Genomic DNA, 71,043 nt, shown 5'->3' on the forward strand with positions numbered 1-71,043 from the left:
TCTTTAGGCTGCCACATGTATGACAGGGCTGATGGCATCTATCGTTCCTCTGGAAAGGAGTCTGGAGGGGTGAGGAGAGGATGGGGATTGTGCACGTTCCCTGGGGTGGGCAGTGAATGGAGACTCAGAAGAGTGATCACCGTACAGAGCCAGGTCTCATGGAGAAGGAAGCAAGGTGTGAAAGGTGGACAAGAGATGAGCTGGTCTGTGCCACAGTCCCTGGACACCCTGGGGAAGCTGCCCCAGGGCAATGGGGAGCAAACCAGCCCCGCACCCTGACCACTTCCACCTCTGCCCATACACCCCAGGCCCAGGGAGGGACCTTTGCTGCACGGCCAGTTCCATCCTCCTGCTGGGCTCAGTGCCTGCAGGGGGCATGGCCAGACCTGTGCAATCTCTCCTGGCCTAGATGCTGCCAGACCCTGCAGCAGAGCTGTCTGCACATACCAACGTGGGATTCAGCTGGGGTTGGGCAGGGGCAGGCACTGGTGGGAGGGAACAAACAGGGGACTACTTGGGGAAGAAGGAGAAAGGGCTGCGATGGGGACTGTTTGGGGGTGACATTTCTCCAGCCGTGAATGCACCCTGGTCCATGTGGTGTTGGAGGCCATGTGGGGCAGTGGGAAACCCACACACTGGACACAGCAGTCCTGATGCGGTTCCCAGAGGTAAAGCATCACTGCCCTTTCCCTGCTGCCTCTGAATTTGCTAATGCAGCCCAGAATGCTGTTGGCATTCCCAATCCTAAGGGCACGCTGCTCCCTCCTCTCCCACTTGCTGTCCACCCACCCTCTTTGCAGAGCTGCCTTCCAGCGGTCATCCCCAGCCAGGCCTGTTGCATAGTGTTGTCCAAGTGCAGTGGCAAGGGGAACATGGCATTTGTCTTGGATAAACATATTCCACCCAGGCAGCCCCTTTCACCAAGCCGTCAAGGACTACTGCATCCACCTCACCCCCCCATCCAAAGGGCCCATCATGTTGTTGTAAAAGGCATTCAGGTTGGTCAGGCACAGTTTGCCATAGTTGAGGTAATGCTGGCAGTTCCCAATCCCTTTCTTGACCATCAAGGTCTTGAGAATGGCTTCCAGGAATATTTGGTCCATCACCTTCCTGGGGACGTAGGTCAGGCTGACTAGACTGTAGTTCCTTGAATTTCCTCTTGGCTCTTCATGAAGATGGGTGGGAGGTTTGCCTTCTGCCAAGCATCAGGAACCTCCCTGAGTTCCATGGCTTTCCCAGGATGAGAGAAGCAGACAAACAATGACTTTGACCAGCACCTTCAGCACCCTTGGCTGCAACTCTTCATGTCTGTATGAGTGAGAGTCGCGTAGGACCAGTCAGCTCACTGACACTCTCTCCACATCCCCTTGGTCACCAGGCACCCTGCCCCACTCAGCAGTGCCACCACAACTTTTTGCCGTCCTCTGGCTGCCAACACTCTTACTGAAGCCCTTCTTGCTACCCTCTGCCTCACCCAAGCAGTGCCCATCCTGGGGGAAGCTCTGCCCCGTGCCTGGGGAGGGTGGACAGAGAAGGACCAGGGAAGGCTGGAGAAGACAGGACAGCTCTGCAAAAGGCCAAGGGGGAACGCATTGCTGAAGTTGGGGCTTGAACCTGGGGGTCATCAGATTAAACTTTCCTAGCTCAGCTCCTTCTGCCCTGCCCCAGGAGCCCTTGTCTTGGTGCCAGACCTGCCTGAGCTCAGACAGGCATGCAATAGGTGTGCTCCTCAGGGAGATACTGTGAGTTTTCCTGGTTAAACCCCACTGACGGGACCTGCCCTCTCCCTGCCCAGGCCTGCCAGCCTGGCTGTGCCAAGAGCCCATCCCTGCCACCCCACCTCAGCCTGTTCCTGAAAAGCTTGGTCCCATCTCTCCAAGGGCGCTGGAGCTGCCTCAGGTTCAGGCCATCTTGCACACCTCTCGTGGGATTTTAAATGCCACCATGTCCTGTTCGCTGCAGCCACGTGACACTGACCTTCTGTGGAAGAGCTCACGTACCCATGGTCCCACGGTGCTGGTGGGTCTATCTCAAATATTCCCTCCAGAAGTCCACCACAGGCAAAATGGTCCAGCAGGCCCTCCTCCCACATCAACCCTCTTATCTAGCTGTGTCCATCCCCAGAGGAAAAGAGAAGTGGCAGGATCTGACAGTCCTCTTTCCAGTGCTGAGGCAGGCACTGGGACAGCGCGGTGCTTCCCCGTGCATGAGCGCCTCACAGGTGCTGAGCGCATCATCTCCCTCAGAGGTGAGTGCAAGCCGAGCAAACCCTCATGTGGGATTTGACTGGATGGGCAGAGGCAGGCACAACAACGAAAAGGAAATGCAGATGAGGAAAACAAAAACCTAAAAAGAAAATGAAAAGCTAAATGGGGTTTGGGGAACCCTAAACTGAGGCTAGAAAAGGCACGTGCCATGACCTGGGAAACTAAACCCTCCAGCAGAGCACAGGACACACTGCAGGGCAAAGAGCCCAAAGGCTGGGATTTCTCCCAAACCTCCTATGTGGCATAAAAGCACAAGATCTTGAATTCAGGTTGGGAGGGGGATGGCCATCATGGAGATTGCTGTCACTGCAGTTGTCAGAGATGGGAGCATACCAGTGACTCTCTTTTTCTTCTCCAAGAGCCCTGGCCTTCCTTTTCTGCCTCTTCCCAGACCCCTGTCTCTCCCTGTCGGCTCTGGGACGCCCAGCTCTCCCCCTCTTTACCTGCCTGTTCCATCCACCCTCTTCAGGAGCTTTTCTCCTACCGACTTGTCAGTAGGGCTGGGCATGCTGCTCGATGGGTCTGTGTGTGGCCACATGGGTGAACATGTGCTTCTCCCATACAAATTGTGTCTGTCCTCTCCACCTCCTTCCCTCTCAATAAAACCAATTTGAAAGTGAACACCATTTGGCTACATAAAAATGTGGACAATGTTTTTCCCCATACCCACAGCCAAGCTGTGCAGTTGTGACCAAAACCAATTTGGTTTCTTCTCCCTGTGGCCACCTCCCACGCCTTCCAGCTCATGTCCTGCTTCTCCTCACATCCTTGTGTCATGGGCCATGTTGTGGCAGACACTCACCATTTCAGGAAAGATCACCACATGCACGGGCAATGAAAACGTGTCTGCTTTGGTCTGCAACGAGCTCTGCCCTTTCCTAGGAGGCCTTTGTACCAGCAGCAACTGCTGTGCTGTGCCCATCCTCAGTGCTACATGGACAGCTGGGGAGAGGGCAATGGAGCTCCCTGTTTTAATGGACAGTGTTCCGCACAGGGACACTGCCAAGCCCCAAAGAGCCACGCACCCAACTGCTTCCATTTTTCACGGCAGTGTTTGCAGCACCATTATCACGGCAGTGTTGCAAATTTTCTTGCTGAAGCCACAGGACCAGCAATGTTGAGCTGGGAGAGACTTTCCAGGATCCATCCCTGCCTTGCCCCTGAGGAGGATTTTCTAGCGCAGGAGTGAGTGAAAAGCCCTCTGAGCAACTGCATTCTATTTATTCTACAGGAGACACAGGGGGATGTGAAAGGCCCATGAAGTGTTGGTGTTGTGTGTGGCTGCTGATACAGTCAGTGCTTTCTCACTGTAGTGCAGGGTTGGGGTTCACACCATCATTCGGTTGTGTTTTCAGGCCAGGAAAGCATGTTCTTCAGCACTGTACCACTGACGTGAGGGTGGCTGATCCCTGTGCACACACAGGGTCACTTGTCTACAATGAATTTCACCTGCCGTGTGATTGCGTAGTCATTCAGTCTTAGTAGGTCTTAGGCAGATGCCAGTGCACACCCCTGCAGACCTCCCCTCCACTGTGAGAACTGACCTGTCTGTCCTTCCTTTCTTTTCTTTCTCCCTCCCTCCCTCCCTCCCTCCCTCCCTCCGTCCTCCTCTCTTTCCCTTCTCCCCTCCTTCTCTCCAAGTGTTGTTGTGGAACGGTGAGGAGTCCAGCCCATCCATCAAGCCACTGCAGAGTTGGTGGGGACCAGCTGGTGGAAGCAGGGCAGGCTGTCAAGGAGGAACTTGGAATCACATTCCAGGGAAGCAGACAATGTTTTCGGAAAGCCAAAGCTTCCTCAGACTTGACCCTTGCAGGGGACATCAAGGGTAAGATGGTGAGCTGCTACCACTTCCTTAACATGGAAAGAATTAACAAGGACAGTGTAGGGCTAGCTGCTCAGCTGGGTGGAGAACCTACTAACAGCAGACCCAGATAGGTCTGAAGAACTCAAGGCCTCCTTCTCCCGACTCTTCAACAACATGTCCCAAGCCTTTGTGTGTAGGGTCACGTCTCCAGAGGAGAAATACAACCAGCAGTGGATGAGGGTGCGGTCAGGGATTACTTCATGAACTCAGCGCATGCAGGTCTGTGGGGATGAACAGACTTCATGGGAGTGTGTTGATAGCTGCTGCTTTCACTGCGAGGCCATTGTCTGTCACTTTTGGAAAGCCATGGTGATGGGAGAGGTCCCTGGTGAGTGGACCCATGGCCACATTGCACCCATCTTTGAAAAAGCACAGAAGTTCAACCTGTGGAACCCCAGGCTTTGATGAGAGTGTGCTATTGAATGAGTCCTCTGCAGGTGACATTTCTAGTCACATAAGGGAGAAGAAGGTGCCCAAGAATGGTCAGTGTGCTTGTATACTCAGGGGAAATTATGCCTCACCAGGTTGATTGCCTTCATGATAAACTAACTGTATAGAGGAATAAAGTGGACGTCATTTGCCTCAGCACAGGAAGACTTTTGACACAGTGTCCCTCAATATTCTTGTATTCAAATTAGTACGCTAGAGTCTGGATGGGTAGACAACCAGGTGGGTAAAGCACCAGTTGAGTGATTGGGCTGAGAGAGCATTAATGAAGAGGTCATACCTCCCTGGATGGGCAGCAGAGGGGTCTTTCCTGGACCTTGTGCAGTTTTTAAGTCTTGGCTCTGCAGTGTCCAGATGTGGGGTCTCTAAAATAACTGCCTCCCAGGGCTCTTGTTCTACTCGCTGACTGATCTGGTGTTGTGGGTTAACCCCGGTGGGCAGCAAAGCACCACAGAGCTGCTCACTCCTTCCCCCCACCTCCTGTGCCCCCAGTGGGATGGGGCAGGTAGAAACGAAGTATACAAGCAAGAAAACTTGGGTTTGGAATTTTAAAAGATGTTTAATAAGTGAAGGATAAGTGGAAGAAGTGAGAAATAAAGGAAAACAGAACAAGTGATGCAACAGCAATCACTCCCTACCTCCCATGGGTAGTGGGATGCGCAGCCAGTACCCAAGACAAAGGTGGCTAAATTCCCGAAAGCTCCCACTTTTCCCTTTTATTACTGAGTATGATGTCATATGGTAGGGATTATCTCGTTGGTTAGTCGAGGTCATCTGCCTGGTTGTGTCCCCTCCCAACCCATTGCGTCCCCACCAGTCTGTTCCCTGAGAAGGCGCTGATGCTGTTCAGCAAGAGCTAGAACATCAGCGTGGTACACACTTTGTCTGCACAAAGAGCAGAGAGCCCCCTCACCCCAGAAACTTGCTGGAAATGAACTTTAGTAAGGAAACAGGACAGGCTGGAGAGATCAGTCGCAGGCAGCTAATTATACGACCAGCCAACGCTTTACATGTGACCAGCTCTTTTTAAACCCTTTTCCCTCTGTTTCCCATGTTTGTTGCTCCCCAACCCACCTTGATCCCTTCCTTTCCTTTGCCTTTGGTCCTTTCCTAGACACGCCATGAGGAAGTGCAAGATGACTTTCAGATCTTTAATTATCCTAAGTTGATTCCATCCAAGGACACTCTGGATACTCAATGGGGTCTAGCAAACGATTTCTCAGCCTGAGGGTACTCATCTTCTTCTCACGGAATGCGTCACCCTCTCATCCCTCTTGACTGCTTTGACTATTTTCCTTTCAAGGTACTGGCAGCTTGGGCAGACACAGCCTGAACAAGCGATTTGCAGTCAACTCTCCAGGGGAACTTAGGATGTTCTGGAGTAGGAAGATATCGAGGTGGAGCTACCCAAGATGGCAGGAAGGCCCCAGCAGAGCTATCGCCTTCCTGAGGAGGATCATAGCCAGGCAGGACACCAGTTTTCTCTAAGCTAATATGGGACACCTGTGTTCACACAACCAAACACCTTGTGGGGGCTTTTGGTACTGTTTCAGCTTATTTCACAAACTCTGCAGTATCACTTTCTCCATAGGAGTCTCTTCAGGGCAATACTCACTTCCTTATTCCTCAGGCTATAGATGACAGGGTTAAGCACGGGGGTCACAGCTGTGTAAAACAGGGCAAGGTATTTGTCAGTGTCTGCAGGGTCTCTTGACCGTCCTTTGAAGTACACAACCATCGCGGAGCCATAGAAGAGAGTCACCACCCCGAGGTGTGAGGAGCAGGTGGAAAAGGCTTTGCGTCTGCCCAGAACTGAGGGCATTTTCAGGATTGCCCTGACAATTTGCGTGTAAGAAACAACTATCAAGGAAAAGGGAAGGACTGCAAAGAGCAGGATGATGGTGTGCAGCATCACTCGGTTCCAGAAAGTGTCTGCACAGGCGAGTTCCAAGAGAGGGAGCACGTCACAGAAGAAGTGATGAAGGGCATGGGAGGCACAGAAGGGCAAAGTGAACACCTGGTACGTCTGCCCTGCCTGTACTGGTATGACAGCCAGCCATGACCCCACTACCAGTGTGACACAGAGCCTCCCATTCATGATGAGGCCATAGTGCAGGGGGTCACAGATGGCTACATAGCGGTCGTAGGCCATGGCAGCCAGGAGAAGGCTTTCGGTGCTTCCCAGCAAAACCAGGAAATACAGTTGGGCAGCACAGCCAAGGAAGGAGATCCTGCCGTCTCCCGTCAGGAAAGCCAGCAGCATTTTTGGCAGCCTGATGGAGATATAGCAGATTTCCCGGAAGGATAAGTTCCTCAGGAAGAAATACATGGGGCTGTGGAGGTTTGGGTCTACCAAAGTGATGAGCACCATGAGGCCATTCCCTACGAGGACCATGAGGTAGATGATCAGGAAGACTGTGAAGCACAAGTCTTGCAGGTTGGCCTGGTCAGAAAATCCCAGAAGAAATCCGGGTCCGTCTGTGTGATTCTCCAAGCCTTTTCTTTGGGGCATTTTCTGTCTACAGAGCAATCCAAACACCACGCTCACTGGACAGTGGCAGTGGCCCATCCACCATCCCACACCCCTCAAGCACAGCGAAAGACTGCAGACGCCAGCGCAGGTGTGACTGCAGTGTTAGCAAAGCCCCAACAAGATCTGCATGGCTGTACGGGAGTCTACCACCAGGTGCTTGTTGAGAAAAGGCTTCTAAGGAGAAAACAGAACAGAGATGTTCAGTCCAAATGATGGAGTTTGGCAGTATGGACCGGAAAAATGTGTCTTTCCTTCTTGAGGGGAGATGTTCTAAAAAGCGTTGTCTGTTGGTAGATGAGGGAAGGGAAGGGAAGGGAAGGGAAGGGAAGGGAAGGGAAGGGAAGGGAAGGGAAGGGAAGGGAAGGCAAGGCAAGGCAAGGCAAGGCAAGGCAAGGCAAGGCAAGGCAAGGCAAGGCAAGGCAAGGCAAGGCAAGGCAAGGCAAGGGTAGGGCAACACCAGATTTCACTCTTAGATTGTAGTGAGAGAGATTTACCTCAGCTCTTCTGAGACATATGAACTCATCTCCTGAAGCTCTGTCCACACACGCTGAGCAGGGAGACATGCTTTGGATGCAAATTTTTCATTTCTACATGGCTGACAGGTGAACTCTATCAGAAAGAAAAAAACTTCTCTCTGTCCATGAATCAGAAACATTGATGGGGCATTTCAACACGGCAGAAAAGGTGCTATTTGTGCATCTATCCCAATCCCTCAGGGTGCTAAAAGGAGCCACTGTGCAACACTGTCTCAAAGAGCTTTCAATGCATCCCAAAACGAAGGTGATCAAAGGCAGAAGAGTGGAGATTAGAGGGTGATCTCCCAAGGTATCTGGTTTTCCTGAAAAGGTCAGGCTTTTATGACTTCTGAAGGAGCTCTGTGCAGTTCCCTGTTCCTGACCTTGCTGCTCTGTCGCATGGATTTATGGCAGTTTACCGAGGGCTCGGTCGCTCTGATGCCAAGGCAGAGATGTTTCCCAGGCCCCTGGAAGCCCTTGCAGAGCCGAGCGATGCTCTCATTGACTGGGAAACTGACCCTTCCCCTATGCATTTCCCACAGCACACGGACTTCTGGTGGATCACTGGAAGAACGTGAGCCATTAACAAGCAGCTCTGCAGTAGCAGGTTGCTTCTTGTGAATAACAGACTCAAACAAAAGGTTTTTTAAAAGTTTTGGTTTGATGCGGAGAAGGCATGTTCTCTTCCAGCGCTGAGGGTGCTGGCTGCGTCTCTGCAGCTCTCGCTGACTGCCTTCCAGAAGTCGTCTTAAACTCTGATGTATCGATAATGAGAAGAGCTGGTTAGAAAACATGTCATAAAAGCGTTCCCATTAGCCAAGTGAAAAACACACCATGTTTGGTCCAAGAGGTCGCTTGAATTCACAGACACCCAGTCTTAAGAGCATGATTTTTTTTTCTTTTGTTTTTAATATTCTCTTCCTACTGTTCCTGCCTATTTTGGTGAGTTTTATCCATGGAGTTCTCTTAGAGCTGCCCTTTGAAATCTCCAAGAGAAAATCAGGGTTTATGTGAGGGAAAAGTGGCCATGATCTCTTTCCTAATCTCACAACTTATGCACGCCAATGCACAGGAGCATTAAATACTTTTATTTCCTGAAATACTGTCAGATATTGCATTTAGTGTACACAAGTTTTTAACAGAAAGCAACCGCTTATAGGCAGCTTTTCCATAATCAGCATTGTCTGCTCCTTTCACTCCCCTCCCCCACCCAACCCTACAGCATCTTCTTTCTCAGCGCTTCACAGGATCACGCACAGTGCATGGATTGGACTGGCTTTGGCGTGGGAAACTGCTGGAGGACTCTTTACCCGGGGACTGTCTCAGCAGCAGCGTTTCTCCAAGCTGAACCAAACCTGCTCCTCTGAGCCCAGCCGAGCCCCACAGATGCCTGCAGCTGCCGTGGCAGTGGCTGTGCTGCCACGGGCTCTCAGCACTTCAAAGCATGCCAAAAAGGAGTTACCATTGTCAGAAGCCACAATGCAGGGACACGCTCCTCACTCCATGATGCTGCAGGAGACGGTGCTGACCTCTCTTCCTTTCTGTCATTTCTCTGGAAAACACCTGGATGGGGTTCCCCGGACTCTTCTCTGCCACTCCTGTTCCCACCTGGTTATAAGTCAGTGAAGAACCCCAGGAGAGAAGACAGCAATGCTGGTGCGACCAGTGCTCCTCCCCAGACACCCACAGCATCATTACCAACTTGAGAAAGACTGTCAGAATAATGATTAGAAGGGTCTGAGCAACTTCCAGAACGTGACTTTTGAAAACAGAGAAATTGAGAAATGAGATTTAGCTGCTCAAAGGAAAATTGCTAAGCTTGTAAGAAGGGGGAGGGGGGAGGGGAAGGCAAGAAAGGAGCAGTAAAGAAGCAAATTCAATCTGTGTTTAGCTTTAGTTTGCAGAAACGGAAAAGGCTGCTCTGCAACGCCTCCTCCCAGGGCCTCCAACTTGGGTGTGCCCTGTATTAGCTCCAAGGTGGAGATGGTCTTGAGAGGTCAAACTCCAATTGCTTAAGCTGTCTGAATCCAGGTTCACCTTCAAAGAGGGTGTAGAGAGAAAGCTCGTGTTGGAGGTTCATGGGAAGGTAATAAGGCCTGTGTCACAGAATCACAGAATCACAGAATGGTCAGGGTTAGAAAGGGACCCCTGGAGATCGTCTAGTCCACCCACGCCACCCCAGAGCAGGGTCACCTACAGCAGTTGCACAAGACGGTGTCCAGGTGGGTTTTGAATGTCTCCAGGGTAGGAGACTCCACAACCTCTCTGGGCAGCCTCTTCCAGTGCCACTTCTTCTCTGCCACCCTCAAAGAAAAGAAGTTCCTCCTCATTTTAAGATGGAACTTCCTATGTTCAAGTTTGTGCCCATTCCCTCTTGTCCTATCACTGGGTACTGCTGAAAAAGACTGGTCCCATCCCCCTGGCACTCTCCCTTTAAGTATTTGTAAGCATTAATAAGATCCCCCCTCAATCTTCTTTTCTCCAGACTAAAAAGACCCAAGTCCCTCAGCCTTTCCTCATAGGAGAGATTTTCTAATCCCCTAATTATCTTTGTAGCCCTTTCATGTAGTCCTTTCATGGCACTGCACATATCTATGTTTGGACAGATTACTGTGGCCCCAGGGCCCCCCAAATGGATGAGTGTGTCTGACCAAGGCAGCCTTGCGTGGCTATATAGGGGAGAGCTCCCAGGGGAGAGCATCTCCTGCCCTTGAGTGAGGTTCATGCAGTCCTTGATTTCTTACTCTGAAACTCTACACATGGGTTCAGCCCTGCTGTTCAGCCAGTTCTTCACGCAGCACACCATGTACCTGGACAAGTTGTCCAGAAGGATGCTATGAGGGAAGCTATCAAAAGCCTTATTACAATCCACAACAACTACATCCCCCACTTTCCATTCATCCACTAGGTAGGTGACCTTACTGTGGGCCGTGGTGAATCGCTTGTTTCTCTTGATGTTAACTACTTCTCCCAGGTGGGCTTTAGGGCTCTAGGCAGCCACCAGTTCAGGCTTGGCTCTTCACTGTCCAAGAAGGGCACTCTGTGCAGCAGAGCTGAGATAGTTTCCTAGCAAAGTCTGAGATAATAAGAGGAGGAGAAAGCCTAAGCTCTGACTCCATGAAGAGCAAGTAGAAGTGTTGGAGGTCGTCTGGCCAAAGATTCCTTATGACAGGGGAATCCTTTCCCACCACTATCACTGGATGGAACTCTATGGACATTTCCTGAAGTGTTTGAGTGCAAAAAGCCCAAAGAAAGTCGTTTTGTCTCCACACCGTGCCTTCCTGGTGGGCCTTCCTGGTGACTGTGCCTGGGTCCAAGCTCATCACAGTGCTTGACCCAGCCATGAGACTTCTCTTGCCTATCACCTGCACAGACAGATGGGACCTCACAATCTACATCCAAGCCATTTTCCTTTTTCTGGCCTGCGAGTTTCTCAGACAGAACTGGCTTCATAGTCACCTTCACAGATACCTGCCTGTTACGCACCTGTGAGATTGTGATGCACAACTGACATAAGTGGAACTTCCTCACCATCACGCACCCTGTCACCTACAAGCTGATCTGACATCTCATCTCACATTCACCTTCCAGCACCATGTGACTACTCCGGGACATCACAGTCTCTGCATTCACTCTTCCTCCCGGGTAAAAACAGCTCCGAGTGAGGGTGAGAGGAAAGGTGGAAGGTTAGGGGTTTGGAGGGAGGGTGCTGGGGCTTAGGGGGTTGGGGTTTCTGTTAGCAGTTTGCGTTCACGCGAACCCGAAATTCTGCTGAGAATTTCTACTTAATGCTCAGGGTAGGGCGAGGGGTAAGAGCTTCCCTTTTAGGGTTGGGGATCAGGGTGAGGCTCAGGGTGAGGGTTTGGGATTCGTCTTAGGTCTTCTTGTAATTGATGTGAGTACTGGTCAGCTTTGTGGGTTAGGGGGTGGGGTTAGGGCTGGAGGTGAGGGCCAGGGTTAATGCTAGCATGGCATGAGTAGGGACCTCACAGACAGCAACCAAGTGCTGTCCCTCTCACACACCTCTCCTTTGACCTTCCCCACATTCCCTTCTCTCTTTGTTGAAACCCTCAGGCTTATGGAGCACCTCACAATGCTGCTTCTCAGCAGCCAGCTTCCTCCAGCAGAAATGACATCCCAACCTACTCTCCAGCGATGACACTTTTGCCTTCATCTTCCTCTTTGCCTGCCCCTAACCTCTCATCTTATCTCCCTGGCCTGTCCCTCCAAAACCTCACAATCCCTCTCCTCCTTCTACCTCCTGGGAAACATGAGTGAGGCTTAAGAGAGGAGTCTAAGATGAAGGGAGGTTGAGGGACAGGATGAGGGAGATGGGTTATGGTTTAGGCTTGAGGCACTTGATGAGGGTTTCAGCTTTGGCATTAGTGTTCAGGGAAGGGCTAAAGATGAGAGCTCTGTGTTAGGTGTTCGGGTCAGGGTCGAGGCAAAGGTTTGGGGTGAGCTGGGCAGTGCCAGGTCTGAAAGGCAAGGGGGTGTAGGCACTCTGCGTGCTTCTGCCCTCGTGGTGACCAGAGGAAGCCTCAGCTCCTGGAGACCAAAAGCATCACCATTTCAATGGGCTGGGGTTCAGCACTGGGCTTCTCGGCTTGACAGGGCACATTCAAGGGGCTACATGACACAGGACGTCTCCGCCTCCTTTCTCTGTCATCCTGAAATCGTTGCCTCTGAGTTTCTGCTCCAATCAGCCCCCAGGGAAGCCCGCTTCAATTCCCTGAAACAGCTTCATCACCCACAGCCTCAGCAGACCCTGCTAAACCTCCAAGCCTCTTTATTCCTGCCATGGCCCTCCACTCCTTGTGACTTTCCCCTGGGAGCTTGTTAGTGTGCAGCAACTGTTCAGCGTAGTTGCAGAGGGATTTTTAGGAGAGTCTGTCTTTGAGGAAGAGTTTTGCAAAGTCTGATGATGTTAATAACACGTGATGTAACACAGATTAATTTCCGTCTCAGTCGTGACTCAGTACTGCTTTCCACATTGACAAGTGATTTTTCATTTGACTGTCAAATGATGCTCACAACACCCCAACTTCATTTGCTAGAGGTGGGCATGGGATCAGGAGGCAGAGGCAGCCTGGTAGATGTGATCACAGGAAGATGGGCAGGGAGATCGCGAGAGACATGAGCTGGTGACAAGGCTCTGGGCTGGAAATTTGGCCAAGAATGGATGTTGAGCTCTGCTCGAGAACCTGAGAAATTTTGTCAACATTTAAAAAGTTAGGAGCACTTTGTCACTCGCTGAAGTGATTGAATACTTCTACTAAAACTAATGAATTTTCCCCAAGACGTGTCAAATGTTAATTTTATTATACGTTCAGTAATTTCTGGCCATATGCTCTTTCCTTAGTCCTCAGGATTTTTGTCCTCTCCTTACTCATTGTTCCTTCAGTCATCTCTCACTGCTCTGACCTTCAGGGAGTTGCTGCTTTCCCCTTCGTGGAGCTAAAAGCTCTCCTGTCTTCTGGTAATCTGCTGAATTAACTTTTAAACCAACTTGCAAACTGTGTATATATTAATCTTTTCCTCTTCTCTTGCCTAAAGTGTGTCATGTATGGTGATTGCTTGAGGAAACTGGACCTTATTGGAGGTTTGGACTTGGCATACAGTTGAGGAGTGTGTTGCTTCTTTTTCTTAATTTTCTTAATATTATTAAATTATTAATATAATTAATTTTAAATTAATTATAATTTATTATTTATTAATTAACAATTGTATTTTACTTGTGGTTGTTCAAAATTAATAAGGATCCTGTGTCTATTTACAGCCAAGCCTCAGGGTAATTCACGCGGGAATTGGTGCAAAGGAGCTGTTAACATTCATCTACAGAGTTCAGTGCAGAAATGTGATGTAGGAAAAGAATGCAAGTCCCAGGCGGCCCCCGAGAGAAGTGGTGGGGTTGGGGAGGTGGGGAGGAAAGTTGTACATACAGTGGGGGACCTCGAGGGGACAGCTGTTGCTGCCTCTGCAGACTTCCTCAGGAGACCCTCTGCTTCAATATCAGTTGGAGAAAGCTGCCAGCACTTCTGTACACTGAAAACATAAAATAAAATATGCTTCAAAATTAAAACCACTTTTTTTTTAAGTTCACATTGAAATTTTCCACTGTAAGTAGACTCCCGAGACCTCTCCAATTAGCTGTACAAGCCTGGAAGCCCTGCATAAATTTACGGAAGAGATGTTGCTCATTTGGGCTTTCTGCACTTTAACGAGCCCCATGGTGTATTTGGTGCTGAGCCCATGAACCTCAGATACTGAGAGGAGAGTGAACAACCTGTCCAGGAGTTAAAGTCAGCAGCAAACGCCAAAGTGTGTTGGAGCATTAATTGGCTGCACGGAGGGCCATTCCAGAGCAAGCCTCCCCATGGGTGTGTTAGAGCAGAAAACTGGAGGCTGTGATTACAGGTAGGGAAAGGCGCTGTGCAGGTGGATCTGATGCTGAGTAACGATGCCTTGATGTATTTTATCATGCCAAGCGGTGTCGCAGAGGGAAATATTTGACATAGTTATGATTTACAGTGATTAAAAATTTATAAGTGTTTAAAGTAGACCAAGAGGTTGAATTTTAGCAGCACTTAATCATTCACTGGTTTACAGGTTTGCAAAGTGATTTAACAGAATAAATGAACAGTGACTTAAATACAGATTCAAAGATGTAAGATTCACACTAATGTACTATAGAGTATTCCAAATCAATACATATACATATGGGCAAAAAGACACATCTGAGGTTAATACATATGCACATAAGGAAAGCATGTAAGCACGCATGCACATAAGGAAAGCGTGTAAGCATGCATGCGCGCACACATGCATACACACAGGTCTCTGCTGGAATCAGGAATTTTGTAATAGCGGGTGGCTCTAACGAGCTGACAGGTACTACTTTTAACTCTTATGTGTGCACGGACAAAGGGCAGAACATCCACATCCATAAAGCTAATGTGTATATCACAAACATATAGGTAAAGGGTTGGGTGGGTGGGTGGGAGAGAGGCTAGCCTATAGTCACAATTTCCCTTTCCCAAGTTTAGGGTAAATACTCACGATGCATCGGTGTTCCTCAAGGGGCAGTAGTTGAGGCTCAAGAGGGATTCTCTCGCCCTGGCCTTCTAGTCCTTGGGGTGTCAGCCTGAGCAGCGTCCCCGCTCAGGGGAGATCCTGGCCACAGCCAGCTGCGATCCAGAGAGCTCAAAGGGTCTTAACTAGAATTGCTACTTATAGTGTCCAAGATAATTGACTTTCATCAGGTTCTTTTCCACGCTGGACAATGGAATATTCCAGTATTTTCAGCCAGCAAGTACGCAAGCCCAGAACTTAGCAAGCAATGTTGGGGTCCTGGTATTGCCTTGCTTTGTGGCCACGACCCATATGTTGTGAGTAGTGATGGATTATAGTTATTATCTTCAAATGGTTGGAGCCATGGGGACCAGGCACACTATTGTCTTCTGGTCCGTTGGGCTCCAGCTTTACTATCTTTCATGGTAGACCATTATGTATCGTTCTGGTCCCCTGTATTATTATGTGGCCCAGACATTGGAAGAACTGCTGTCTCCTGGGCCCTTTCCAGACCAGGCCAGAGCCTCCCTGGCTCTGCCCCACCTCCCCTGCCCTCTCCCCAGCCCAGCAGAGCAGCCCAGTCTGGGCTGGCTGCACAGCAGCACTGGCCACAGGGTACTGCGGGGTTCTGGGCACTCCCCCCACAGCCCCAGCCCCTCAGAAGGCCACAGCAGCTGCTGGCGGGCAGAGCGGGCTCTCAGCCTCCCCACCAGCCCAGGGCTGGAGCTGGCCCCAAGTGCCAGCAGAGCCCGCTCACTCTCGGGCTCTCCTGCATTCAGCTGCGGGGCAGCCCCCGCCCACACTGCCTCTGCCCCGCTCGGCCTCCCCGCCTGCCCTGCTCCCCAGCACAGCACCAGAGTCCTGGGGCTCCTCAGGCAGCTCCCCCACCTCTCCAGTCTCCCTTCCCTGGGCCCGCTGCATCTTCACTGCCTCCAACGGCACGGCACAGTCCTGGTTTGTGGGCACCTGGTTTGGTGCTTTCTCCTCGGGGGACTGAATCTCGGAGGCTGTTTCACCTTCTCAGTCTCCATTCCCTTCCCACCCCAGAGGACATGGAGTGTCCCCATCCTCCCCTGATTACTCCAGATTCCTTTCCACATGGACTGACATCTGCCATCAGCCCCACCATACCTGTGACAGCCTGAGGAGGGTGACAAGGAAGTCCTGCGTGATCTCTCCTGCACCTCAAAGTGAATAAGAGAGCCTTCAACTGCTAGGTGTCTGAAAGATCCCAGTGATACCATAACTTTATTCCCCCAAACGCAGGGAGAAAACAAGGTGGAAAGACGCTGTCCATTTCCTTGGGTTTGGTTTTAACAGCAACTGAATCAAGGAGACCCCAGCCTTCAGGCGCCACACTCGGGACATCGCTTTTTTTGCAGAGATGCTATTAGGGAGGCAAAAGGTGACACATACTTCTTCAAGGATCACACATGACAGGACAGAGCGTCAAGGGAAGTGCTGTGATCACAAGCAATTACCTCTAAGTATGATTATCAGAGAAAAGAAATACAGAGGTCTTCCTAAAATACTTTCCGCGTACCACACAAAGAAGGGGAAGAGAATTCCTGTTGATGGTGCAAGACCCCTTGGATCAGTCTCCACGGGGCATTCTTGAGCTCCTGGTTCCTCATGCTGTAGATGAGAGGGTTCACTGCTGAAGGCACCACAGAGTACATAACAGCCATCACCAGATCCAGCAATGGGGAGGAGATGGAGGGGGGCTTCAGGTAAGCAAAGAATGAAGTGCTGACAAAGAGGGAGACCACAGCCAGGTGAGGGAGGCACGTGGAAAAAGCTTTGTGCCTCCCCTGCTCCGAGGGTATTTTCAGAACAACCCTGAAGATCTGCACATAGGAAACCACAATGAAAACAAAACACACAGAGAATAAACAGGCACTAAGTACAATAAGCCCAGCTTTCCTGAGATAGTGTGTCTCTGAACAGGAGAGCTTGAGGATCTGGGGTATTTCACAGAAGAACTGGTCCAAGGCATTGCCCTGGCAGAGTGGTATGGAAAATGTGTTGGCTGTGTGCAGCACACCATGAACAAACCCACTGCCCCAGGCAGCTGCTGCCATGTGGACACAAGCTCTGCTGCCCAAGAGGGTGCCATAGTGCAGGGGTTTGCAGATGGCCACGTATCGGTCATAGGCCATGACGGTCAGAAGATAAAACTCTGCTCCAATCAAGAAGACAAGCAGAAAGACCTGTGCAGCACATCCCCCATAGGAGATGTCTCTGGTGTCCCAGAGGGAATTGGCCATGGCTTTAGGGACAGTGACAGAGATGGAGCCCAGGTCGAGGAGGGAGAGGTTGAGGAGGAAGAAGTACATGGGGGTGTGGAGGCGGTGGTCGCAGGCGATGGCTGCGATGATGAGGCCATTGCCCAGGAGGGCAGCCAGGTAGATGCCCAGGAAGAGCCAGAAGTGCAAGAGCTGCAGCTCCCGTGTGTCTGCGAATGCCAGGAGGAGGAACTGGGTGATGGAGCTGCTGTTGGACATTTGTTCCCCCTGAACAGAGGGGCCTGTTGAAGGAGGAAAAAACAGTGAGGAGTTAGAACAGACACCTCTGAGCGGAGCCTGTTCCATATGTTACAGTAATGTCTCCCAAGTGAACTCTGTCCTTCCAGAAAGACGTCTGTGCAGTTCCTGGTGTGATCCTGGTTTGTGCAGACTGAGGGTGCAGTGGGGAGTAGGGGACTCTGCTGTGGGCTCTAGAGGAGTCAGTCATGCTGTGCAGCAATGGGCAGACAGGAAACAGGAGTGATCGCAGGTTGAACCTATCACTGATGTAAAAAAGCTTTTGACCATTGTCACTCCCAGTTCCCCTGGCGGCAGAACACAGATGTGGGTTGGGGGTTTTGTTTATTTTGCTCCTGTTACCTCTGTCTAACCTAAAGAGTAATTTTTGAAGAAAAAAGTCCCTGGTATTTTTATTACACTACAAGTGCTATTTGGAGAATCCTGGGAGGCAATAGGACAGAGCCTGAGTGCAGAAGGAGGAGAGCTGGAGAGAGGAAACAGACCATCTGTCCATCTCAGCTCAGCTCAGCTGAAGAAAGCTGAAGAAAAGCTCAGCTGCTTTTTCTTGCACCTCTTTGCTCTGGAGGATGACCACAGAGAGATCAGAGGAATCCAGGTTTCAAAGTGCAGATCTTCAACCTCCACTCCCCAGTGAAGAGCTGGGAGCTTTTGGATGCCCAGAAGATGGGGTGTCCTTAACAATATGTCATCTTTATCCCCAGACCGTGGAATGCATTGCCTAGAGACCCACAGGTTGGAAGGGGGCTTGGGCACCATGGACACATCAGCATGGCAGGACCTGCAGGGTCAATCACTGAGCTGCTGCTGAAGCCCCATCCCAGAGAACCTAAAAAGAAGAGCAACAGCAAGAGCAGGGATGGGTGGAGAAGCAAGGAGAAATGGCCCAATGGTTCTGCCAAGGCAGGCAAGGCCAGGGAGGGACAGAAGGGCGCTCAGGAGAGTCTCTTCTGCCCAAGCTCTGGCCGCAGATGAGGCAGCTGCTGCCCTGGATGCCACATCCTTGAGGGCAGAAGCTCACTGGGAAGGCACACAGTCCCCCGGGGCACAGGGACCCTGCTCTGAAGGACAGCCCTGGGCACCCCTGGCTGCACACCCGCCTGTACACCCCTGCAGCCATCCCCAGGACAAGGCAGTCCTGCTCCTCTGACGGTGCTGCAGGGAAGCCCTGCTCTGGAGAACACCCTTATCTTCTTCTACACTGCAGTGGCAGTGCCCTGCAGCCCGAGACTTACCGTGCAGAGGACTGTGAAGCTTTCTCCCACTGTGAGCTCTCAGCTGTCTTCCACTCCCAACTGCCTTCAAGCTCTCTCTGCACTGCTCACCTCATCGTCGCACCTGAAGCTGTTCCCTCAGCCCTGCTGCGCTTTGCAGAGGAGCTGCTCCTGGGCAGAGCTGTCTCTCTACAGCAGCACCAACTCACCAAGTGCTCCCTCTGTCCCAAGAGCCCGGCCCAGCTCAGCAGCAGAGCACCAGCCCAGGGCATTTTAATGACCCCTGTGGTGGGTTTGGCATGGAGTCCATGAACGTCAGACACTGAGAGGAAGTACAAGAAACTTCTTAAGAAGCAGAACTTCGATGTCATCTGCAAACCCAACACTTTCTTGGAGTGTTAATGGGTCCCACTGAGGACCATTACCAACAAAGCCTCCCCAGGGGCTCATTAGAGCAGAAAACAGGAGTCAATAATGACAGATAGGGAAAGGAAAATTAAAGGTGGCTCTGATGCTGAGAAAACCTGAATGTGTTACATTGAGCCAAAGGGCTATGCTCTGACCTGCAGTCCCTGGGAAAGGAGATCTTGTCCCTCACCCCTTGCTCAGGGCTCTTCCTGGGGCAGTGTGATGTGGGGACGTGCAATGCCGAGGGCAGGAGTATGGCATGAAACTTCTGGGTGGGGCAAGGAGGTAATGATGTCTTCCTGAAAACGGTTAAGGTACCTTCTGGTAGGACTTGGTGGCAAAGACAGTAGCCATAGCCATGGTGAAGAAGAGATCATGTCCGGTGGGGGCTTTCAGTGCCCCCTTCTTTCTTTGAAGGCACTCAATTGTCTTTCATTTTCACCTCAATATCTCACTGCCCTTACTGATATCTCTCCATACTCCCTGGCTGGTCCTTGAAAGACAAAGCCATGGGCTGGTCCAGCCTCCCTCTGGGTGCCCGATTGTTCCACAGCACTGCCCTTGCAGTGACATTTCCTTCTCTTCTTTTCTAGTCTCAACCTCCCAAGCCACACATTGTGGCATTCTTCCTCTCTCCTGCTTTATTACCACTACGAAGAAAAGCTCCACCATCTCTGAAACCACCCTTCAAGCAGTTACGGCTTGTGACTGTGATGTGAGCCTCCACTTCACCAGGCTGAAGGACCCCAAGTCCCTCAGCCTCCCCAAATGGGACATGTGCTTGAGGCCATGAATCCCGTATTGGCAGACCTCCTCTGGACACTCTCCATTCCTCCCCACTTGTCTAGAACAGGAAGCCCCAAAGAGGGACACGCTAGTCCAGAGATGGCCACACGAGGTTTCAGTGGAGTGGGATGACTGCTCCGCTGGTGTGGGTGACCCACACTCCTCCTAATGCTGCTCCAAATGCACCTGGCCCTTTGCATGGTGAGCATGCCCTACTGGCTCCTCTGGCATCCCTCGTGGTGCCCAGGCCCTCCTCCTCAGGGTGCCTACTCAGCCAGGCAAGTCCCAGGCTGCCCTCTTCTACTGTATTAATCTTCCCCCTGATGCACCACTGGCCTCTTCTCCGCGTAAAATTTCAAAGGTTTTCTGTTGCCCAAATCCCAGAGTTTCTCTAGCCCCCCGCTGGACTGAAGCTCCCTTTTGTCAGCTGCTTACATTAGCATGCAGATGGCAGCCCTGATGATGTGTTCCACACAAGGTAACAGCACAGGGCTTTACAGGACACTACAGATACTAACAGGTGGGGCTACTTTAATGCAACTTCTTTCCAATTTAGGATTATCCATGGTGACCATGTCAGAAACATCTGCAAAGCATGCAAAACCAGGGCCAGTGAGGAAAGAGAAAACAGGGGTGGGCTGTTTGTACTGGAAGGTACAAGAAGGATCAAAGGGAAGAAAAGAGGGAGAAAGGAAATGGCAGGTGAAGCTAAGGACTAGATCAAGGCTGTTTTGGGGGTTCCTGCCAAGATGCTCTGGATGTGAGCAGCAGTGACTGGTGTGGGACAAGAATGACCCAGATGATCTGACCAAACCTATGTCTGACTTACTTTCAGGGTCTTGGAGAGTCTGAGTACTTTCCCTACCATGATAAAGGGAAGAGCTGTGGTGGAAGGAAGCACGGAATCATTCATATTGAAGGGACCGCAGAAGCTCCTTAGGCCAATGGCCATCTCACAGCAAGGGCAGCTATCAGGTTACACCAGGTTGCTCAGGGATTTATTCATGTTGGCTTTGAAACCTTCAAAGGAATGACACAGCACAATGTTGCTGTCCAACCTGCTCCAGTGCTTCACTCTCTTCGTGGGTAAACAGTGTTTCCTCACACACATCAGGGAAGAGGGTGGAAGGCACCTTATTGATGATCCCTTGGGAGTGGTAGAACTGTCATCTTTAGTTCTGCCCAAAGCCCTCTCTTCTCACAATTGAACAACTTCAGCTCTCTCAGCCTCTCCTACTGACAAAGTCAACCTTACCAATGCATGCCTGAGACGTTTAGGGTTCTTACAGTCCGAACAGATTTGATTGGATTTCCAAGTTACCGCAGGGATATTGGAATATTGTCACTCTCATATCATCATGTTCTGCATGTGTCGCTCTCATTGGTCACCCTGTTGCAATGCACAGCTGTTGCAGGCTGTAGGGACAGCCTGTTCTGTTTGAACAAGCAGTTACCCACAGTGAAACACTGAGCTGGCAGTGGTTCAGGCCCTGGTGGCAGCAGGACACCACTGTGAGGGTCTGGCTCTGGGGCTACCATGCTTGGTGCTAACCCACATACAGATGAGGAATTAATGGCTGAAAGAACCACAGTACCCGTCATCAGAGATGACAGGTTTATCACAGAACTGTTCAAGTTGGGAGGGAGATGGAACGTTTCCAGACCAACCTCCTGCTCACAATGAAGTCAACACTGAATTCACACCAAGTTTCTTCCAATTCACTTCGTCCGCAAGAGTCCTGAAATCCTTTTCTGAGGACTTCATCAGAGATCCTCGGTGAACTTAAATCTTGATTTATGTTGCTGCCAGTTAAGGCTAGTCAGAGGAGACTGTGACTGCTGGCAAGCTGCTGGCAGGCTCTAGCAGCTTCTAAGGAGTCCTTCTTTAGGACTATTAACCCCTGCTTGCTCTTCCACACGAGCACCAATGACCCTGTCCCAGGACACCTGGAAAACATGAAGCATGACTATGTGACTCTGGGTGCGCTGGTCAAGGGCATGGGGGTGTAGATGGTGATCTCAGTCCTTCTACTGAGGGGAAAAGGTTTGAGGAGAAGTGGACAGATCCTGCAGGTACACAATTGGTTGTGCATCTGGTGTCAGCCACAGAGTTACTAGAACCATGAGACATTCTCTGAGGACCCGTAACTGCTTGGAAGAGAAAGACTTCACCTGTGGAAGTTGGGGAAAAGTGTCTTTGATAACAACGGGACCAAGCTGGAAAGAAAACTTCAAACTGGAATTGACGAGGAAGGGAGGGAATGACCAACAGTCACATGAGGAAGTGATGGGTGTCAATGACAGGAAAGGGTCTTGCAGGATGGTAACAAAAGGGGCATGGTAATCAACAGAGCAGTACTGATGGGGAATCACCCAAACATACACACATCTCTAAGGAGACATGATGGAAAGGCTCCCACGCCCTTTCTGGGAGATCAGCATGACTGGACACCTCTTTGGGGGTCTTGCACAGTAATTCTCACAGCATGGAGAACAAACAAGAGGAATTAGAATTCTGTGTGCAGTGACAGATTCACAGCCTCATTTGCATAGCACAAACATGGCGCATAGCGCACACAACTGGAGTGCTGCAGTGGATAGATAAAGGCTCTTTAGAAGGACAAACCATGAAGGGGAGGAGTGGGAGGAGAAGGAGTTGCCCTTCATAGAATCATATAACCATTGAAAGGTTTAGTGTGGAAGCGACCTTAAAGATCATGTAGTTCCAACATCGCTGCCATGGGCAGGGACACCTCCCACTAGACCAGGTTGCTCCAACGCCATCCAACCTGGCCTTGAGCACTTCCAGGGATGGAGCCTCCACAACTTCCCTGAGCAATTTGTTCCAGTGCTTCACCACTCTCATAGTGAAAATTTCTTCCTAATATCTCATCTAAATCTCCCCTCTTCCAGTCAGAAGCCATTCCCTCTCATCCTATCACTACATGCCCTTGTAAAAAGTCCCTCTCCAGCGTTCTTGTAGAGGCCCTTCAGATACTGGAAAATTTCTATAAGGTCTCCCTGCAGTCTTCTCTTCTCTTCTCCAGGCTGAACAACCCAAACTCTCTCAGCCTGTCCTCATAGGAGAGATGTTCCAGTGCTCTGATCATCTTCATGGCCTTCTCTTGACCCGCTCCAACAGGTCATGAGAGAGAGCAGAAGGAATGTCTGGATGTCACCCTGGGGAGAGGCGATGAGTCAGCTGAGAACAAATGCGTTTAGTGGGCAGAGACACATGGGTGAGGTAGTGGGTGTCTTCTTCAGGGAATCAGGAAGATTAAGGAAGATAGTTAAGAAAGATTAAAGCTTTCTTCAGATGACCATGCGCCATGCTCTCATGGGGAACATGCTCGTTTTATCTGGGAAGGGAAATGAAAGGAACAAGAAAGGATGCTACTACTATATCACTGGCAAAGGGAGGGCTTGGGAAAACATGAGACCACAGTTGAATGGGGCAGGAGTCCTGGTGACACAAGACATTGACAAGGCTGAGGGATTTGATGCCTTTTTAATCTCAGTCTTTGCTTCTTAGATGAGCCATCAGTAATTCGAGACACCTGAGACCAGAAGGAAAGGCCAAATCAAGGATTATTTGTCTTTTTCACAGAATTGACGAATGGTTGAGGGCGGAAGGGACCACCAAAAGTCATCTGGTCAACTCCCCTTCTGTAGCAGGGCCACCTACAGCCTGTTGTCCAGGATCATGTCCAGATGCCTCTTGAATATCATCAAGGATGGAGACTCCACAACCTCTCTGGGAAACCTGTGCCACTCCTCAGTTCAAAAACTTTTCCTGATGTTCAGAGCTGTGTTTCAGCTCGTGCCCATCGCTGCTGATCCTGTCACTGAACAGCACTGAAAAAAATCTTAGAATCATAGAATAGCAGGTTGGAAGGGACCTCAAGGGTCATCTGGTCCAACCTTTCTTGGCAAAAGCACAGTGTCAGTTAGATGGCCCAGCACCCTGTCCAGCGGAATTTAAAAGTGTGGTCCTGGTTTGAGGTGAAGCAGAATCAATTTTCTGTTCAGGAACTTCACTTTTTAGCTGAGCCTCTTCTAACTACTGAAATTAACAGCATATTGTGCAGACACAGCCTTCTCTCAGAGTGGTAAGACTCTGCTTACCTGTGTTTATAGTTGAGGCCAAGGAAAGGCATGCAGGGAGGCTCCTGCTTATACTTATTGCTGTAACATCCACTTTGTTGCTTTCCCCATTGGAGGGTCGGAAGCGGAAAAGCACAGAGGGGTCCCACCTGCGGGGAAGAGCGGACAGGACAGGTGACCCCAAACTGACCAACAGGGTATTCCATCCCATCTGCCTCGTGCTCAGTGTAAAAGCTGAGGGAACAAAGGGTCAGTCTCTTTTTCTTCAATGGCTGACATCCAAGAAGGACTCTGTTCATCTACCTTTCATCCCAGTCCTGAATCCAGATCCAGAATCCAGTTCTCATCCATTGCTGAGTTCAGTCTGGGACTTCCCCAGTCCCACCACTGATGGGATTGTCATCCTGGGAGCTTGATAGGGTTTTGTATCTATTTCATTATTGCCTTTTAATTTCATTATTAATATTCAATTAAAGTAGTTTAGTTGCTTCTAAACTCATAACTCTCTCTCTTTCTCCTGCCTCTCTTTGAAGAGAGGTTGGGGAGGGCACATGTTGTTCCGCCCAGTGGCTGGTTCAGCCCAAATCTCAGCATACGTATTGGTGCCCAGTGTGGGGCTTGAGCAGGGCCCGACCAGAGCTGTGATAGATTGGCTGAATAGTTTGAATTCCAGCTTGCCCAGAGATTAGAACAGACAGCTCACATCACGTCGTTCTTAAATGAAATGTTATATTGCACCTTTAGAGAGCTTTGTTTGTTCTTAACTGAGTCAACTCCGTTTAACCTGCCGACTGTGTTGCATAGTTTATTTACTCTTTGTGGTTTTATGCAAAAGTTTAAATGCACTGTTTTTTTGTGGTTCACAATTCAGATGTATATGATTACTTGGATAACGGCTCTACCTGCACATCACAGAATCAGAATCATAGAACGACAGGGGTCGGAAGGGAGCCCTGGAGATCTTCCAGTCCAACCCCCCTGCCAGGGTAGGTACACCTACAGCAGGTTGCACAGGATGGTGTTCAGGTCGGTTTGGAATGTCTCCAGAGCCTGAGACTCCACCACCTCTCTGGGCAGCCTGTGCCAGTCCTCTGCCACCCTCAAAGTAAAGTTCCTCCTCATGTTTAGACGGAACTTCCTATGCTCAACTTTGTGCCCATTACCTCTTGTCCTGTCACTGGGCACCACTGAAAAAAGACTGCTCCCATCCTCCTGCCACCCTCCCTTTAAGTATTTATAAGCATTATAAGATCCCCCCTCAATCTTACCTTCTCCAGACTAGAAAGTCCCAAGTCCCTCAGCCTTTCCTCATAAGAAAGATGTTCCAATCCCCTAATCATCTTCGTAGCCCTTTGCTGGACCCTCTCCAGCAGATCCCTGTCCTACTTGAACTGGGGAGCCCAAAACTGGACACGGTACTCCAGATGTGGCCTCACCAGGGCAGAGCAGAGGGGAAGGATGACCTCCCTCGACCTGCTGGCCACACTCTTCTTGATGCACCCCAGGATGCCATCCACCTTCTTGGCCACCAGGGCACATTGGTGTCTCATGGTCATCCTGTTGTCCAGCAGGACTCCCAGGTCCTTTTCCACAGAGCTGCTCTCCAGGAGGTCAGCCCCCAACCTGTACTGCTGCATGGGCTTATTCCTCCCCAGGTGCAGTACCCTACACTTGCCCTTGTTGAATTTCATACAGTTTCTCTCTGCCCAACTCTCCAGCCTGTCCAGGTCATGCTGTAAGGCGGCACAGCCTTCTGGTGTGTCAGCCACTCCTCCCAGTTTTGTGTCATCAGCAAACTTGCTAATGGTACACTCTATCCCTTCATCCATGTCATTGATGAATATATTGAACAGGACTGGATCCAGTACTGACCCCTGAGGGACACCACTCGTTACTGACTTTCAGCTAGACTCTGCACCACTAACCACAACCCTCTGAAATCTACCTGTCAGCCAGTTTTCAATCCACCCCACTGTCCATTCATCTAACCCATACTTCCTAAGCTTGCCTGTGAGGATGATGTGGGAGACACTATCAAAAGCCTTGCCGAAGTCAAGGTAGACAACATCCACTGCCCTCCCCTCTTCCACCCATCCAGTCACCCCACCATAGAAGGCTATCAGATCAGTCAGACATGACTTCCCCTTGGTGAATCTGTGTTGACTACTTCTGATAACCTTCTTTTCTTCCAGGTGCTTTGAGATGACACCCACAACAAGCTGTTCCATCATCTTTTCAGGGATGGAGGTAAGGCTGACCGACCTGTAGTTTCCCGGGTCATCCTTCTTGCCCTTTTTGAAGACTGGAGTGACATTGGCTTTCCTCCAGTCCCTCAGGCACCTTACCTGTTCTCCGGGACCTTTCAAAGATGATGGAGAGCGGCCCAGCAATGACTTCCCTCAGCTCCCTCAACACTCAAGGGTGAATCCCATCAGGCCCCATGGACTTGTGGATATCCAGTTTATCTAACTGATCTCTAACTTGTTCCTCATCAACCAAGGGAAAGTCTTGCTTTCTCCAGACTTTCTCCATTACCCGCAAAATCTGGGTCTCCCAAGGAGTGGCCAGAGCAGTGAAGACAGAAGCAAAGGTGGCATTCAGCAACTCCGCCTTCTCTGCATCATCTGTCACCACGGCACCTGTCTCATTCAACAGCGGGCCCACATTTTCCCTAGTTTTCCTTTTGTCTCCTATATACTTAAAGAAACCCTTCCTGTTGGCCTTGACATCCCTTGCCAGGTTCAGTTCCAAGGCTGCCTTGGCTTTCCTTGTTTCCTCCCTGCATACCCTGACAGCATTCTTATACTCTTCCCAAGCGGTCAGCCCCTTTGTCCACCCATTGTAAATTCCCTTCTTCCACCTGAGCTTTTTCAGAAGGTCCCTACTCAGCCATGCAGGTCTCCTTCTTCCCTTGCCTGATTTCTTGCTCTTCGGGATGCACCGATCCTGAGCTTGGAGGAAGTGAGCCAGCTCTCTTGAGCCCCCCTTCTCTCTAGAGCCCTCCCCCATGGGATTTGTCCAAGCAATTCCTTGAAGCAATCAAAGTTAGCCTTCCTGAAGTTTAAGATTTCAACCCTACTTGTCATTTTGTGTATACTGCACTTAATCCTGAACTCAATCTTCTCATGATCACTGCAGCCCAGTCTGCCCCCAACCTCAACAGCCTCCACCAGTCCTTCTTTGTTTGTCAGTACTAGGTCCAGTAGTACACCTCTCCTGCTGGGCTCCTCCACCACCTGAGTCAAAAAGTTGTCATCAATGCACTGGAGGAACCTCCTGGACTGTACATGCCCAGCTGTGTGGCCTTCCCAGCAGATACCAGGGTAGTTGAAGTCCCCCATCAGAACCAAGGCCTGTGATTGTGAGGCAATTCTCACCTGTCTGTAGAAGGCCTCATCAACTTCCCCATCCTGATCAGGTGGCCTGTAATAGACACACACAACAGTGTCTCTCATATTACCCTGCCCCTTGATCCTTACCCACAAGCTCTCAACTTGCTCTTCGTCTGCTCCCAGGGAGAGCTCGATACATTCCAGTTGCTCTCTGACATAAAGAGCGACTCCACCACCTCGCCTCGCTGGCTTACCTTTCCTAAAGAGAACATAGCCCTCCATCACAGCATTCCAGTCATTTGAGCACCATGTCTCAGTAATTGCAATGAGATCATGGTCCTGTGACCGCACGCAGACCTCTGACTCCTCTTGTTTATTCCCCATGCTGCGCGCATTAGTGTATAGGCATTTCAGAAAAGCCAATGAGTGTATAGTTTTTGCCCTTGAGGGGTGGTGGGCCTTCCAATCCTCAAAAATACCAGCACTCTGCCCCACAAGTGCTCAGCTACTACCCCCAGGCGCCTCTCTATCGAGCCCAGTCACATGCCCACCCCCCTGCCAATTGACTTTAAAGCTCTCTCAGTGAGCCCTGCTAACTCTAGTCCAAGACCCCTTTTCCCCTGTGAGACAGGCTTTTCCCATCTGCTGCCAGCAGGCCCGGTGTTCTGTAAATCGGGCCGTGATGAAAGAACCCAAAACCCTACTGGTAGCACCAAGTTTGGAGTCAGTCATTGACCTGCTGGCTCTTCCTGTTAACCCCCTCATCACTCCCTGCAACAGGAGGGATAGAAGAAAACAAGACGGGCTCCCGATCCCTTAACCAGTCGTCCCAAGGCCCTGAAATACTTCTTCATTGCCCTTGGAGTTCTTCTTACTACATCATCACTGCCTACCTGAAAAAATAAAAGGGGATAATAATCCGATTGCTGCACCAGGGTTGCCTTCCTTTAGAGAGCGGCCCAGCTCTTGCTTCTCCCTGTCAGGGGAAGACTGTCTTCTGATCAAGTGTCAACATTCTTAATAGAAAACCTGCACCTGACCTCATCATCTGGCCTCACTTCTCATTCTCCAGGAAGAAAATACCCACAATGGTATTTAGGAAGTATAACTCATCCCACTTAATGTGGACAACTGAAATCACTCTAGAAGCATCGGTTTCCTTTTACGGACCATCTTCTTTCATCCAGGTGAACACATGCTCCCCTGGGCCAATGGGAAAAAAAAGAATTTGAATGAGGGTAACTCATCAGAGGTGCTCTGCACAGATGAACCCAAAAGCAATGGATTGCCCTCAGGAAGTCTCCCTGCATTGATCACAGCAGAAGCGTAGAACAGTTCAGACTTTGCAACTGTCTCCACAGTGTATAAAGTTACCTGAAACTAACTGTATCCCCTCCGTTCTCGAGCTATGTGCAGGTATCACTTCTGTTTCTCCTCCCCCTCACAACTGCCTTCCTGGCTCTGCAAACAGGGCTCAACGTGCACTCACCCAGAATAAATCATCAGGAGCTTGCCTTCATGCAATGACTGGATAAAACAAAGACATGTATAAGAACGTTCACATTTTCCTCTGTGTGCCACAGGGAGTTGGATCTCATTAGGGTTTCCTGTGCTGGCCCAAGAGTCATACCGCTCTCTGCTTACACAGCGTTCTTGAAGAACAATATACAACTCCAGGAGTGGCTGATAGGTGTTGCCTCTGCCTTCACTTGCAGCACAGTGTAGGCCTCGGCAGGTAACTTACTGTTCTCTCATGTCTCAGCTCTGGACACAGAGAAAAGGCCTGAAATTTCTGCGTTCTCAAAGACCGGAAGTCCAAAGTTCCTGGTGGTTGGATACTAAGGTTCTCATACCTCCAGCACACACCACGATTGGAATACACAGATATTAATGTGGATTTTCTCTGCCTCATTACTTCGACAACCTGGTCCAGTGAGAGGTGGCCCCGTCTATGGCAGGGGGCTTGGAACTCGATAATATTTAAGGTCCCTTCCAACCTAAACCATTCTATGATTCTATGAATCATGTGTTTGCCCTCCCCACACCTTTCTCCCTACCAAATACACTTACAAAATCTCTTCTTAGACAGAAAAGATTTCCTCTTTCCTGAGGATTATCACACTTCTCTTCAAGCCCACCTTGGGACCATCTTTCATCTGCTGGTTCCTCAGGCTGGAAATAAAGGGTCTCATCAAAGAAGTTATGACAGTTTTGAGAAGGGACACTGCCCTGTTATAGAAAATGTGGTGATCTGAAGGCTGGACATGCAGGAAGATGCAGCTACTGTAGCCCAAGATGACAAGGATGAAGGGAGAGAAACATGCAGAGAATGCCTTTTGCCATGAGGAAGCTGACTACAACCTAAATATGGTACTAATGATGTACAGGTAGGACCTTGCTGTCATGCCCAGGGAGCCAAGGAGAATGATGCATGAGGCTCTGAAGGTGATCAGCTCAATAATGTGTGTTTCTGCACAGGACAACTTCATCAAAAGCACACTGTCCTAGAGGAAGTGCTCAATACCCTGCAGAAGGGCAGCCTGGCAACCGGGACAGTGGAGACACGGATGGCCAGGAAGCCTGCAGTCCACAAGCCCACCTTTAGGGCTGAAGGTAAAGCTGACTGTTTGTGAGCACAGGAGCTGCAAGAGGAGCCCCAGGGCAAGGACCCTCCTGCTGTCCTGGGCAGTGGGGCTGGCACAGGGGGGCTGCAGGCTGCTGGTGAAGGGCACCTCCTGGGCCTGACAGCAGGAGAAGCACTGTCACAGACCTCTCTTTCATCCTTCCACGTCCAGCCTGCAGCCCTGGGGCTGATGGGGAAGCTGAGACCCCTCTCTGCCCCCCAGCACCTGCTGTGCCCTTCCGTGGGGCTGTGGGCTGAGTGAGCAGAGCTCTGCACCACCTTGTGGCAGGCACTGCCGTGGGGTCAGCCCAGACTGGGCTGCTCTGCTGGGCTGGGAAGATGGCAGGGGAGGTGGGGAGAGCAGGGGAGGGCCTGGGCTGAGCTGGAAAGTGCCTGGGAGAGGAAAATGCCAGTGCAGAGCTCAGCTGTGTGAGTATGAAGGTTGGGTGCACACAGGAGTGTTCTGCCAGGCCTTCTGGCAGAGACATGAAGGATCAGGAGAGCAGGACCTGGTCTGTGCCATGGTCCGTGGACACACTAGCGAAGCTGCCCCAGGGTGATCATCAGCAACCAGCCCCTCATGGCTGCCACTGCCAGCAATAGCCACTCACCTCAGCTCAGAGAGGTGGTTTGTGCCTCCACAGAGGGACATAAAATGACCAGATCAGAAGATTTTTCTTGCATTACAGACTTATGAATACACATTTCCTGTGTGTGATGGGATGAACTTCTGCCTTCCATTGGTTTCGACATATCTTCCAGGAGGACCTGTTCCCTGACTGTACCAAGTACAGAAGTGAGGCTGACTGGTCAGCAGTTCCCAGGGTCCTCGTTTTTACCCTTTGTCAAAATGGGCCTGATGGTTCCAGTTTTCCAGTCACTGGGGACTCCAGCTGACTGCCATGATGTTTGAAATATGATGCAGAATGGCTTGAAAACTGCATCAGTCAACTCCCTCAGGACCCTAGGATTTATTGAGTTGGGTCCCATGGACTTTTGTACATTCAGGTTCCTTAGGTGACCTCAAACCTAATCTTCTGCTACAATGGGAGGGATTTAATTCTCCCAGTCCCTGCCTTGAAGTTCATGGACTTGACAGACAGGGGAGGACTGACTGCCAGTGAAAACTGAAGCAAAAAAAAAACGGTTGAGTAATTCAGCCTTCTCCATGTCAGCTGTCACTAGTTCTCCTGTCTCATTTCTTAGGGCAGGTACATTGACTTGAAACTTCCTTTTCTGGCCAACATACCCATAGAAGCCCTTCCTAATATTCTTCACATCCCTTGTCAAATTCAGCTCCAGCTGTGCCTTAGCTTTCCTGATCCCACACACACACAACCGGGCAGCATCCCTATATTCTTTCCAGGATACATGTCCCTGCTTCCACTGTCTCTGTGTTTCCTTCTTACACTGTAGTTTCAGCAGGAGGTCCTTACTAAGCTGTGCCAGCCTCCAGCTTTGTATGCATGTTTTCTTACACGTGGCAATCAAGAGCTCATGCGCTCTGAAGAAAACGTCCTTAAAGAGCCGCCAGCTCTGCTCAGTACCTTTGTCTTTGAGGGAAGTTTCCTCAGGGGGCCCATCCACTAACTCCTTAAACAACAGAAAGCTTGCTCTCCTAAAGTTCAGGCTCCTGATGGTACTCTTCACCAGGGCCGTACCCCTCAGGACTGTGAATTCCACCAGGGCACGATCACTGCATCCCAAGCTGCCATCAGTCTGGACCTCTCTAATTAGTTCTTCCATGTTGGTGAGCAACAGGTCCAGTGACGCTTCTCTTCTGGCCAGGCTGTCTATCACCTCAATGAAGAAATTATCCTTGACACTCTCCAGGAGTCTCCTGAACAGCTTACAGCTTGTTGTGCTGCTTGTTCAGCAGATGTCAGGAGGACTGAAGTCCCCCAGCAGGATCAGATCCTGCGAGCATGATGCTTCCTCTAGTTGAAGTAAGAATGCGTTGTCACCAGACTCCCCTGGGGCAGGTGCTCTGTAGGAAACACCAGACACAAGGTTTCCTTTGTTTGCTTGGCCACTGGTTTTCACCCAGAAGCTCTCAACCTGTTCATTGCTGGTTTTCCAAGACAGCTCTGTGCAGTCAATCCAGTCTTTTACATGGAGGGCAACCCCCCCGCCCCTCCTTCCTTGCCTGTCCCTCCTGAACAGTTTAGAGTCATCGATTGCAGTGCCCCAGTCATGCGACTCGTCCCACCCCATTTCAGTGACAGCAGTCAGATCAGAGCTCTCTTGCTACACAGGGCTTCCAGCTCCTCTGCTTTGTTACCCAGCACACCTGCATTGGCACAGAGGCATTTCAGCTGTGCTATGGATCATGTCACCTTTTTAGAGGAAGATGCCCTAATTCCTTTGAGGCATTTCACAGGGGTTTCCCTGGTGGTTCCTAATACATCAGCAGCCCCTGGCTCTTCTCTGCAGCAAGAGACTCCACCCACTTCCCCCACTAAGCCTAGTTTAAAGCTCTCCTAAGAAGTCTTGTGAGCTTGTTGGTGAAGACCCTCTTGTCCCACTTGGTCAGGTGAATCCCATCAGCTCTCAAAAGATCCAATTACTCAAAGCTCACTCCATGATCACAGAAGCCCAAACCTTGAGTGTGACACCAGCAGCCACAAAGCCAGGCATTCACCTGTTGGGTTTCTCTCCCCCTTCTGAAACCCCTTCCTCTCACTGGGAGGAGAGAGGAGAACACCACCTGTGCTCCTGATCATTTTAGCATTGCTCTGTGGGACATGTAGTGTCTTCTGGTGGTTCTCAGTTTCCTTGTGGCAATAGCATTAGTCCCTATGTGGAATCGGAGTGAGTGAAAACCTGTAGGGTTCACCAGGCTCAGCAGCCTCTCAATGACATCGCAAATGTGAGCTCCTGGTAGGCAGCAAACTTCTCCGGAGAAACTGTCTGGAAGGCAAATGGTTGCTTCAGTGCTTCTCCAATTACTAATACTTTACGTGCCTTTCTGGTGGCACTGGTTCTAATGTGGGTGGGTGGATCAGCTTTGCACGGTCGGCTTTTCCTGAATCCTGCCCATTACTCACCTGCTCTTCATTCTCCATCCCCAGAACATGACATCTGCTACACAGAGGCACTTCAGGGGAAGGGGGAAGGTTCCTCCTGCCCTGACCAGAGACAAGGGACCAATCTCCTTCCTCTCAGGACTTACTTGTGTCAGTCAGCCTGAGGTGGAATTCAGGCTTACTCTCCCCTTGGGCAGCATTAAGGCAGGGCTGTTGCTCAGTGTGGCACAGCGCACAGGACCATGCATCCATCTCTCCCTCACGTTCCCGGATACTGCACTGCCTGTTGAGCTCCTCTGGTAACACACCTACTGGTTTGAGGAGTTCTTCCAGCTGGGCACACTTGCAGCTATGATGGCCATTGCTTACTAGGGGGACTTCCTGGTGCTGGAGCTCCATGCAACCTGAGGTCTGGACAGCTATTTCAGTCCCTGGGAGTTCTGTTTGGGTGGAGGTGACAGCATAGGAAGGCTTTAGAGCTTCTGCTTGCATTTCAGCCTCCACCTTGCACTTGACTGCACACAGGACGCAGTCTCTTTGAAGTTCTCAGGAAAAACGGCTCTTTTACATCTAAAAGGGAAAATGCTTTGAAAGATGTTGTCCTTCTAATTCTAAATTACTGGAGACCTCAAGCTTCTGGGTGGGCTTGCACAGCCACCAGCGTGCTGGGGTTACCATCAGAGCTGCAGCCTACGCCTGCCCGGGGAGCAGAGGAGGCAGCAGCCCGACAATGGGCAGAGTGCGCTGCCCTTCTTGTGCAAAGTGCTGGGCAAAGTGTTGCACTGCTCCCAGCTGACACCACTCCCTGTTTGCACGCCCTCATCGTGCTGCTCCTCAGGGACCAGTTATATGTGGCGTCCTGTGGTTTGAACTGGCCGCGGGGACCAACGCACCTCACAACTCTCGGCTGACCCCTCTTGCCAGACCTGTTGCCTGCCGGCTGGTCCCTCCACACACACAGCCCACAGGTGCCAGGGGCCCAGAGACACCCTCAGGCACCTCCAGCACCTCACAAGCCTTGACATCCTCTCAGCATGCCGCAACAACTGCTGCTCCACTGCTGCCACTGCCCAACGTTTAAACTCTGGCAGGAGTTACTTACATGGTTACAGATACTGTCTTTCCATTCCACCCATGCGTTGCTTATTAATACTCCAAGTGGAACATGGACTTCTGCAGTCCCCAACTGTATTACTCCGGTGGATGCAAAGATGCTTTAGGGCACAGCAAGCTGAAAATCAGCAGTTGAGATGCACCTCCATTACCAGTTATGTCCCCCATTAAGAAATACATCGCAAGTCTTGTGGTACTGATCAGTGGTTAAGGTTGAATTCTTAGGTATTAATTTAATAGATACTAGATGCAGAGTCAACACACACACTGTTAATCCTTGGAACACATATTAGATATATGACAGTGACTTGGAACAGCTCAAAGATAAATAGCATAAGGTTTTGGTGCCTGAGCCAGAAATCCCAGTAGATGGTCTAGTGCAGTTCTGCAGCTGTAACTGCAATTGTTCAACTTAATCCACTAACAGAACTTTATTTTTGTTTCACAAATCTTGAATCTTAGTCTTGAATACAGAACTGAGGAAATGATGGCTACGTGAGCAAGGTGGGCTGGTAGTCTGTGAATGTCACCCTCCCTTCTTGCTGCACATGCCAGTTCAAGCCTGCAGCAGCTTCTGTTGTTCCAGCTGTAATCTTCCTTCTTCCTGTCTCAGTCATTTGCACTGAGCAGGGTGCATTACAGTTCTGTGACATGAACTAATGAGGGTTGCTTAAGACTGTTCTCCGGCCTGATGAGTTCAGGGTTCCAAAACACTCGAGTTTGGAGCCATTAGCTCTAATGGAGCAGTTCATAGAGACAGGGCAGCGTCTGGGGACATCTTGTTGGGGCTGGTAGGAAATTCTTTTGGCCAACTGAAATGACAGCAGATGCCCAAACATACAACTGAACCTGTAACAATTCCTTTTGTCCAGGACAGCCTATAGAGGTCTTCAGCTGACCAGATGGAGTCATGTGCCATAGGGAGAGAGAAGCGTCTCTCTTTCTGTTCTCCACCAGCTGTATTTTCTCCATGTCCTTTGAGTATAATGATAATGGTTTCATGTGCATGTCTTTATAGCGTAACTGAATTCAGGGCAATTGCATCTCAATTTCATGGCCAAATACAGGCCTGCAGTACTACGTGAGATGCCAGGGCTCTCCAGCAAAATTGTACACAGCTGACATGGACGGCTCAGGTGCTATAGAGGAACTCCATCCACTGGCTGAAGCCCACCACTGCAGTGACAGAAGATGTGCCCGTTCCCTACCCAGTAGATGCAGGGAACTGCATGAATACAAAGCACATCTCACCAGGGTCTCCACTCGAGTGCATTCCCTCTCAAACCCTGATGGGGTTTTCCCCATCATTTAACCATCCCCTTGATGATACAATCATGGATGAGGCCAATGATTTTCACAGTTTGCCTGTACCACAGCATGTCCACTCCCAAGGACATTATCAACATCATCTCTTCCTTCCTGACATCAGCTCCTGCTCCACCACAGCCCCTCAGGCCTGCAGAGACACCACAGACAGCAGGCTCCTCTTCTGCTCCGACTGCACAGCCCATCCCCATTTCTCTCTGGCTTCGGGGAAAGCCCAGTTCACTCTTTGTGTTGGCACCTGATTTCTTCATTACATTGCCATCGGCCATCCACTCCAGCGTGTCTCTGCTATGGAGCAAAGACTGTGCACACATGAGGTCTTGGAGGCTTGGTAGCAGGTTTCCCCATGGCAAGTCCACTCTCAGCCCTGGTGCCGCAGCCCAGACATGCACCGGTGCCCTCAGCTTGGGGCACAGGCAGGAGGAGTCCCATGTGCCATCTCGTCATCCACTTGAGGGGAATAACAACGGAGGTGTGTTGGGACAGCCCACGTGACTGGGGTGCTGTGATGAATGGGCAGAGGATGATCATGAGAGACAGGCCGGAAAGATCAGGAGGGGAGAGCTGTCAGTGCGAAGGAGATATGCTTAGATATGTGGAGCTCCTCTATGGGACCCACAAATGGAGTGAGCCCTTATGGCTGAGGGTAAGGGGAGAGGCTGGTAAGGGTGACGTTGTTGTGAGAGAAAAGAAGACCAGAGTGCTCATGACCTTGCAAAATGGCCTTATGTGCCAAGTGTGAGCATAATTTTCCTTAGTTTCTCAATCCTTATGTGTCCTCTGAAGAGGTCTGTAATGACCTGGTGTTCACTGGAAAGGAAGCACAACAGTGTGCAGACAATCGTTGAGGTTTCTGGATGGTGTTTGGACACAGCTCGGGAGATGGGTCTTTATAGCACAGCTGCCCGATGGGCCAACTATGGTGACCAAGAGCAGTTCATGGTTGTGGAAACCAGTGTTGTCCTCAGCTGTCATTCCCTTAGCCTCGCAAGGAGTCAAAACCTTGAGAATGTTTTAACAGCACAAACAGTTTGGTGAGGGGGGAGCTACTGGCTTTGCAGCTCCTGGGCAACTGACAGACTAACCAGGAGGTGTGTGTGTGGCTTAGGCCAATGATTGGCTACGTAACGGCTGAACCTCTCTTTAAGAAGCTGTAAGAGTATCACAGGTGAGAGCTGTAGCTTAATTAGTATCTTAAGCCCAAATAACAGCTGTGATATTGAATAAAACTTCTCCTCCTTCCCGTACATCGTGTGGTCAGAGTGTTCCTGGGAAAGATCCTGGTTTGGTCAGTGGGAACATATGGCAGGTTCTCAGGCCCATAGCTCATCAGATGAGCTTTCCTGCAGAGGAGACAGCCAGGTGGGAGGCAGGAGCAGGAAAGAAGCTGTCTCCATTGCCACCATGCACCATTGCCTGAGTGCAGCCTGTGCAGTGAAGGTTCCAAAGCAGTGAGCTGAGGGAGCCCACTGAGAGCTCCTCTGGCAGCTTGATTAGATGGGAAGGGTGGGCTCCAGCTGGAGGGCAAACACCATAGAGGTGGGAGCCAACAAATAGAAATGGGATGGGATAGCCTGGGCATGGGCTCCTGGGGCTGCGTCTGATGCCTTTGGGTATGTGCAGTCTCTGCATGGAGATAGAAATGTAGCAAAAGCATTCAGTGTCCACAGAAAGCCATAAACTGTGCTGGCAAAGGAGTTCCCCCTCTTCCTGGACCATCACCACCAGTATGAGGAGTGAATGTGACCAGTTTGGACTGGGACACCCAGCACCTTCCTTTCAGTGTGAGTCTTCCAAGATAAACTGTGATTCGATATCTCATGTCCATGGGAGCAACAGCACAAACATCTGTGTCCTTTGGGCCTCCCTCTCCTGCCTTTCCAGCCAGGGCAGAGGAACAGGAGAGGGTTCTCCCAAAGTGGAAGCCCACCAGGACTGGAAGGAGCCATGCCCACTTGCTCCCCTTGGCTAGCAGAGGAGCAAGGGAGGCCCCTGTGCACCTCCTGTGCAGGAGAGAGGACACCTGTCTGGAAGGACATACCCACCGCTCTGCTGCCTTCAGCTGCCAACAAGGCAGGTCCCTCTGCCTCAGAAGGTCTGAGGCTTTCTCATGCTGTGTGAGTTGATGCAGTCATCTGAAGGGAACTGAGGTGAATGCGATTTCTGGGGATTTTCTTGCCCTGCTCACAAAATTCGGAGCAGCTCCTGGTTCAGTTTCCCTGCCTCAGTTTACATCGTGTTTCTGGGGGGTCAGCAGCGCCTGGGGCTGTTGAAGCAGTTTCTATCACCTCAGAGCTTCCATGCCACCAGGGAGACAATTATACTGGTTCTACTCTCTGCAAATCCTCAGGGGCGACACACCACAGCGAGAACCTTTAGAGTCTCCTTTCTGCTATAAACCCGGGCAGACTTGAGAGATGAGGGAGCCTTCAGGTGCTGCTGGAGACTCACCTTAGCAGCTGCTGGGAGAAGAGGGCAAGGGCAGAGTAAGGAATGAGCCCTGGTTCAGGGCTTGTGGTGAGGTCCAAGAAGTGAAGGTCGTGGTAGGGAAGAGGCAGAAGGTAAGACACTGAACTTGGACTTCATTGCCACGATCCATCAGAGCTGATGTCACTGCTTCATGATGAGGACTGCAGGTTTGTGATGGGTGTGCGGGGGGCTGTTTAGGTCTGAGTGTTATTAGTCAGGCTGCTGGGTCTTTGAAGACAATAAATGAGAGCATCGAGATAAGAGTTTCAGCCCCGTCCTTTCCTGCATGTCTTCCCACCCCAACTTCCACCTTCCACCAGAAAACCCCGGGCCCCCGGCTCTGCACAGTGACATCCCAGGGACAGCCCCGGGACACTTTCCCTCCTTAGCTGGGAAGGCGGGAGAGCATTTGGGCAGGTTGTGTGGGGCCACATTGCCTGTGCCCTTCACTTCATCCCTCACAGGGCTACTTCAATTGTCTCAAGATTTGGTTATTTTTTTGTTGTTATTGCTGGGTTTTATATGTTTTCTCACTCTCAGAATTAGGATTATGACCATGTAGTTGTTGGTTTTTTTTTCCAGCTCTCAGCTTTGTCACTCCCCTGCAGTGGAGAGGGCTGGGGGTATCAGGCATTCTGAATAGTTTTTGGCAAACTCTCGGCACAGTTCCTTTGATTATCACCGCTGGAACAAGTGCATTCCAGCCCAAGAGGTGGGTGTGAGGCCCTTGGAGGGCACTGCTGTTGCAGAGAGCTGTGGTTGTTGGGCATGAGCTTTCTCCAATCATGCGCTGAGGCATGTCCTGGCATTGCCAACGCCCCTGACCCTGATCGTATCCCACCTCAGCCCCAGCACCCTGCGGACACCCCGCTTAATGTCCTGCTTGCCCAGGCAGCCCCTCAAGCACAGCTGGCCATGCCGAAGTCCTGCTGCTGGGCTGGGATCTGCAGGCAGGCATCCTCAAACCCCTCAGGAACCACTGCTCATGAGGGAAAAATGTGAAGCAACAGGTTCTGCCCAGCAGCTCCCAGTCACAGAGTCACAGAGCGGCTGGGCTTGGAAGCCACCCCAGCATATCAGCCTGTTCAGCCCCCGCTTCCTAAAAGCAGAGTCAGCTGAGGCAGGTGGCTCAGGACCATGCCCAGTCAAGTTTTTAATAGCCACAGGGATGAAACCTCTGCAGCCTGTCTGGGCAGCTCTTCCAGTATTTCACCACGCTATCTTTAAATTCCAATTTCCTGTATTTCAATGGGTTCTTTCTTCTTGGAACCACTTAAGAGAGCCTGGACTTGGCCTTCTTTTGACCTCCCATCCTTCCTCCCTGCACAACCTCTCCCATGTGCCTTGGTTGTCTCCCAGTAACCCCTTCACTATTTTGGGGTTTTTTTGATCCCTTCCTTGTCACTTTTTATGCCACATTTTGACCCGCAATGTGGTTTTCAGCATGCTCTCTGGCAGTCCCCCAGCACAGTGCCTTGGTCATCTGAGGCAGTAACTTCTGACCTGCCCTTTCTCAATGGAAGGCATTGGCCTGTTGGGTGGTGGGGAAGGAGTGGGGTGGGAATCCTTTCCTCCTCATGGGAGTGTTTCTGAGAGCTGTGGCCACTCACCTGCAATGTCCCCATCCCTTGCTTTGGCGGAAGGGTGGTGTCTGGCATAATGTTTCCCACAATGGCATCTTTTTGACTGGGGTTTGTTTTCTCTGGCACACTTTGTCTTTCCTGACAGCAGAAGGATGTCAGTCGTCAACACCATGAATGCAACTTGATGATCTTCAAGGTCCTTTCCAGCCTAAACCATTCTATGATTCTATGACTTGCTGGGCATACCCACAGGCATATGAAAGTTCTCTGTTTCTGTGTGAGCAAATGCACATCATAGATTTATCCTGCCGTGAGAAAGAAGAACTTCCATTGGGCAGCTCACATCTGCAGTCTCCAGGGGGTCTGCTGGGATGAGTGTTCTGTACCCATCAGGAAAAACATTTTTTTTTGCTTTCATGAGGCACGAAACACATAAAGCTCGTGAAAAGAACAATGTCCTACACATAAAATTTCTCAAGTTAAACACTGAAGCGTGATTATTTCTGATAGCGGTTCTTTGTGGAAGCTGAGGAACTGAAAGAAAAACAACATGGAAGAAGGAGAAAGGGACAACAGGACATCATCCATGGATTTTGTGCTGCTGGGAATAAGTGATGTCCCCACGCTCCAGAACCTGCTCTTTCTCCTCTTGCTTATGATCTACTCAGTCACCATGGTTGGGAACATCCTCATCGTTGTGCTGGTGGTAGCAGACCGGCACCTGCACACCCCCATGTACTTCTTCCTGGGCAATCTGTCCTCCTTGGAGACCTGCTACAGCTCCACCATCCTGCCTCGCTTGCTGGCCAGCTTCCTGACTGGGGACAGCAGCATCTCTGCACACGGCTGCCTGGCTCAGTTCTACTTCTTTGGTTCTTTTGTGACTACTGAGTGTTTCTTGCTGGCGGCCATGGCCTATGATCGGTATTTGGCCATACGCCAGCCCTTGCTCTATGCAAGCCTCATGACCTGGAAGGTCTCTGTACACCTGGCAGCTGCCTCTTGGCTATGGGGATCACTGCTGCTGGTGGTAGTCACGGCCTTCTTATCCCGGTTGCAGTTTTGTGGCCCCAAGGCAATTGACCACTTCTTCTGTGATTTTACCCCATTGCTGGAGCTTGTCTGCAGTGACACCAGAGATGTCACAATTATTTCTATCATATTTTGTATCTTAGATGTCGTTTTTCCCTTCCTTTTCACACTGGGCTCCTACATGTGCATCATAGCTGCCATCCTGAGGATCCCATCCAGCACAGGCAGAGAAAAGGCCTTCTCCACCTGCTCCTCTCACCTCACTCTCGTCACCATTTTCTATGGAACCCTCTTTGTTGTCTACATGGTGCCTAGAAGAGCTCCTCTGAGGCAGCTTAATAAACTGTTCTCCTTTTTCTACACCATCCTCACACCCCTGGTCAACCCCCTCATCTACAGCCTGCGGAACAGGCAGGTTAGGGAGGCACTCAGAGAAATTATGAGGAAAGCCCTGGCCCTCACCCAGAGCTCATGGTCCCTTGTTGACACAGGCAAGAGACACTTCTAGCTCCTTTGAAAGCTCTGGATACCGGCTGGCTCTTCAGAAGTGTGTGCCACTGAGACCGCTTGTGGAGTGCTGAAGGGAAGAAAGCAAAAGGTCTTTGGGAAGAAATATCATGGTTTAATAAACAGTCTTGAAAATGTCACAGGTTTGATTTTCCTTGTTAATAGACACCATGTGGGAAGTACTGAAGTGTCAATGTTTTCTTTTCTGGAGGAGTAAAGAAAAGATATTTGCCCAAGTTTGTGAATACTTACAAGGGCCATTATGAGGCCATCTTTCTCACTGTGGGTTCCAGGGATGGTAGTCACATGGTGCGCATCCCCCCTGTGGTGCACATTTCAGGAGCATGAGGCTCACATGGCAGCCACTAACAAAGGTCTACCTTCACTGCACTGCCAAGGAAAAATGGGCCATTCCTATTGGGTGGCTCACGTGGGTTACAGCCATGCACATCTCCTCCTGCCACGGGCCAGGCCCTGCTGCATGCACGTCTCAGGAACCAGATGGGGATGCAGCAGCTCAGCAGCTGAGTGAGAAGCCTTTGCTTCTCTTGCTGCAAAGATAGGTTCTCCACCTCTCCGGCTGGAGTGATTCAAGCAGTTCCTCTTTATGAGGGCTAAAACAAGATCATCTCCTGCATCTCCCTCCCTCCACCTTTCCCTCCCCTCTTCCCAGGGAAATGAGCAAGTCCCTGCTCCAGCTGTGCTCCTCTGGCTCCAGCTCAAGGTCTTCTCTCTTCACTGGGACACTCACTCCCTTGCCCCATCTCCTCCATTTGTGGGGGATCAGGCTTTCCACCTCAGCCCTCCTTCCCCACTGGAAAGCTTTGACCCAGTGTAGGGGGTCTGGCTGGGATGGAGCTCATTTTCTTCATAGCAGCCCGTAAGGTGTTGTGTTTTGGATTGGGGACCAAAACTGTGTTGATAACACCCCCCTGTTTTAGCTTTTGCTGAACAGTGTCTGCACAGCATCAAGACTGTCTCATTCTCACACTGCCCTTAGAGTGCAGGTTGAGAGTGCACAAGAAGTTTGGAATGGACACAGCAAGGAGAGACAGATATTCCATGCCATATAGCATCATACCAAGGAAGAAAAATGGAGGGCAGGTGGTTTTTTTTGATGGGTAGCCATTGCTTGGGGACTGCCTGCCATTGGTGTGCTTGTGGAAGGTGCATCACTTGTTATTTTGGGGGGTTTGTTTATTGTTTTGTTTTTCTTTCTTTCTTCTTCCTATTTCCTTTGCCTACTATTTTTTATCTTGACCCCTGACTTTTCTTCTTCCTAGTCTCTGCTCTCATTCCACTGGGGTGAGGGGTAAGTGAGGGAGCGGCTGTGTGAGGCTTCACTGACAGCCATGATCAACCCACTCCACCCAGTTTATCCAGGACCGAGGGCAGGGATGGTCATTGCACCCTGGTTCTCCGCAGATCTCAACTTTTTCAGTGGCCTGTGCTATGGGAGCCCGTATGTCAATGGCCTTTGCCTCCAGGGCACACTGCTGACTCCTCCTCAGCTCCTTCACCAGTACATGTGTCTTTTCTCCTCTTCTCCCTGTGACTGTGGGGATAAGTTCACAGTACATCTGGGATCCATTAGACACAAATGTTGGTTTTAAATGCTGCCTTCTATGTGAGCAGGGGCTGCAGAGATGCTGCACGAGCTCCTCATTAGCTCTTTAGGCTGCCACATGTATGACAGGGCTGATGGCATCTATCGTTCCTCTGGAAAGGAGTCTGGAGGGGTGAGGAGAGGATGGGGATTGTGCACGTTCCCTGGGGTGGGCAGTGAATGGAGACTCAGAAGAGTGATCACCGTACAGAGCCAGGTCTCATGGAGAAGGAAGCAAGGTGTGAAAGGTGGACAAGAGATGAGCTGGTCTGTGCCACAGTCCCTGGACACCCTGGGGAAGCTGCCCCAGGGCAATGGGGAGCAAACCAGCCCCGCACCCTGACCACTTCCACCTCTGGCCATAAACCCCAGGCCCAGGGAGGGACCTTTGCTGCACGGCCAGTTCCATCCTCCTGCTGGGCTCAGTGCCTGCAGGGGGCATGGCCAGACCTGTGCAATCTCTCTTGGCCTAGATGCTGCCAGACCCTGCAGCAGAGCTGTCTGCACACACCAACGTAGGATTCAGCTGGGGTTGGGCAGGGGCAGGCACTGGTGGGAGGGAACAAACAGGGGACTACTTGGGGAAGAAGGAGAAAGGGCTGCCATGGGGACTGTTTAGGGGTGACATTTCTCCTGCCCTGAATGCACCCTGGTCCATGTGGTGTTGGAGGCCATGTGGGGCAGTGGGAAACCCACACACTGGACACAGCAGTCCTGATGCGGTTCCCAGAGGGAAAGCATCAATGCTCTTTCCCTGCTGCCTCTGAATTTGCTAATGCAGCCCAGAATGCTGTTGGCATTCCCAATCCTAAGGGCACGCTGCTCCCTCCTCTCCCACTTGCTGTCCACCCACCCTCTTTGCAGAGCTGCCTTCCAGCCGGTCATCCCCAGCCGGGCCTGTTGCATAGTGTTGTCCCAGTGCAGTGGCAAGGGGAACATGGCATTTGTCTTGGATAAATATATTCCACCCAGGCAGCCCCTTTCACCAAGCCGTCAAGGGCTACTGCATCCACCTCACCCCCCATCCCAAGGGCCCATCGTGTTGTTGTAAAAGGCATTCAGGTTGGTCAGGCACAGTTTGCCATTGTTGAGGTAATGCTGGCAGTTCCTAATCCCATTCTTGACCATCAAGTTCTTGGGAATGGCTTCCAGGAATATTTGGTCCATTACCTTCCTGGGGACGTAGGTCAGGCTGACTAGACTGTAGTTCCTTGAATTTCCTCTTGGCTCTTCATGAAGATGGGTGGGAGGTTTGCCTTCTGCCAAGCATCAGGAACCTCCCTGAGTGCTATGGCCTTCCCAGGATGAGAGAAGCAGACAAACAACGACTTTGACCAGCACCTTCAGCACCCTTGGAGGCAACTCTTCATGTCTGTATGAGTTAGAGTCGCATAGGATCATTCAGCTCACTGACACTCTCCACATGCCCTTGGTCACCAGGCACCCTGCCCCACTCAGCAGTGCCACCACAACTTTTTGCCGCCCTCTGGTTTCCAACACTCTCACTGAAGCCCTTCTTGCTACCCTCTGCATCACCCAAGCAGTGCCCATCCTGGGTGAAGCTCTGCTGTGTGCCTGGGGAGGGTGGACAAACAAGGACCAGGGAAGGCTGGAAGAAGACAGGACAGCTCTGCAAAAGGCCAAGGGGGAATGCATTGCTGAAGTTGGGACTTGAACCTGGGGGTCATCAGATCAAACTTTCCTAGCTCAGCTCCTTCTGTCCTGCCCCAGGAGCCCTTGTCTTGGTGCCAGCCCTGCCTGAGCTCAGACAGGCATGCAAGACGTGTGCTCCTCAGGGAGATACTGTGACTTTTCCCTTTTGAGGGTCGAGAAAGCATAGGCCTGCTAGAAGACCATCTGCCAGTTCCCTCAGGACGCACAGATGAATCCCATGGGGTCCCATGGACTTGTGCAGCTTCAGGTTCCTCGGATGGTCTCGAACCTGGTCTTCTCCTACAGAGGATGGTTCCTCATTCTCCCAGTCCCTGCCTTTGCCTTCTGTGACTTGGGCTGTGTGGCTGGACCCCCTGCCTGTAAACACCGAGGAAAAAATGTCATCGGGTACCTCAGCCTCCTCCATGTCCCAGGTTACCAAGTCTCCCGTTTCCTTCCTGAGAGGGCCCACAATTTCCATCATCTTCCTTTTGTCACTGACATATCAATAGAAGCTTTTCTTGTTGCCCTTGACGCCCCTGGCCAGATTTAACTCTATCCGTGCTTTAGCTTTCCTAACCTGATCCCTGGCTGCCCAACTTCCTCTCTGTTGGGTTGCATTGCTCCTGAGCTTGGAGGAGGTGATCCTTGAATATTAGCCAGCTTTCTTGGGCTCCTCTTCCCTCCGGGGCTTTATCCCATGCTACTCTGCCAAGCAGATCCCTGAAGAGGCACAAGTCTGCTCTCCTGAAGTCCAGGGTAGTGAGCTTACTGTGCGCCCTCCTCGCTGCCCTAAGGCTCTTCAACTCCACCATCTCATGATCACTGCAGCCAAGGCTGCCCTTGAGCTTCACATTCCCCATCAGCCCCTCCATGTTGGTGAGAACAAGGTCCAGCATGGTCTCTATCCTCATTGGCTCCTCTGTCACTTGGAGAAGGAAGTTGTCATCGACGCATTGCAGGAACCTTCTGGATTGCTTATGCCCTGCTGTATTCTCCCTCCCACAGATATCAGGGTGACTGAAGTCCCCCATGAGGACCAGGGCTTGTGAATGTGAGGCTGCTCCAATCTGCCTATAGAGGGCCTCATCAGTACAGTCTTCCTGGTGGGGTGGCTTGTGTCAGACCTCTACTGTAATGTCACCTGTCCATACCCTCCCTTTAATCCTGACCATAAACTCTTAGTCCGCTCCGTATCCATCCCCAGGTGGAGCTCCATGCACTCCAGCTGGTCTTCCCCTTCTCTGACAGATGGACCCCATCAGGCCCCAGGGGACCCGGTTTCTCAAAGTGAGTCTCATGGTCTAAGCAGCCAAACCCCTGGCTGTGGCACCAGTCCTGTAGCCATTTATTGACTGGCCAGCTTTGACTGGACCTTTCAAACCCTTCTCTTTGACTGGGAGGATGGGTGAAACAGCCACCTGCGCCCCAGAGTCCCTGACCGCTGCTCCCACGTCTCTCTAGTCTTTCTTCATCGTCTTCAGGCTGCTCCTGGATGCATCACTGGTGCCCACGTGAAACAGCAGCAGCAGATAACAGCCAGAGGACTGCTCTCGGTGCCATCCCTGATACGAGCCCCCGCTAAGCAGCACACCTCTCCAGAGGGTGCGTCAGGTCAGCGAATGGGTGCCTCCGTGCCTCTCAGAAGAGCGTCGCCTACTGCTATCACCCGTCGCCTTTTCTGAGTTGCACTGGTTGTTACACGGGGAGCAGATCGGGTGGCCTTACTCAGCTCCAGCGCTTCTCCTGATGCAGTGGGTTTTTCCTCTTCACTCTGCAGAGCAGTGAAGCGGTTCTGCAAGGGCACCTCAGGTTTTGGGGGAAGTCTCTTCCTCCTGCTGGTCTTTGCAGTAACAAGCTTCCATTCCCCTGTGTCACTGGTGCCCCTCCCTTCTGTCTGTGCCAGAGTGGGAAGTTTTGGCTATTTGGCCGTGGGCTGTGGGTCCACTTCAGGCTGTGCTTGTAACCAGCTATCTCCTTCTCAGCCTCCCAGATGCACTAAGATGCACTAAAGAAAAGCACTACCCAACAAAACCCCAGCTTCCCTGAGGCAGGAGTCTGAGCAGGAGAGCTTGAGGATCTGGGGGATTTCACAGAAGTACTGGTCCACAGCATTGCCGTGGCAGAGAGGTATTGAAAATGTATGTGCAGTGTGCAGCACAGCATTGAGAAACCCACCGCCCCAGGCAGCTGCTGCCATGTGGACACAAGCTCTGCTGCCCCGGAGGGTCCCATAGTGCAGGGGTTTGCAAATGGCCACGTAGCGGTCACAGGCCATGACAGTGAGAATGAAATACTCTGCTACAACTAGAAAGAGAATCTAAAAAAATGTGAGCAGCCCATCCCAAGTAGGACATGGGCCTGGTGTCCCAGAGGGAATTGGCCATTGATTTTAGGACAGTAGTGGAGATGCAGCCCAGGTTGAGGAAGGAGAGGTTGAGGAGGAAGAAGTACATGGGGGTGTGGAGACAGTGGTCTCAGGCTATAGCAGTGATGATGAGGCCGTTGCCCAGGAGGGCAGCCAGGTAGATGCCCAGGAAGAGCCAGAAGGGCAAGAGCTGCAGCACTGAAGCCCCCACATAGGACTGGGACCCCCCTGTGACCCATGATCTACAGGAGCACTTCTGGAGCAGGAGCTGGTCACCAGACAGGCTGTGTCAGAGCATCACAGTTGAGACAACTGGTTTCTCTTCCTTGGGTAGAAAAGGAAGCCTGGGCAATGGCACCCCAGCTCTCCAACATTAGAGGAGATCACTCTTATCCCTGCCTCCACCTGCAGAGGAGCCACCTGTACCCTACCCTGCAGGGAATTAAACAGGAGTTGGTGTAGGTGCTGCAGAATCTACTTGAAATGAGTCCTTTATCCCTGATGCATTGGGATGAGTGCAGGTTTGGCTATTCAAAGTAGAGCACTTCATTAACTGCGTCTCTTTGCTTCCTTCTGTGAATTGAGGGAGTTTGTGAATTCACCGTGTGACTCATAGTAGGCAAAAAAAGGGAAGACTGAGAGAGTCCGAGCAGGGAGCGTTGTGGTGGGCCTTGGGATCTGTGCTTGACAGAAAAACATTTTTTTCCATTGGTCTAAGGCTGTCCATTCGGAGGCGCTCAGGAACAGCATCCGTCATGGATAGCCGACCTCACTTAATCTGTAATCAGAAAAAAAAGAAAAGAACTAGAAAAAGAACAAGTGCTTTGTTATTGTTATTTATTATTCAACTCTTTTCACTTTGAGTGGGCTCTTGAAATCTCACTAATCAACCACATGAGAACTGAGGACTTGAGGCAAACTCTGCCCCAAGACTTGGCTTGTTAGGGCTTTTTGGGTGTTTATGAGCCCTCTGGTGTCAAATGTTTGAACTGCAATTATTGAAAAATGGAACCAGCTTCTGTGGAAGTACAGAGTCAGCAGCAAACCTTCAAGTTTCTGAGCATGTCAGCAGGTCCCACTGAGGGCCATCACTGAAAAGAGCATGGAGGGCATGGCCTGACAAGGAGATGGTCCCTGGGGGCTGGTGAAACAGGCAGTCAGAGGCACCGGTTACAGGTGGAAAATTAAATGTAGAAGTGGCTCTGAAAGACCTTGATGTGTTTCACCAAGCGGGATGCCCAAGCCTGGTTGATGATATTTAAGCCTGCTTGTGAGGATTTGCTAAAGCCATCAGCCATCACCTTGTAACTCACTGACATCCCCTGACCCACCTTCCCAGACACACTGCATTGGCTTTACGTGGCAGAGTTTTGGTAGGGGGGCACTCCAGGGTGGCGTCTGTGAGCAGATGCCAGAAGCTGCCCCCACATTGGGCAGAGCCAGTTCCAGGCGGCTATGAGACAGACCCACCGCTGGCTGAAGCTGAGCAAATCAGTAACAGTGGTAGTGCCTCTTTGATAACACATTTAAAAAGGAGTAAAAAATGGCTGCGCAGCAGCAGCTGAGAGAGGGGAGTGAGAATATGTGAGAGAAAGAACTCTGCAGTCACCAAGGTCAGTGAAGAAGGAGGAGGAGGAGGTGCTCCAGGTGCCATAGCAGAGATTCCTCTGCAGCCCGTGGGGAAGACCATGGTGAGGCAGGCTGACCCCTGCAGCCCATGGAGGCTGTGTATCCAGAGTGGAGCCCGTGGAGGATGGCATAGCAGAGCAGGTGGATGTGCCCTGAAGGAAGCTGCAACGCTGTGGAGAGCCCACACTGCAGGAGGCTTCTGGAAGGAAGCAGAGGAAGAGCAGGAGAAGGAACAAGTGGCACAAGCAAAGCGATACGAAATGAACACAATCCCCATTCCCCATCCTCCTGCATCACTCTGGGAGAGGACGTAGAGCAGTCAGGAGCAAGGCTGATGCTGGGAAGAAGGGAGGGGTGGAGGGAATGTGTTTTTAGATGTTGTTCTTCTGTCTCATTATCCTCCTCTGTTTGATTGGCAATAAATTACGAGTCTGTTTTGCCTGTGATGGTAACTGGTGAGCGATCTCCCTGTCCTTATCTCAACCCATGAGCTTTTCATTTTATTTTCTCCCTGTCCTGCTGAGGAGGGGCAGTGACAGAACAGCTCGGTGGGCACCTGGCAGCCAGTCAAGTCCTACACAAGGCCAATCACTGCTGCTCAGAGCCACTCACTCTTCAGACAGGATCTTGAGCTTTCTGGATCTTCCTGGTGCTTATTACAATCTCCCTGGCTTCCTCCACAGCTCACGGGGACGTTTCCTGTCCTTTAACAGGGACTTTACGACCATCTTTTATGAAATGGTTTTCTTTTTAGGATATTCTGTGCAGAAAGAATAGTCACAGAAAAGCACCACATATGTCAAAACAAATGCCGAGTGAAGTGCCAGAAAAAGCCTCCTGAGCTTCCCGCATGGCTGTGGCTTCTTGGCAAGCAGTCTGTCCTGAGAAGGGACTCCAGCCCCTGCTCCTCTGGGGAGCGCAGTAGTGCAGTCTGGATCAGTCCATGGCAAATGGTGGGGCTGTGTTTCCACCCCTGGGGCAGTCGATTCCAGGCGTACGGGGTACTCCTCCAGGTGAAAGCAAACTCTGGCCTGCACTCTGCTGCCAAAGAGACCAAGAAAGAAACTTAGTGGTATCAAGTGTTGCATACCTCTTCGCTGCCTTTGACTCCAGTTCCTACTGGAATTCTATTATGTCTGGTGTGGCAGCACTCAGTGGTGGTGTGACTTTGTTCAGGCCACAGAAGTCCATGGTTAGCCTCCACTCTTGGTTCGATCTTTGCAGTGGCCATTTGGGACTATTAAAGGGTGAGCAAGTCTTGCTGATCACTCCATGGCTCTCCAGTGGCTGAATCAGCTTACAGAGCGGACCAGGGAGTTTCAGCTGGTGCGATATTGTTGCCTGTGGACTGCCATGGCACCTGGCTATAGCCAATAAAAATAAATAAATAAATAAATAGGAAATGGATTGCCTTTTGTCTTTTTTGCGTTTTTTTGCACTTCTTGTACCAAAACTTCTAGTCTCCGGATAGGTACACCATCCCACTTCCTCATGTCCTTCCCCTGGTCACGCAGATAGAACCACAGGGTGGCACAGGGTGTGTGCCACCAGTACCCTCTCCCTTGAGCAGAAAAAGGCTGACTCTTAATAGCTGAGATGTCGGTCGGTATGAGAGAGGAAGACATCCTTTTTTAAGTGCTGGGGCAATTGTTGGGGCAGTTTCTCCACAGCTGAGACGCAGGCCTGTAGGGAGCAAGCGAGAGTCTCTTTCGATTCCTGCAGCTGGCTGGGCAGTCCCTCCACAGCTGGTGCCTCCGCGTCTGTCCAGCTCACTATAGACAAGGTGCTGGCATGTGCACAACGGCCTTATCCCTGGCAAGGACACCCTGAGCTGCCGGGCATCCTCACCCTCTCATTCTGACTAGTGGCCCCAGTGTCCCAGCATCGGAGCAACCAGCTGACAATTTGCTCTCCTGGATGATGGCTGAAATCCATTTGCACACCTCCCAAGTTGGCCTCGGCTTCCGTTGTTCCTTCTCGGCTAGAGGGGAGACTGATCTGGCTGAGCGCTGTGTCTCTGGTTCAGCCTCAGTGTCTGCTTGCACGTCTTGAGATCCAGAGCCCCTCTCTTCCCCTTGAGGTGCTGAGCAGTGCTGAAGAGAGCTCAGTAGGCGCAGGCCAGGCCCCAGCACGGCGCGACAAGCTGTGGCTCTTGGGCACAGCCAGGGCCAGGGCACCCTTTGTTCTGGGTTGAAGTCCCAGACCATCAAAGGTGACCACCATTCTTGCCACCCATAACCACACTGCCTCGAGGCCTGCGGGATAATCCCAAGTACTTGGTTAACCTTAGAAAAAGGGGAGAGAGTATTCTTGAGAAGTACCACCAGCAGCATTTTGGCTACCCAAGGGTGTTCAAGATATTGAAGACACCTATTGTAATGAGGGAGAAAACATCTGCCACGCAGAAGATGGTGAGGGTGCCATGCTGTGTGTCCTCTCCCAAAAACCTATGGGAGGAGAAAAGGTGAAAGTGTAATTGTTAATTGTCTCCATGAGATGGATCCCAAAGTAGAGGAATGGCATCAGTGCAGAGCTCAAATACCACATTAAGCTTCAGGCCCGCACTCTTATAATTAATCTCCCAGAGAAAACACCACCAAGCGGTACAGAGCACAGCAAAGGGCAAAAGCCAAAACCAGCCTTTAACATCCACAACACAAAAGGGAGCATGGCACAGAGCAGATAAACGAAGGTCGAGTACAGATAGGTCAATATCGTGACCAGCAGCCGTTACACAGATATAACAATTAAAAGTTCCCTCTAACACGCTGGGGTCATATCTCTTGTTAATTCCATCCCAGCCCAAAGCAGGACAGCAGGACAGAGACCCCCTGCTGAGTCCTGTCCTTCCCCCCACCCTCCCCAGGCACTAAGGGACACTGGGAACTGGAGGATATGGGGAGATGGGAAGCAAAACCTAACTGTGGGGGAAACAGGACCTTCACCCTCTGTCTGCCCCACTGATGTGTGTCCTGTTAGGTGTCCTTAAACCAGCAGATGGGATCTTCCTGAACAGCGCCTTTAAGGTTAAGTGCCCATCAAATGCGTTTGCCCCTCATTTGCATTGACCTCAAAGGCAGCCCTGACCTCTCCTAAGTCAATATTCCTCAATTATGACAGTGCGCACAGTTCAGCAGTTCTTTTCAACATAACTTCAAAACACAAAGAACATCACAGCATATTTAAAGATGATAAATAAATCAAGACTCGGTCACTTCGCTCTCTAATAAGTAACACACAAAGCAGAAGCAGTCAAAATGAAAACCTTCCAGGTGACTGCCTGCTCTTTGGGCAATTTCCAAAGCAAATATTCAAGTCAGTTCCCTGAAATCTTTTCACAGCTGATCCACAACAGATCTCTTATTGATACTTAGTGTCCCGTAAAGATAGAACCATACGCATAAGCCTCAAAAATGACATAGAATGTCATGGAAGAATCTGAGCCATTCACAGTTCTCGTGAACCACTTGCCAATGTATTTTTATTTCTTTGAAGCCCTGACAGGAGCCTGTGTCATCACGGGAACAAAACCAGTGACACTTTGGATTCACTGAAACTCAGGCAAACCTCCTACTGACCTCAAAACCTAAACCAGATTTTTACCACCAGCCTTTTATCCCCGGCTTGAGTCTCATAAAAATAAATCAGCCTCACTCGCTCACAGACAGAAGACTCAAGTAGAGCACTCTCTTACATTCCGACACGTGACAGGGACTGCTGGATGGTTTTGGAAGGGCAATTGGGAAGCACAGCGCGGTAGCTTGAATTACTGTGGCACATATCACTCAGAGGATGAGTTTGCAGAGGAACGTGTCCACCTTACAAAGTATCCATGGATGTGCTATCATAATGTTGATGTCCCATGAACTCAGTAGGGGCCCGGAGTCCAATGCCTTCAATGCTGCTGTGGCTCAGTGCAGCTGGTGGATTTGATGGTCATTCCATGACGTTACTTCTGACCATCAGCTACCCAAAGAGGCAAGTGAATACATGCTGCATCTCCTGACTGAGACCTTTACTGGCCTCCCAGTGCTAGCTCACACCACCAGTAAAAATGCTGGTCTTCTTGGGATGCAAAAATCCATAAATATCTGTCCTTTCGCCTCTCTCTTCTTCCAGTTGTGTGCATCTACAGGAGGCACAGCAGGCGTGCCGGAGCTTCTTGATCCAAAATACGCCCATCTTCATTAGGAGGATGTCCCTGCTGACAGAGGCACCAGCTATTCCCTCTGCTGTTTGGGAAGCTGCATCCTCGAAGAGAGGAGTGATGGCCGATCCCGTGCGTGTCACAACTGGAAAGAACTGTGCATAGACACCGCACTGCTGGAGAAGGTCTTGCTTGGCTTATGCGAGCCAGGCCAGCAGCTTCACCCAGCGGCCCTCCCCACTGAGAGGGGAGAGCTGAACCACTTGTGTACAACCGCACACTGCCCCTGCCCCACACTGGCCAGAGGGTGCTGTGCAGGGCCCCCAAGATAGTGATGTGTGGGCCAGAGGTGCTGTGAAGGAAACTCCCCTGGAAAGCTGGGGAAAGCTGCAGGGCAGGCAGGGGGGAGAGGGAAAGGGAGGCAGTGCCCCTGGGGAGACAGCTCCAGCCCCCAGGCTGCTCTAAGCCCCGCTCCTGCAGGACTCCCCTGCCGCCAGGCTTTCCCGAAGGACAGCGACACCCCGGGTGTCAGGCTGCTCCCCCGGGACTGACCCCTCTTCTGAGCTCCAGCCTGTCCCCAGGGCAGCGGGGGAGCCCCAGGCGTGTGGGGTGCCCCAGGACCTGCTTCTCCCTGGTGCTCCCGGCACTGCCCTCCTCTGCGGGCTCTGCCCGCTGCCAGGGCTGGAGGGAGCCCCGGCATCCAGGCTGCTTTTCCCCCACCCCGGCTCCCCCCAGTTGGGCCCTCTTGTGAAGCACCAAGCTTGCTGAAGGGGCTCCTGGTGCCATGGGCGCTGGGCAAACAGACCTTATCAGTGATGCTGTGGGGAAAAACATCCCTCCTCTTGCCAGGAGAGCTCTGTCCCCACAATTAGCTGCGGGTGGCTGCCCGGGCACAAGGGCCTCCTTCATCGTGTCACTTTGAACAGCCACATCCTGCTCAGTGATGGCAAAAGCCTGGGCCAAGGACAAGGGCATGGAAGGGACACTCTGTGGGGACAAGGGCCAAGAGCTGTGGCCAAGTCCCAGCAAGGGAGAGGGCTGTAGCCAGAGCCTTGTTTGGGACGGGGCCACTGGGACCCACTGTGTGGGGGCAGTTCTGCAGAGTTCTGCAGACCCATGCTGTCTGGAGGGCACGGGATTTCCCCCTCTGTTCTGTGCTCTGGGGAGGTCACGGCTGGGAACTGGACCCGTGTGGGGCCACAGTGCAAGGGGAATGGAGTGGGCTGGAGCTGGGCACTGACACCACCTCAGCACTTCCCCCAAGCTCAACCCTCATCTCCGGGGGCCCAGCATTCACCAGTGCTCCCCATTGCCTCCAGGGACTGAAGATGACAGTCACCCAGCTGTCCCCATTGCCCATGCCCCCAGTTGTCCTCCGTAGGGTGTGCAGCTGTCAGGGGCGCACTGCCCTCACCACCCGCTGATGCCTGAGCAGTTCCCTCTGCAGCTGCCCCAGGCGGGAAGCTGGAGTGATGCCGGGGAAGGTGGCTGGATCTGTACCGGAGGCGGTGGTCAATATGTACCAGGGCTGGGCTTGTTGCCAGGGCTGGTGTCTCTGCCAAGCCTGGCTTTGCCCTGGGGGCTCTCGGGGCTGGGAGGGGCAAGGAGGAGTTCGGGCAGGGATAAATCTGCCCCTCACCTTCTCCAGCTTCACCCAGGACTCACCACACCACAGAGGAAGATGAAGGTTGCAGTGCTCAGCATGGCCCTCCTCTTCACCATCCTGCTGTGCACCCCGGACGATGCTGAGGTGAGTCCCCAATGCCACAGGGAGGGGCTCGAGCCTGAGGATGGGGCCTGGTGGCAGGACATCTGCTGTCCTGCAGAATGACATTGTAGTGGTGAGCTTGGCCTCTCCCTTTCCCACGCAAGGAGCTGCTCCAGGCTCCCATGCACCTCCAGCCCAAAGCAATGCAGCTTTCTGCCTCCCGTAATTCCGTCTGTTGTCTTCACTTCCCCTGCAATTAACCTTCTGGTGCTCAGAGCCTGAGTTCCTCAATGAGTGGTCGGACCTGTCCCCTCCCTGGGAGAGTCCACTGCAAACTCCTCTAATGGCACCTGCCAATTTCCAATCTTGGTGCCCCCACATCTACCCCTTCTGGGCCTCCCCATCCCATCCTTTTGTGACTCTCACACATCACTTCCTTAGATCTCTTCAGTGTCCTTTCTAGAGTCCCCAAATCCTCTTCCTTTTATCTTTCCCAATGCCTTGCTTTCAGTCTTTCCTCTCGGTCTTTTGCCTTTCATCCTGTCCACTGTGGTAGTGTCCCCAGATCACCTTCCTTCAAACCCAACTCCCAAACACCATCCCGATCCCCTTGTTTTGGTCCTCAGCAGTCCTCTCCTTCTGCCCCCACCGACCACCTCGCTTGAACTCCCCATATCCCCTCTACTTCAATTCCTTTACCCCTCACTCGCATCCGACACAGTGCTGTCCATTTAACACCTGCAGCCCAGTCCCTTGCGGTCCACTAATTCACCCCAGTTCTCCGTCTTTGGGTCCTCCCCTCCCCCATCCTCTTTGGAGGCCCTGAATTCTCCACACTATCTTTATCTCCATCCCCACCCCTGGGCCTTGTGTGAACAGCTATCCCAGGTGTAACTTGGGAGGAACGGAGCTGGAAGGAGCAGAAAGGATTTCCCCTCTCAGAGCAGGGGGAACTATGGGCCTGGGGGGAGTGGGGAAACCCGTGCCCCACCCACAGCCCCACCAAGGTCCAATCCAGACCACCCCTTTTCTCTCTTTCCCTAGGCACTCTTGGAAGGAAGTGGAAGTCTTAACCTTGATGTAAGTAGTGGGATGGACTGGGGGAACGGGAGGGCAATTTGGTCCTCCCATCCCTTGCTGGGACATTCTAGTGACCAGTGAGGTCTCATGGTCTCTCTACAGGAGAAGGTACTCAAATCCCCGATAGGAAAGAGGTCTGAGGTGGGTACCACAAATTCTACTGGCCCCCAACCCTCCCCTCCTATGACCACAACACTCCAGGGCATCCCAGTATACCCCTGTACACCCCACTGAACCCCAGAAAACACCTCTTCACCCCAGTCTTTTCCCAGGGAGGCCCCCTTCCCCAGGGCTCCCATTGCATTCCCATCCATCCCATTACAACCCAGTACACCCCAGGATACCCCAGAACACACACAGGCACCCAAGTGGGCCCCTTCCCCAGGATCCCCACTGCTCTCTGTGCACCAACATACAAACTCATGTACCCCATTCCTTCCCAGAAGCACCTTACCCAAGGACCCCATTGCTTTCCCCTGTCTCCCAGTATACTGCAGTGCTCTCAAGTGTGTCCCTAACTCTCCCTTTCTCCCCAGCCTCCTGTGGCTGAGCTGGCAGTGGACCTTGCGCGCCAGAGACGTGTGGCTGTCGACGTTGATGTCTAGGTGAGCAGCATCAGGGTGTCTCCAGCCCCACAAAGGATGCTGAGCCCCGTCGGATCCCTGAGCCCTCTGGGTTGGGCAGAACTTGGGTATGGGAGAGGGAAAGAGAGGGGACTGTCCATGATCCATGTCCCAGGGTGACTGGGACAGAGCTGCCTCCATGCCGCTTCTTGCACCCAGTGGGGCTCTACAGACCCAGAGGGTCACCATGCAGGCCAGGCAGGGTCTCTGGTGCCATACACACCCCAAGGATCACTGTGAGGGCTGTGCAGGGTTCTGGGAGATTTAGGGGCATTTCAGAGTAGAGACACACTGGGCGAGGGACTCTGGGTGCCATATGGTCTCAGGAGAGCCAAGTCGAGTCCTTGGTCTGTTGAGGGCTCCAATTCCCAGCTCCTTCCCCAGGGCTCTGCAGAGAGAGACAGTAGGCGACAAGGCCACTCTCATGTCCCAGTTGACAGTGGGGGTCTCATTTGGGTCTCTCTCTTTCAGGACTGGAAGTGGTGGTGACACCCTTGCCCTGTTCCCCTCCAGCAGCATGAGGAGATGATCATCCCTGGATGACCCCACCTGATCCCCTGGGAGCCCTGGGCCATTCCCCCCTAATGATCAATAAACCCCTTTAGCAAAGCTATTCTCTGCGTGTGTGTCTGTGTCTGTTTCGGTGTCCCCTTTCGCCTGCCAGTGCCCAGACGCCTGGGTCCTCTCTGGCTCTACCACGGCAATGAGCAGAGTGACTGAGGGAGTGAGGACACCTGGGGTGTCTCTGTAAAGGAGATCCCCATTCCCACCCACCGTGTGCCCCCCGAGAAGGGCAGATTAGGGCAAACTGGAGTGTCCCCCCATGAGGTTGGGAGAGGTGAAGGGCAGACGGTGCCAGCCCTCCGGGCAGACGGTGCTTTGGAGGCACAACAGGAAACAGGTTCTTACTGGGGCTGTAGTGAGCACCAAATGGCACCATTTGGTATTGGGGCAGGAGAGGAGAACAGGGACAGGCAGCCTGGGCCCCTGGGTCTTCTCCCTGCTGTGGGAGGGGGGTGGTTCCCTGCCCCATGGACTCAGCACTCCTGCCTTCACAGGTCATTTCTGAGCCCCGTGACGGGCCAATGTGCCTTCCTCAAGCCCCAGCCCACATTCTTCTCCTGGGAATGCCCCATCACAGGCCAGGAAGGCAGATGCTGGGACAGATGGGAATCAGATGCTGGAGAAGTGCTGGGTCCTGCACTTAGGTCACAACAACCCCATGCAACGCTACAGTTCTTGCAAAGTGTGGTTGGAAAGCTGCCTGGCCGAAAAAGACTTGGGGGTATTGGTGTACAGCCGGCTGTGTATGAGCCAGCAGCGTGCTCAGGTAGCCAAGAAGGCCAACAGCATCCAGGCTTGTATCATAAATAGTGTGGCCAGCAGCACTGGGGAAGTGGTTGTTCCCCTGTTCTCGGCACTGCTGAGGCCTCACCTTGAGTACTGTGTTCATTTTTTGGCCCCTCACTACAGGAGGGACATTGACGCACTGGAGCATGTCTAGAGAAGGGCAAGGAAGCTTGTGAGTGGTCTAGGAAACAAGTCTTATGAGAGGCGGCTGAGGGAACTGGGGTTGTTTAGTCTGGTATTGTGGTTTTGGCTGGACTTCCACCAAAATAAATGACAGATGCTCTCCTTTAACTTCTCTCCCAAGGGAGAGAAGAATGAGAGAGAGAGAAACTGATGCTTTGAAAAGAAACTAAGTTATTTTAACAAAATAATTGGAAGAAGATTTGATCCTAGTAATAAGAAAACAATGAAATATATTCAGTATATAGAACCTGTATGGAGCACAGAGTATGACGATCACATCACTGGCAAGCACTGGGAAAGTTCCAGACTGGACTCAGCAACGGATGGGAACTGGATTGCAGATCAAGAGTCAGGAACGCACAGACCGGGATCAAAGGAAAATGAAAATACAGAGTCCTCCTTGGACACAGGCTATTGAAGGAAGAGACCTGACTCTTTGATCCCTCAGCTTTTACACTGAGCATGAGGCAGATGGGATGGAATCCCCCGTTGGTCAGTTTGGGGTCACCTGTCCTGTCCGCTCCTCCCCGCAGGTGGGACCCCTTTACGCTCTTCTGCTTCCGACCCTCCAATGGGGCAAATACCAAAGTGAGCCGCCCTTGTGTGTTATAGCAATAAGTATAAGCAGGAGCCTCTCTGCATACCATGCCCGGGCATCAGCTATAAACACAGGTCTTATCCCTCTGAGGGTGAACAGTGTCTGCACAATGTGCTGTTAATTTCAGTAGTTAGAAGAGGCTCAGCTCAAAAGTGAAGTTACTGAACAAAAAATCCATTCTGCTTCACCCCAAACCAGGACAACACTTTTAAGATTCTGCTGGACAGGGTGCTGGGCCATCTAATTGACACTGTGCTTTTGCCAAGAAAGGTTGGACCAGATGACCCTTGAGGTCCCTTCCAACCTGCTATTCTAGGATTCTAAGATTTTTTTCAGTGCTGTTCAGTGACAGGACCAGCAGCAATGGGCATGAGCTGAAACACAGCTCTGAACATCAGGAAAACTATTTGAACTGAGGGGTGGCACAGGTTCCCCAGAGAGGTTGTGGAGTCTCCATCCTTGATGATATTCAAGAGGCATCTGGACATGATCCTGGACAACTGGCTCTAGGTGGCCCTGCTGTTGAAAAGGAGTTGACCAGATGACATTTAGTAGTCTCTTCCACCCTCAACCATTCAGCAATTCTGTGAAAAGGTAAATGATCCTTGATCTGACCTTTGCCTCTAGTCTCAGGGGTCTGGGATTACTGAAGGCTCATCTAAGAAGCAAAGAGTGAGGTTGAAAGGGCATCAAATCCCTCAGCCTTGTCGATGTCCTGTGTCACCAGGACTCCCGCCCCGTTCAGCTGTGGTCTCATGTTTTCCCAAGCCTTCCCTTTGCCATTGATAGAATTGTAGCGTCCTTTCTTGTTGCCCTTCATATCCCTTCCCAGATGAAACTGGAGCATGTTCCCCATGGGAGCATGGCTGTGATCATCTGAAGTAAGCCTTAATCTTCCTCAATCATCTTCTGTAATGTTCCTGATTCCTTTGAGAAGACACCCACTACCTCACCCATGTGTCTCTGCCCACTAACTCATTTGTTCCCAGCTGACTCATCACCTCTCCCCAGGCAGAGATCCAGACATTCCCACTGCTCTCTCCCATGACCTGTTAGGAATAGGTCTAGAGGAGGCCACGGAGATGAAGAGAGGGCTGGAGCACCTCTCCTTTGAAGACAGGCTGAGAGAGTTAAGAGAAAGTTGGAGAGGGACTTTTTACAAGGGCATGTAGTGATAGGACGAGGGGGAATGGCTTCAAACTGGAAAAGGCGAGATTTGGAATAGATATTAAGAAGAAGATTTTCACATTAAGGGTGGTGAGGCACTGGAACAAATTGCTCAGGGAAGTTTTGGAGGCCCCATCCCTGGAGGTTCTCAAGGTTGGACAGGGTTTTGAGCTTCCTGTTCTAGTGGGAGGTGTCCCTGCCCATGGCAGGGATATTGGAACGACATGATCTTTAAGGTCCCTTCCAACCTAAACCTTACAATGATTCTATGATCCTATGAAGAGGATCCTCCTCCCCTTCATGGCCTTCAGTCTCCTCTGACTAGCCTTAACTGGCATCAATATAATCATATTTCAGTTCACCGAGGATCTCTGATGAAGTCCTCAGAAGATGTTTTCAGGATTCTGTTGCTCAAAGTGAATTGCAAGGAACTTGGGGTGAATTCAGTTTTGACTGTTGTGAGCAGGAGGTTGGTCTAGAGACATCCCAAAATCCCTCCCAACTTGAACAGTTCCGTGATAAACCTGTCATCTCTGATGGTGACCACTGTCGTTCTTGCAGCCATTAATTCCTCACCTGCATGTGGGTTAGCACCAAGCATGGTAGCCCCAGAGCCAGACCCTCACAGTGGTGTCCTGCTGCCACCAGGGCCTGAACCATCATCAGCTCAGTGTTTCACTGTGGGTAACTGCTTGTTCAGACAGAACAGGCTGTCCCTACAGCCTGCAACAGCTGTGCATTGCAACAGGGTGACCAATGTGAGCGACACATGCAGAACGTGATGATATGAGAGTGACAATATTCCAATATCCCTGCGGTAACTTGGAAATCCCATCAAATCTGTTCGGACTGTAAGAACCTAAACGTCTCAGGCATGCATTGGTAAGGTTGACTTTGTCAGTAGGAGAGGCTGAGAGAGCTGAAGTTGTTCAATTGTGAGAAGAGAGGGCTTTGGGCAGAACTAAAGATGACAGTTCTACCGCTCCCAAGAGATCATCAATAAGGTGCCTCCAGGTTCTTCCTTGATGTGTGTGAGGAAACACTGTTTACCCACGAAGAGAGTGAAGCACTGGAGCAGGTTGGACAGCAACATTGTGCTGTGTCATTCCTTTGAAGGTTTCAAAGCCAACGTGCATAAATCCCTGAGCAACCTGGTGTAACCTGATAGGTGCCCTTGCTGTGAGATGGGCATTGGCCTAAGGAGCTTCTGCGGTCCCTTCAACATGAGTGATTCCGTGCTTCCTTCCACCACAGGTCTTCCCTTTATCATGGTAGGGAAAGTACTCAGACTCTCCAGGACCCTGAAAGTAAGGCAGACATAGGTTTGGTCAGATCATCTGGGTCATTCTTGTCCCACACCAGTCACTGCTGCTCACATCCAGAGCATCTTGGCAGGAACCCCCAAACCAGCCTTGATCTAGTCCTTAGCTTCACCTGCCATTTCCTTTCTCCCTCTTTTCTTCCCTTTGATCCTTCTTGTACCCTCCAACATAAACAGCTGACCTCCCTTTGCTCTTTCCTCACTGGCCCTGGCTTTGCTTGCTTTGCAGCTGTTTATGAAATGGTCACCATGGATAACCCTAAATTGGAAAAAAGTTGCACTAAAGTAGCACCACCTGTTAGTATCTTTAGTGCCCTGCAACTCCCTGGGCTGTTACCGTGTGAGGGACACCACCATCAGAGTTACCATCTGCACATTAATGTTAGCAGCTGACAAAAGGGAGCTTCAGTCCAGGGGGGGGCTTGAGAAACTCTGGGATTTGGGCAACAGAAAACCTTTGAAATTTTACACAGAGAAGAGGCCAGTGGTGCATCAGGGAAAAGATTAATACAGTAGAGGAGGGCATCCTGGGACCCGCCTGGCTGAGTAGGCACCCTGAGGAGAAGGGCCTGGGCACCACCAGGGGTGCCAGAGGAGCCAGTAGGGCATGCTCACCATGAACAGGGCCAGCTGCATGTGGAGCGGCCTTGGGAGGAGTGTGGGTCACCCACAGCAGGGGAGCTGTCATCCTGCTCCACTGAAACCTCGTGTGGCCACCTCCGGACTAGCGTGTCCCTCTTTGGGAATTCCTGTTCTAGAAAAGTAGGGAGGAATGGAGAGTGTCCAGAGGAGGTCTGCCAATACGGGCTTCATGGCCTCAAGCACATGCCCCATTTGGGCAGGCTAAGGGACTTGGGGTCCTTCAGCGTGGTGAAGTGGAGGCTCAGAGCATCGCCGTCACAACATCTAACTGCTTGAAGGGTGGTTTCAGGGATGGTGGAGCTTTTCTTCATAGTGGTCAAAAAGCAGGAGATAATGCCACAACGTGTGGCTTGGGAGGCTGAGACTAGAAAAGAAGAGAAGGAAATGTCACTCCAAGGGCAGTGCTGTGGAACAATCGGACACCCAGAGGGAGGCTGGACCAGCCCATGGCTTTGTCTTTCAAGGAACACCCAGGGAGGATGGAGAGATATCAGTAAGGGCAGTGAGTTATTGAGGTGAAAATGAAAGACAATTGAGTGCCTTCAAAGAAAGAAGGGGGCACTGAAAGCCCCCACCAGACATGATCTCTTCTTCACCATGGCTATGGCTACTATCTTAGCCACCAAGTCCTACCAGAAGGTATTTTAACCTTTCTCACGAAGACCTCATTACCTCCTTGCCTCACCCAGAAGTGTCATGCCGTATTCCTGCCCTCGGCATTGCATATCCCCACATCACACTGCTCCCTGAAGAGCCCTGAGCAAGGGGTGAGGGACGAGATTTCCTTTCCCAGGGGCTGCAGGTCAGAGCATGGCCCTTTGGCTCAATGTAACACATTCAGGTTTCCTCAGCATCAGACCCACCTTTAATTTTCCTTTCCCTACCTGTCATTATTGACTCCTGTTTTCTGCTCTAATGAGCCCCTGGGGAGGCTTTGTTGGTAATGGTCCTCAGTGGGACCCATTAACACTCCAAGAAAGTGTTGGTTTTGCAGATGACATCGAAGTTCTGCTTCTTGAGAAGTTTCTTGTACTTCATCTCAGTGTCTGAGGTTCATGGACTGTGTCTCAAACCCACCAGAGGGGTCATTAAGATGCCTTGGGCTGGTGCTGTGCTGCTGAGCTGGGCCGGGCTCTTGGGACAGAGGGAGCACTTTGTGAGCGGGTGCTGCTCTAGAGAGACAGCTCTGCCCAGAAGGAGCTCCTCTGCAAAGTGCAGCAGGGCTGAGGGAACAGCTTCAGGCACGACGATGAGATGAGCAGTGCAGAGAGAGCTTAAAGGCAGTTGGGAGTGGAAGACAGCTGAGAGCTCACTGTGGGAGAAAGCTTCACAGCCCTCTGCACGGTAAGTCTCGGGCTGCAGGGCACTGCCACTGCAGTGTAGAGGAGGATAAGGGTGTTCTCCGCACCATCGGAGGAGCAGGACTGCCTTGTCCTGGGGATGGCTGCAGGGGTGTGCAGGCGGGTGTGCAGCCAGGGGTGCCCAGGGCTGTCCTTCAGAGCTCGGTCCCTGTGCCCCGGGGGGCTGTGTGCCTGCCCAGTGAGCTTCTGCCCTCAAGGATGTGGCATCCAGGGCAGCAGCTGCCTCATCTGTGGCCAGAGCTCAGGCAGAAGAGACTCTCCTGAGCGCCCCTCTGTCCCTCCCCGGCCTTGCCTGCCTTGGCAGAACCATTGGGCCATTTCTCCTTGCTTCACCCATCCCTGCTGTTGCTGTTGCTCTCGTTTTCAGTTTATTTGTGATGAGGCTGCAGCAGCAGCTCAGTGACTGACCCTGCAGGTCCTGCCATGCTGATGTGTCCATGGTCCCCCAGCCCCCTTCCAACCTGTGGGTCTCTTGGCAATGCATTCCATGGTGTGGGGATAAAGCTGACATTTTCTTAAGGACACCCCATCTTCTGGGTGTCCAAAAGCTAACAGCTCTTCACTGGGGAGGGGAGGTTGAAGATCTACACTTTGAAACCTGGATTCCTCTGTTCTCTCTGTGGTCATCCTCCAGAGCAGAGAGGTGCAAGAAAAAGCAGCTGAGCTTTTCTTCAGCTTTCTACAGCTGAGCTGAGCTGAGATGAGATGGAGAGATGGTCTGTCCATCTGTCCAAGACAGATGGATAGACCAGCTCGCCCCCTTCTGCGCTAAGGCTCTGTCCTATTGCCTCCCAGGACTCGCGAAATAGCGCTTGTAGTGTAATAAATATGCCAGGGATTTTTGTCTTCAGAAATGACTCCTCCGGTGGGACAGGGGTAACAGGAGCAAAATAAACAAAAAAATCCAACCCACATCTGTGTTCTGCCGCCAGGGGAACTGGGAGTGACAATGGTCAAAAGCTCTTTTATATCAGCGATAGGTTCAAGCTGCGATCACTCCTGGTTCCTGTCTGCCCATTGCTGCACACCACGACTGACTCCTCTGGAGCCCACAGCAGAGTCCCCTTCTCCCCACTGCACCCTCAGCCCACACAAACCAGGATCACGCCAGGATCTGCACAAACGTCTTCCTGGAAGGACAGAGTTCACTTGAGGGACATTACTGTGATGTGGAACAGGTTCTGCTCAGAGGTGTCTGTCCTAACTCCTCACTGTCTTTTCCTCCTTCAACAGGCCCCTCTGTTCAGGGGGAACAAATGTCCAACAGCAGCTCCATCACCCAGTTCCTCCTGCTGGCATTTGCAGACACACGGGAGCTGCAGCTCTTGCACTTCTGGCTCTTCCTGGGCATCTACCTCGCTGCCCTCCTGGGCAACGGCCTCATCATCACTGCCATCGCCTGCGACCACCGCCTCCACACCCCCATGTACTTCTTCCTCCTCAACCTCTCCCTCCTCGACCTGGGCTCCATCTCTGTCACTGTCCCCAAAGCCATGGCCAATTCCCTCTGGGACACCAGGGCCATCTCCTACATGGGATGTGCTGCACAAATCTTTCTGTGTACATTCTTGATCTCAGCAGAGTTTTATCTTCTCACCATTATGGCCTACGACCGCTACGTTGCCATCTGCAAACCCCTGCACTATGGGACCCTCCTGGGCAGCAGAGCTTCTGTAAACCTTGCAGCAGCTGCCTGGGGCAGTGGCTTTCTCTATGCTCTTATGCACACTGCCAACACATTTTCCATACCACTCTGCCAGGGCAATGCCTTGGACCAGTTCTTCTGTGAAATCCCCCAGATCCTCAAGCTCTCCTGCACAGACATAGTCTATCTCAGGAAATCTGGGCTTCTTGTACTTAGTGCCTGTTTATTCTCTGTGTGCTTTGTTTTCATTGTGCTCTCCTATGTGCATATCTTCCGGACCGTGCTGAGGATTCCCTCGGAGCAGGGACGGCACAAAGCCTTTTCGACGTGCCTCCCTCACCTGGCTGTGGTCTCCCTCTTTATCAGCACTTCATTTTTTGCTTACCTGAAGCCCCCCTCCATCTCCTCCCCATTGCTGGATCTGGTGATGGCTGTTGTGTACTCGGTGGTGCCTCCAGCAGTGAACCCTCTCATCTACAGTATGAGGAACCAGGAGCTCAAGGATGCCCTGAGGAAACTGAGCCAATGGATCTTGCACCATCTACAGTGCTTTTGTGGCACCACAACTTGAAGAATGTTTCATCTCTTGCCTCCTTATTAGCATCTTTGCAATAAAAGGGGATCTCCTGAGTGTGGTGTCATAAGACTGGGCTCTCCATGACACAGTTGCGTCTCAGAACAAACCCAGGGAAGTGGAATTTCCACCTCTTTCTTCTCCCTGTCTTTCAGGGAATAAACTCATGGTATCACTGGGGTCTGTTAAATACCAAGCACTTAGCTGAAGACTGTCTTCTCTGTGGCTCAGCGTAGTAGAAATAGTAAAACGGTGCCTAGTCACCCTCCTCAGGCTGTCACAGGTATGGTGGGGCTGATGGCAGATGTCAGTCCATGCGGAAAGGAATCTGGAGTGGTTAGGGGAGGATGGGGACACTCCATGTCCTCTGGGGTGGCAAGGGAATGGAGACTCAGAAGGTGAAACACCCTCAAGATTAAGTGCCCCCAGCAGAAAGCACCAAAGCCAGGTAGCACAAACCAGGAATGTGCTGTGCTGTGGGAGGCAGTGAAGATGCAGCGGGCCCAGGGAACGGAGACTGGAGAGGTGGGGGAGCTGTCTGAGGAGCCCCAGGACTCTGGTGCTGTGCTGGGGAGCAGGGCAGGCGGGGAGGCCGAGCGGGGCAGAGGCAGTGTGGGCGGGGGATGCCCCGCAGCTGAATGCAGGAGAGCCCGAGAGTGAGCGGGCTCTGCTGGCACTTGGGGCCAGCTCCAGCCCTGGGCTGGTGGGGAGGCTGAGAGCCTGCTCTGCCCTCCAGCAGCTGCTGTGGCCTTCCGAGGGGCTGGGGCTGTGGGGGGAGTGCCCAGAACCCCGCAGTACCCTGTGGCCAGCGCTGCTGTGGGGCCAGCCCAGACTGGGCTGCTCTGCTAGGCTGGGGAGAGGGCAGGGGAGGTGGGGGAGAGCCAGGGAGGCTCTGGACTGCTTGGGAAAGTGCCCAGGAGACAGCAGTTCTTCCAAGGTCTGGGCCACATAATAATACACTGGACCAGAACGATACATAATGGTCTAACACAAAAGGTAGAAAAGGTGGAGAGCAACGGACCAGAACACAGTAGTCTGCCCGGTCCCCATGGTCCTGCCGTATGAAGATAATAACGATGATCGGTCACTCCTGACAACATAGTATGGTTACATGGACCATCTTTTAATAATAAACAATCCCAACTTATATGATGGGACACCACTGCATTACTGGTGACAGAATCGGGAGTATGGAATAGCATAGATGCTGAGGTCCTAGTGAACAGACTAACTGCTACTACCGATGTCCTGACCAAATTGGAACGCCCACTACAGTCCTCTTTATCAGCCTTGGGAGCAAGTCAATGTCTCTGATCAGACATTTTACTTTATTGGGAAGAAAGTGAAAAAAATGATCATCAATTAACTGCAAAAGCCCTCAGAGCAACCCAAGGTAGCACCTCTCTTGCCTTGAGTTGTATCCGAGCACACTTGTGGATACAGTCTATGGTAGCAGCCATTCTTGGAGAAAGAGAAGGAGGAACCCTACCACTGAAACTTGTAAATTGATTTGGGACAATGCCTCCGAATTTGAAAAGCAGTTTCAATCATGGTGGCAACTCTGCAACTTCGCTTATCACTTGGAAAGTGATAAGATTGTTACCTTCATCCTCACAATACGCAATGCTTCAGTGTACACTATATACCCAATCACTGTGTTAGGACTAAATCACAATGGAACTGTCCTCTATCCCTTAGAGCACAGAGCGTGGGCCAATCAAAGGGAGGAAAGTTGCAAACAGTTGATGTCAACACATGTATTATGAGAGACCAACAAGGTTTCATTTGCAAAAGTATCACTCTTGAAGCTGAAGACATTTGTTAAGATACAGAACAAAACATCTGCCACTTTGAAATCCACCCAAATGAGATTCCTGAATCTGTCATCAGACATTGGAAAAGGATGTGTCTGTATTGTGTGAAACTTTATTGATAGCTGATCTTGCTTACAATATAACCAATCAGATCAACTTATGAGTATGCATCTTGTCCATGATTGTTGGTTGGAATTTACTTTATCTGTACCAATTCATGATGATTTGTCTTTTGATTACATGATATATCACCAGCTACAGCCCACACCTATCAGAATGAGTCTAAGTATAATCAAACAGCTCCTTCACCACCCAGATTTAATCAACCTTCTACAACAAGCATGAGAGACTGGACAAAGTCTCTTATCACAGTCCAGTGAGATGTTAAAGAAATACATCAATCTTAAAAAGGAGTGTTAAAAAGTGGAGGTTGATATCCAGAACACCGATGGTGGGAAATCCTGTTTGGATGGTCTCTAACAGAAACTGGAATACTAAACCCGGTGTTACAGCCTATCGTGATCTTACTGACTGCTGTTATATTATGCTTGCTGTTAAATATTGTCTTATACATTGCAGTTTGGAGGATGGCTAAACAAACTGCATTCCTGCAAAAATATCCCTGTGTATATAATGTGACTTAATAACATGTAACAAAATGCTGAGGAACTAACCAAACACAAAATCTCCCTCAAATTATACTTGGACTGAGGCATTCCATGTTTATAGGCATAGAGACAAGAGGCAACAAAACAGCAGCTCTATGGACGAGGTAAATTAACGTTAGTCACGGGCAGATTGTGGTGGGGAACCCCCCTCCTCCCAGACCACTCGGTACTTGCTGAGATTTCCTCCCCACCTGAGCCACAAAATAACACAGTAGATCAGAACAATACATAATGGTGTACCATGAAAGATAGAAAAGGTAGAACACAACAGACCAGAACACAATAGTGTGCCTGATCCCTACGGTCCTACACTTTGGAGATAATAAGTACAACCCATCACTACTCACAACATATGGGTCGTGGCCACAAAGAAAGGGAATACCAGGACCCCAAGTCCTTGCAACTTCTGGGCTTGCGTACTTTCTGGTTGAAAGTACTGGAATATTGCATTGTCTGAGCTGGTTCAGAGTGGAAAAGTACATGATGAAAGTCAATTATCTCAGATCCTATAAGTAGCAATTATCATAAAGACCATTTGAACTCTTCTGGATCACAGTGGGCTGTGGCCAGGATCTCCCCTGAGTGGGGACGCCGCTCAGGCTGACACCCCGAGGACTAGAAGGCCAGGGTGAGAGAATCCCTCTAGAGCCTCAACTACTTCCCCCTTAGGAACACCGATGCATTGTGAGTATTTATCCTAAACTCGGGAAAGGGAAATTGTGACTACAGGATAGCCTGTCCCCCCCTCCACCCCCCCACCTATGTGTTTGTGATATACACATTAGCTTTATGGAGGTGGATATTCTGCCGTTTGTCCATGTACAAGTAGGAGTTAAAAGCAGTACCTGTTGGCTCGTTAGAGCCATTATGAAATTATGAGCATTATAGCTAATATGCTATTGTGAAATTCCTGATTCCAGGAATCAAAGACCTCTGTCTGTGTGTGTGGGTTTGTGCATGTGTACTTATATGCTTTCCTCATGTATTATGTATTAACTTGAGACGTGTGCTCTTGCCCATATGTATATGTATTGATTTGGAATACTCTATAGGACGTTAGTGTGAATCTTGCCATCTTCGAATCTGTAGCTAAGTCGCTGTTCAATTATTTTGTTAAATCACTTTGCAAACCTCTAAATTGGTTAATGATTAAGTGCTGCTAAAATTCGACCTCTTAATCTACCTTAAATCACTAATAAATTTTTAATCACTGTACATCATAACTGTGTCAAATATTTCCCTCTGCTCTAACAAACCCATGGGGAGGCTTGCTCTGGAAGGGCCCTCCGTGCAGCCAATTAATGCTCCAAGACACTTTGGCGTTTGCTGCTGACTTTAACTCCTGGACAGGTTGTTCACTCTCAGTATCTGAGGTTCACGGGCTCAGCTCCAAATACACCATGGGGCTCGTTAAAGTGCAGAAAGCCCAAATGAGCAACATCTCTTCCGTGATTTTCTGCAGGGCTTCCAGGCTTGTACAGCTAATTGGAGAGGTCTCAGGAGTCTACTTACAGTGGAAGATTTCAATATGAACTGAAGAAAAAAATTGGTTTTAATTTTGAAACATATTTTATTTTATGTTTTCAGTGTACAGAAGTGCTGGCAGCTTTCTCCAACTGATACTGAAGCAGAGGGTCTCCTGAGGAAGTCTGCAGAGGCAGCAAACTCTGTCCCCTCGGGGTCCCCCACCGTATGTACAACTTTCCTCCCCACCTCCCCAACCCCACCACTTCTCTCGGGGGCCGCCTGGGACTTGCATTCTTTTCCTACATCACATTTCTGCACTGAACTCTGTAGATCACTGTTACAGCTTCTTTGTACCAATTCCCACCTGATTTAACCTGAGAGTTGTCTGTAAATAGATACAGGTTTGTAATTAATATTGAACAACCACAAGTAAAATACAATTATTAATTATTAATCAATAAATTATAATTGATTTTTATCAATTATATGATAAACCAATATTTCTTATTAAATTAACAAATTAATAAAAAGAAGCAAAACGCTCCTCAACTGCATGCCAGGTCCAAACCTCCAATAAGGTCCAGTTTCCTCAAGCAAGGACCGTACATGACACACTTTAGACAAGAGAAGAGGAAATTATTAATATATACACAGTTTGCAAGTTGGTTTAAGAGTTAATTCAGCAGACTACCAGAAGACAGGAGAGCTTTTAGCTCCACGAAGGGGAAAGCAGCAACTCCCTGAAGGTCACAGTGGTGAGAGGTGACTGAAGAAACAATGTGGAAGGAGAGGACAAAAATCCTCACGACTGAGGAAAGAAGACATGGCCAAAAAATACTGAACATATATTAATATTCTCCATTTGACATGACTCGGGGAAAATTTATTAGTTTTAGTAGAAGTATTCAATCACTGCAGCGAGTGACAAAGTGCTCACAGCTTTTCAAACGTTGACAAAATTTCTCAGGTTCTCAGGCAGAGCTCAGCATCCATTCTTGGCCAAATTCCCAGCCCAGAGCCTTGTCACCAACTCATGTCTCTCGCGATCTCCGTGCCCATCTTCCTGTGGTCACATCTACCTGGCTGCCTCTGCCTCCTGATCCCATGCCCACCTCTAGCAAATGAATTTGGGGTGTTGTGGGCAACATTTGACAGTCAAATGAAAAATCACTTGTCAATGTGGAAATCAATACTGAGTTACCACTGAGAAACAAACGAACCCGTGTTCCATCATGTGCTTGTTAGCACTTAGCAAAACTCTTCCTCAAAGAGTCTCTTCTAAGAAAGTCCCTCTGCAACTACACACAACAGTTGCTGCACACTAACAAGCTCCCAGGGGAAAGTCACAGGGAGTGGAGGGCCATGGCAGGAATAAAGAGGCTTGGAGGTTCAGCAGGGTCTGCTGAGGGCTGTGGGTGATGAAGCTGTTTCAGGGAATTGAAGCGGGCTTCCCTGGGGGCTGATTGGAGCACGAACTCAGAGGCTGTGATTTTGGGATGACAAAGAAAGGAGGCAGAGATGTCCTGTGTCGTGTAGCCCCTTGGATGTGCCCTGTCAAGCCGAGGGGCCCAGTGCTGATCCCCAGACCATTGAAATGGTGATGCTTTTGGTCACCAGGAGCTGAGGTTTCCTTCTGGTCACCATGAGGGCAGAAGCACGCAGAGTGCCTACACCCCTTTGCTTCTCAGACCTGGCACTGCCCAGCTCACCTCAGACCTTTGCCTCTACCCTAACACTTACACCTATCCGAGACCTCTCATCTTTAGCCCTTCCCTGAACACTAATGCCAAAGCTGAAACCCTCAGGTGCCTCAAGCCTAAACCATAACCCAACTCCCTCATCCTGTCCCTCAACCTCCCTTCCTCTTCAACCCCTCTCCTAAGCCTCACTCATGTTTCCCAGGAGGTAGAAGGATGAGAGGGATTGTGAGGTTTTGGAGGGAAAGGCTAGGGAGATGAGATGAGAGGTTGGGGGCAGGCAAGAGGAAGATGAAGGCAAAAGTGTCCTTTCTGGAGAGTAGGTTGGGATGTCATTTCTGCTGGAGGAAGCTGATTGCTAAGAAGAAGCATTGTGAGGTGCTCAAGAAGAGTGAGGGTTTCATCAGAGAGAAAGGGAGTGGAGGGAACTTCAAAGGAGAGGTGTGTGAGAGGGAAAGCACTTGGTTGTTGTCTGTGAGGTCCCTACTCATGCCATGCTAGCATTAACCCTGGCCCTCACCTCCAGCCCTAACCCCACCCCCTAACCCACAAAGCTGACCAGTACTCACATCAATTACAAGAAGACCTAAGATGAATCCCAAACCCTCACCCTGAGCCTCACCCTGATCCCCAACCCTAAAAGGGAAGCTCTTACCCCTCGCCCTACCCTGAGCACAAAGTAGAAACTCTCAGCAGAATTTCGGGTTTGCCTGAACGCAAACTGCTAACAGAAACCCCAACCCCCTAAGCCCCAGCACCCTCCCTCCAAACCACTAACCTTCCACCTGTCCTCTCACCCTCACTCGGAGCTGTTTTTCCCCGGGAGGAAGAGTGAATGCAGAGACTGTGATGTCCTGGAGTAGTCACATGGTGCTGGAAGGTGAATGTGAGATGAGATGTCAGATCAGCTTGTAGGTGACAGGGTGGGTGATGGTGAGGAAGTTCCACTTATGTCAGTTGTGCATCACAATCTCACAGG

At 51.0% G+C, this 71,043-nt stretch overlaps 2 protein-coding genes and 1 pseudogene across 3 annotated transcripts; 2 read left to right on the forward strand and 1 right to left on the reverse strand.

Moving 5' to 3' along the window:
- Positions 1–6,154: 6,154 nt before the first annotated feature.
- Positions 6,155–17,201, reverse strand: LOC309683878 (olfactory receptor 14C36-like; annotated as a pseudogene). The gene is made up of 2 exons: positions 16,365–17,201; positions 6,155–6,243 (listed from the first exon to the last, which is right to left on the reverse strand). The product of its transcript is annotated as an olfactory receptor 14C36-like (transcript).
- A 22,573-nt stretch (positions 17,202–39,774) lies between these two features.
- On the forward strand, positions 39,775–40,764 carry LOC309683879 (olfactory receptor 5AP2-like; the record flags this gene model as incomplete). Its single annotated transcript, XM_082499867.1, has 1 exon — positions 39,775–40,764. The coding sequence occupies one exon, from the start codon at positions 39,775–39,777 to the stop codon at positions 40,762–40,764; it is 990 nt and encodes a 329-aa protein (XP_082355993.1).
- A 22,691-nt stretch (positions 40,765–63,455) lies between these two features.
- On the forward strand, positions 63,456–64,415 carry LOC309683880 (olfactory receptor 14A16-like; the record flags this gene model as incomplete). Its single annotated transcript, XM_082499868.1, has 1 exon — positions 63,456–64,415. The coding sequence occupies one exon, from the start codon at positions 63,456–63,458 to the stop codon at positions 64,413–64,415; it is 960 nt and encodes a 319-aa protein (XP_082355994.1).
- Positions 64,416–71,043: the final 6,628 nt, after the last annotated feature.

Source organism: Vanellus vanellus (genome assembly GCF_965231255.1).
Source record: "Vanellus vanellus genome assembly, contig: HAP1_SCAFFOLD_35, whole genome shotgun sequence".
Lineage (NCBI taxonomy): Eukaryota > Metazoa > Chordata > Aves > Charadriiformes > Charadriidae > Vanellus > Vanellus vanellus.